The following is a 59565-nucleotide window of genomic DNA, read 5'->3' as shown; positions in this document are numbered from 1 at the left end:
ACTCAAAAACTACAAATATGTCCCATAAAATAGAGATTTGTGTGTGTGTGTGTGTGTGTGTCTGTGTGTCTGTGTGTATATATATTTTTTATATATATATATATATATATATATATATATATATATATACACTGCATGGATTTCAATAAAACCTGGAAAAATTGGGGTGTTCTTACGGAGCCCCTCTGGTCAGACTTTGTCAAAAAAATTATTTATAACTATCTTGTGGCCTCAAGAATCTATCTTGCAATACTCATAAAGGCGTTATTCATGTCAATGTAAACTCATTGTTTTCCTTTAAACCACAAGGTTTTTGGGGAAAAGAGCTCTCTTACTTTCTCTTTTACTTTTTTTGTTACTGATTTGGTTTAATTTCGGAAACACCCTCAGCCCGACAAAACCTATACCCCGTTTTCCTTGAAGTCACATGGTTTCGGGTAAATCAGGAGTTAGAGTGGTCCTACTTTCAGATGGGAGGGGTTTGTGAGGGGCAGACTGAGAATATAAACCAGTCTCTGATCTCTTTCTCTCTCTGTATATGTAACGTGTGGGATCAGGAAGGCTTTCTGACTAGGCAGCCACATCTACACAGACCAGGCAGAGTAATGAGACATAATAAAAGGTGAGTTTAAACAACAATTATTGATTTTGTGTGTAGACTTAAAATCTGAACGTGTTACAGTTTTTATAACAGGCATCGACCTTTTCAAGCAACTTCAGTTCGATCAGGAGAGACTTAATATAAAACAGTTTAAAAAGGAATTAAATTAATTAGTTTGATATTGCAGAACAGGAAAGGTGAAACAATATGAGAGGAGTCTTTGTGATTAGATCCCATTGTTACATCATCGATTTAAGAGGATATCCTGAGTTGGACATTATATCTCAAGATGGAGTCTGGACAATGGTGGTGTTAATGAAGCGGTTAAGAGCACCTCATGGGTGCTGGTTGTGTGTCAGGCGGGCAGGTCTGGGACCTTTGGCTGCAGGACCAGATGTCTGCTTGCCTGTGCTGGACTACCTCAATCCCAACATCCCCCTCCCCCTGTGTGTGTCTTGTGTGCCCTTGTATTGGTTATGTGCTTATATTATGTTGCTGAGGTGTTTTTTTCCTGTCCCCACACTGTACCCCTACTGGGGGCATAGTCTGGGAGTTGCCTTTTTCTCCTCGTCTCTCCTCATGTCATGCCGTATTTTCTTAACCCCATATTTGTTTGTATGTACCTTGTGAAGCGCTTTGTTGATTTGTTTATCTGTGAAATGCGCTATATAAATAAAATTGGATTGGATTGGATTGGAATACTAGAGGTGGACGGGGGATGAGAAAGACAGTTTGACAGCAACAAGATGATTGGCTCAGAACAGTTGTGGCAAAATATGATTGTTTTAAGTGAAAAAGTGAACGGCCTCAGTCAACTGATTGAATTGGAAGCAGGAAAAGGAAGAGAGAGAGAGAGAGAGAGAGAGAGAGAACAAGAGAGAGAAAAAATGTAAATAAATAGAGGAAGCATGATAACCATTTCCGCGCTGCCTGGGAGGAGACGTTGGGGGAAAAAACACAGTCTGACGAGAAAGCGGCAACCTCCATACCCAGTGAAAGTCACCGTTTCCCTGGGTACTGGACTACTGGAATACTCTGGGCTCCGTGGAGCTCCGCGGAGCTGGCTGGCTGCCAGCTGCCGGCATAACTAGCGAAGCTATTAAGGGCCTGAGCGCCGACAGCGGCGAAGGCCCTATTGAAACTGAAGCAATTATTTTTTCCCCGTCAAATTAATTGCCTTGTTGAGGGGCTTACCATATTCAAAAACTCACCAAATTTGGAGGTTGCATCAAGTCTGGTGAAAATTTACGTATTTTAAGGGTTTCGGGAATAGGCGCACAAAAATGGCTCGCTAGCGCCCCCTAGAAAGTTAAAAAAAATGAGCCCCTGCAGTGCGTTCAACGTAGACTCACGAAACTTGGTAAACATATGTAACATGTCAAGATGTACAAAGAACTTCATTAGAGCCATACCCTAAAGCCAACAGGAAGTCCGCCATTTTGAATTAAAAATGAGTGTAAATTGATTACCTTTTTATTACTTACATATAAGATTTAAAGATGAAAGTTGTTAAAAGAAAAACTTTTCGGTCATAGGGGCGGTCGTGGGGGGCGGCCATTTTGTGCGTTTCGCCATCAAAACAGGAAGTGGGTGTAACTCGAGTGTATGTTGTCCAACTGGCTCGAAACTTTTCAGGATTCATAAGAGTCCAACCCTGAGGACAAATAATGGCCGATATTTACTTAAAGTCATAGCGCCCCCTAGTGGCAACAGGAAGTAGGCCTAAATGTGAAGGTGCTATACTTTAACGAACTCCTCCTAGAGATTTCATCCGATGGACTTCAAACTTGGTCTGTACCATCCCAACACCTTAATGATGAAAAGTTATTAAAAGAAAAACTTTTTGTCAGGCAGTGGTGGGTCGGCATGGCGGCCATTCGCGCCATATGTACATTGTCATATCTGCTTGAAATTTCACAAAATCAACAAGGGTCCAGGTCTGAGGACATCTATAGGCCGATATTGACTTTTGGTCAGTAGCCCCTTGCGGACAACAGGAAATGCACCTTATATGACAAACATCATCAGATTTTACATGAAACTTAGAATGTGTGGTTTATGCCCACTTACTCAGGCCACGCCCCCTTTCATAACATTTCAACCGTTTAAGGTAGAGTCTTGTGTGAGGTGTCATTGAACTCAGCAGAGAGTTCATTCTTCATTGGTGATGGTTTGGCCCGCCCCCTATGCTTAAGCCAAGCCCCCTTTCATAGCATTTCAACCGTTTAAGGTATATCCTTGTGTGAGGTATCATTGAACTAAGCAGTTAATAAGTTCCTTATTGTTCCTCATTGGTGATTGTTTGGCCCGCCCCTCTGTACTTAGCCACGCCCCCTTTCATAAATGGTGACCCGTTTAAGGTAGAGTCTTATGTGAGGTATCAATGAACTCAGCAAAGACTTCCTTTTATATTGGTAAAGGTTTGACCCGACCCCTATAAGTTGGCCACGCCCCCTTCACAGCTGATGAACTGTATGATGTAGAGTCTTGTGTGAGGTATCGTTGAACTCAGCCGGGGATTCCCTTTTCATTGGTGACGATTTGCGGGCGCAAATTGCAGGAGGGCAAGGAGCAGCGTCCGCAGTAACCCAGGACGCCGCACAGAGACGTGAGGGCCGGTCCATCGCTGCTTGCAGCTTTAATTACAGTTTGAATTTCATCAGCCACACTTATATAACATCTACCCCAAGGTGTTATAAAGCTAACAATGTTGGTCGCGATTTCAATTTTATGAATTTTTGTGAACATTAGGGGTTTCGTCAGCTGTGACTGTCCCTTCAATCCTATGTGTACAGATTGCGGCTAGTTAGCTTCATTTTCAGCGTAATTAGAGTATATTTACAGTCTGAATTTTGTCACGCCACTTATATAACATCTACCCCAAGGTCTTATAAAGCTAACAATGGTGTCCGATTTCAATTTTATGATTTTTTGTGAATTTCAGATGAATTCTAAGAGCTCTCATTGATAGAGCTCCATCCAGCCACAGGCTCTATCAGTGAGACTCGCGGACAAGATGCGTTTATTTCCCTGCTCGTTTCTTTAAATAACTCAACACATTATAATTACACACATTATAAGATTAACTGGAACCTGTGGTAAGAGATTGCTGGTGTAACAAGCTCACTGACTGCGCTCTCACTCACATACATCGGGCATTTAGCTAGCAGGAAGAGGGGAGCTGCAGGCCCTGGAGCTCTGTCAGGGCAGCGGCGTTTGGTAGTCCCAAAAAACGGTGACCTTGCGTGGGTATGGAGTGCCGTGGGCTGCCAGCCGTGACGGAGCTCTGTGACTGGTTTTAGGAAGCATTTCAGGAAATTAAAAGGATAAGCAGATTGTTGCTGAGGTTTTTGTTCACAGAGATGTATAGGCTATAGCTTTGTTTGGGTATGTGTACATATACAACATGTGTTTTGTCATTTTTTTTCACAAACTGAGGAGTTGGTTGTGACATGGGTCAGAGGGTATCAGAGGTCATAAATGATGAACCAATCAATCGGCTCTGCTCCTACAGGCACCTTGGTGTTCATATGGACAACAGCTTCGGCTGGAAGGCCCATGTGTTATCATTTAGAGCAGACACGGTGAATCAGAGGGTTTATGTTATACAATATGAAAACATCTCATTTAAAGTTTAGTTGTCAGGTGACTGTCATCAAACTTGCTCAAAGGTAATTCTCCTGTTTTTCTTTTTTTCTTTACATCCTCAAGCTCCATGTTGCACTTAAGCTCCACAATACAGCCTTCATTTTGTAAATGAAGTCCAACTTGTGTAACTTTTTGGACACATTTGTTACTTTGGCCTAAATATAGTCTATATAGATCACATTTCTGATTATGGCATAGCTTTCTCCCCACCCAATTAGGCTAAAGTAATGAAAAAACAACACAAATGCTTGATCAAGGGCCCGGCCCGGCCCGGCCCGGCCCGGCCTGAGGATAGTGGCGGAAAATAACGGCCCGGGTCGGGCTCAGGCAGAGAATCTAAACTCTATGTTGTTGCTGCTGATACTGCTGGAGTTGATCTGAGAATAGACAACCCTGCTTTTCCCCACAAAGACTGTTTTTGGACATTGGACCCATATAACCAAGTTGAGGCATGCGTTGGTATTCTGAGTGCCTCCATGCTGCACTGTCACTGGACATCCGGTGATACACAGGGATGATATGAAGGTAAATATGGTGCAAAACGTGAGAGCTTGTAGAATACAATGTGAGAACTTGCAGAACAAAAAAATTGAACTTGTATGTTAAAATTTGCACTTGTAAAATAAAAATTTGCACTTGTAAAATAAAAATTTGCACTTGTAAAATAAAAATGTGCACTTGTAAAATAAAAATTTGCACTTGTAAAATAAAAATTTGCACTTGTAAAAATTATTCACATTTGAAGTCACAAAAGAAAAAACATGAGAGCTTGTAAAAAAATCTGAACTTGTAAATTGAAATTTGCACTTGTAGAAAAATAGTCACAAATGTGTAGATTGATATTTGCATGAACACAATGACAGCTGCAAACTTGTAATGCAACATTTACTCATGTACTTTTTTTTACTCAGGTTGATTTTCCATCACAACCACAACTCAGTGATTACAACCTCTCGAATCTGTCACTATATTTTCGCGCCATCACCAAAGAGGAATCTCTACGACTTTTGCAACACTTGTTGCGATACATTTGGTGCAAAACTAATTTGTACCTGTGGACTTAGGCTGTGGAGCTCTGATCCAACAGAACGGGAAAGCAGGGTTTCTATCGCCAGATGAGGGACAACTCTGTCCGGCTTATTTAGCTATGTCGCATGGAAACCTGGTTGAATAGCAAGCTAAGCGTTAGCTAACTAACCAACCAGCCTGATTCTAAATAAATACCTTTTAATTATCTTAACACTTTTTAACAGTCAAACTGAAACACTGGCGGTGAGCTCCAGGTCCTGCGACGGACCGTCACCAGCGGTATCGGCCAGCGGCGAACGCATCGCTATTATTGCCAGAAAGCTTCGCTGCCGACCTCGACCTGCAGTCGGAGCTCCAGCGGGATACGGAGAGCCCCGCCACCCGGTAGCAGCTCACCGCTAGTGTTGGTGGAATAGCAAGCTAGCGTTAGCTAACTAACCAGCTTCTAAATAAATACCTTTTAGTTATCTAAACACTTTAACAGTCAAACTGAAACACTGGCGGTGAGCTCCAGGTCCTGCAGCCGCAGACGGACCGTCATCAGCGGGTAACACGTGCCAAGTTCTGCATCCCTGCCAAGACTTCCATCCAAAGGGAAATAATGATTTTATAAGGCAAAGTAGCTACTGTTTAATTAAAATGTAGGCCATATACATTCCTTTGTCATGTTCATCAATGATGATTATAATTTTACAACGTTTAGAGACATCAATGTTTTATCAGACTATCATTTCCTTGCTACCTGGGTGCAAATCTCGGCAACGAGGGTTAAGAGATGACGCTTATTCGGCAAAAATAATTGCTGCTGCCCGCGAGGTGGATGTAATTCTGCAGAAAGCTATTGTTGCTGCCCGCGCGGGTGCAATGATTGGCAGTGAGGCACAACATCAGCAAAGCAAGCTGTGGTCATGGCCGGGGATGTGCCGATGCTACCGGGTGCGGGGCTCTCCGTGTCCCGCTGGAGCTCCGACTGCAGTTCGAGGTCGGCGCGAAGCTTTCTGGCAATAATAGCGATGTTGCTCCGCTGGCCGATACCGCTGGTGACGGTCCGTCTGCAGGACCTGGAGCTCACTGCCAGTGTTTTCAGTTTGACTGTTAAAAAGTGTTAAGATAATTAAAAGGTATTTATTTAGAATCAGGCTGGTTGGTTAGTTAGCTAACGCTAGCTTGCTATTCAACCAGGCTTCCATCGCGACATAGCTAAATAAGCCGGACAGAGTTGTCCCTCATCTGGCGATAGAAACCCTGCTTTCCCCGTTCTGTTGGATCAGAGCTCCACAGCCTAAGTCCACAGGTACAAATTAGTTTTGCACCAAATGTATCGCAACAAGTGTTGCAAAAGTCGAGGCGCGATTCGCCTCTTGGTGATGCGAGAGCGCATACAGTGACAGATTCGAGAGGTTGTAATCACTGAGTTGTGGTTGTGATGGAAAATCAACCTGAGTAAAAAAAAGTACATGAGTAAATGTTGCATTACAAGTTTGCAGCTGTCATTGTGTTCATGCAAATATCAATCTACACATTTGTGACTATTTTTCTACAAGTGCAAATTTCAATTTACAAGTTCAGATTTTTTACAAGCTCTCATGTTTTTCTTTTTGTGACTTCAAATGTGAATAATTTTACAAGTGCAAATTTTTATTTTACAAGTGCAAATTTTTATTTTACAAGTGCACATTTTTATTTTACAAGTGCAAATTTTTATTTTACAAGTGCAAATTTTTATTTTACAAGTGCAAATTTTTATTTTACAAGTGCAAATTTTAACATACAAGTTCAATTTTTTTGTTCTGCAAGTTCTCACATTGTATTCTACAAGCTCTCACGTTTTGCACCATATTTACCTTCATAGGATGAGCTTCTTATGAATCATTCAAAAGACCAATATTTACAACATTGGAGAAAGCAAAGAAAGTAGACTAAATTGTTATTTGACAGATTATCTTCACACTGTCAGAGATACAAAGAAGAGACAGGCTCAGTGACCACCAACTGGGTCAGACAGACAGGTCAGAGAGAGAGACAGGCTCAGTGACCAACAACTGGGTCAGACAGACAGGTCAGAGAGAGAGACACAGTGACCAACAACTGGGTCGGACAGACAGTCAGAGAGAGAGACAGGCTCAGTGACCACCAACGGGTCGGACAGACAGGTCAGAGAAAGACAGATCGACTAGTGACCACCAACTGGGTCGGACAGACAGGTCAGAGAAGAGAGAGACAGAATCAGTGACCACCAACTGGGTCAGACAGACAGGTCAGAAAGAGAGAATCAAGTGACCACAACTGCGTCGAACGAACAGGTCAGAGAGAGAACAGGCTCAGTGACCACCAACTCAGGTCAGACAGAACAGGTCAGAGAGAGAGACAACTCAGTGACCACCAACTTCGGGTCAGACAGACGGCGAGAGAGAGACAGGCTCAGTGACCACCAACTTCGGTCAGACAGACAGTTCAGAGAGAGAGAGAGACAGACTCAGTGACCACCAACTGGGTCAGACAGACAGGTCAAGAGAAGAAAAAAACTCAGTGACCACCAACTGGGTCGGACAGACAGGTCAGAGAGAGAGAGACAGGCTCAGTGACCACCAACTGGGTCAGACAGACAGGTCAGAGAGAGAGAGACAGCGCAGTGACCACCAACTGGGTCAGACAGACAGGTCAGGAGAGAGAACCGAAAGAGAGACAGGCTCAGTGAACCACTGCGGTCAGACAGACAGGTCAGAGAGAGAGAAGACAGGCCCAGTGACCACCAACTCAGGTCAGACAGACAGGTCAGAGAGAGAGACAGGCTCAGTGACCACCAACTGGGTCAGACAGACAGGTCAGAGAGAGAGACAGGCTCAGTGACCACCAACTGGTCAGACAGACAGGTAGAGAGAGAGAGACAGGCCCAGTGACCACCAACTGGGTCAGACAGAGATGCACTTCCTCCTCCACGGTAAAAACTATCTTCCAAGAGATTTACATACACGGAAAAATAAAAATAAAACAGATTAACCAGAAGAAAGCTGGTAGTTCTCCGGAGAGAAGAAGAAGCTGGTAGTTCTCCTAGGAGAAAAGAAGCTGGTAGTTCTCCGGAGAGAAGAAGAGAAGGCTGTAGTTCTCCTAGGAGAAGAAGTAGTTCTCCGGGAAGCTGGTAGTTGTCCAGGAGAGAAAGAGAAGCTGGTAGTTCTCCTGGGGAGAAAGCTGGTAGTTCTCCGAAAGAGAAGCGTGGTTCTCCGGGAGAGAAGGTGGTTCTTCTGGGAGAGCTGGTAGTTCTAGGAGAAACAAGTTCTCCCGGGAGAGAAGCGGTAGTTCTCCTAGGAGAAGAGAAGCTGGTAGTTCTAGGAGAAGAGAAGAAGAGAAGCTGGTTCTCCCAGGAGAAGAGAAGTGGTTCTCCTGGGAGAAGAGAAGCGGTAGTTCTCCCGGAGAAGAGAAAAGAGAGCTGGTAGTTCTCCAGGAAAGAGAAGCTGGTAGTTCTGGGAGAAGCGTAGTTCTCTGGAGGAGAAGAAGTGGTGGTTCTCTAGGAGAAGTGCAGTTCTCCTAGAGAAGAGAAGAGAGAAGCTGGTAGTTCTCCTAGGAGAAGTAGTCAGGGAAGCTGGTTTCTCGGAGAAGGCGGTAGTTCTGAGAAGAGAAGCTGGTAGTTCCTCCGGGAGAAGCATGGTTCTGGGAGAAGCTGGTAGTTCTCCCGGAGAAGAGAAGGAGAAGGTAGTTCTCCTAGGAGAGGAGCTGTGGTTCTGGAGAAAAGAGAAGCTGGTAGTTCTCTAGGAGAAGAGAGAGCTGGTAGTCTCTCCGGGAGAAGAGAAGCTGGTAGTTCCTAGGAGAAGAGAAGAAGAAAAGGTGGTGGTTCTAGGAGAAAGAGGAAGCTGGTAGTTCTCCTAGGAGAAGAGAAGCTGGTAGTTCCTAGGAGAGAGAAGCAGGTAGTTCTTTAGGAGAAGAGAAGAGAAGCTGGTAGTCTCCTGGGAGAGAGCTGGTAGGTTCTCCGGAGGAGAAGAGCTGGTAGTTCTCCTAGGAAAGAGAGAGAGAGGCTGGTAGTTCCTCCGGGAGAAGAGAAGAAGCTGGTAGTTCTCCTAGGAGAAGAGAAGTTCTAGGAGAGGAGAAGAGAAGCTGGTAGTTTCCTCGGAGAAGAAAGAATGGTGGGTGGGAGAAGAAGAGGTGGTAGTTCTCCGAGGAGAAGAGAAGCTGGTAGTTCTCCTAGGAGAAGAGAAGAAGAGAAGCTGGTAGTTCTCCTAGGAGAAGAGGAGAAGAGAAGCTGGTAGTTCTCCTAGGAGAAGAGGAGAAGAGAAGCTGGTAGTTCTCCTAGGAGAAGAGAAGCTGGTAGTTCTCCTAGGAGAAGAGAAGAAGAGAAGCTGGTAGGTCTCTTAGGAGAACAACCACCTCACAACCACTTAGGATCCCAACAATTACAGATTGGTGCAGTATTTTATAGTAATTATAGTAGAATAGTATATATGTGACACCTACATATTTAATATATGACATGTAGGCTACCGTGGAAATTCAGAGCGCGTCACGTGACCATTTTGAACAAATCACGTTGTCAGAAATTGGCATCAGCCAATGAGATTGCGCATTTAGAGTTAAATCCCCCCTTTTACTTTCACGATTCGTTGCTGATAAAAAGGAAATGACCATATTTGGATCCGACAGCATTGTAGAGGAGAGAGAGAGCTTTCCAATATGTGATGACAGGGTGCAGACAGCGATGGCGGAGCAGCGGGATGATTTAGAACCACAACTTTTGTTGAATTTAGGAGAAATCTACCGACGCAAACAGACAAAGTGTAGTAAAATAAAGATCTAAATGTGTATTTTTGACTTTTTTTCACCACAATTCTGAAAGAATACATGTTATTGAAGACAAATAGCCCCAAATCTCAAAATTGACCAGTGAAAAAAAACTATGTTTTTGCCTGCTGTGTCTCGCATTAAATAAATACTGGAATGATAATAATAGTGTAAATAGTTTTTAGTCAAATAACATAAAAAGACAAGACCCCTCTACGCCCATGAAACTTCTCCTCAAAAAACAGCGAACTAAACGTTACTTCTAGGCTACATACACACACACACACACACACACACACACACACACACACACACACACACACACACACACACACACACACACACACACACACACACACACAGCAATATAAACAACAGCTCCATGCTTTCTTCACATCGTTCTTGTAAAATAATAATAATAATCAGTAAACATTACAAACACTTCTTTGCTGAGAACAGCACTTACCAGCAGCCGGTATTGAAGATCCTTTCCTTCGTCCCGGTCTGGATGAGGTCGTCAGGTGAAAGGTCATCATGTGGTTCATTTTATTTACGAATAAATTATTATTCATTAATTGTACTAATAGTTAGATTTGGTCAGGCCTTCACAAAAGGGCCTTTAATTACATTTTTTATTTATTTATTTTTCCTTGACAAAAGGGCACTTTGGGCATCAAAGCAAGGGCAGGTGCTCAAGCGAACTCCGCACCGCGTTTTTCGGCCATGGGGTGCAGTACCACCCCTATCCGCTAAGCCCATGGTGGCTTTAGACATGGCGCTCTTCCTGGGGTCTTGGTTGTGTCAGGCTTTTATACAAGCTAATGGAGGACGTTAACATTAGAGCTGGCCTGGTAGGTTACGTTAAGGCTCGTAAACGTTGGCTGCGCTGTTTCTTACCTTGCCCTACGTTGACAGTTCCAGCTTCACCGTCACCATCTTTTTTTTAAATATTTGTTTAGAAAATCTCTAAGGCCTCTATTTTCTTCTTCTCTTCTCTTCTCTTTCCTTTTCTGAGCACATTTCTGACATTTTGAGCATAGCCACTGAACTTCAAATCTACCGACAACATCAAATTTTGATTAGTGGCCAAACCATTTTTGTGTTGGGGGGGGGGGGGTTCTTGACCACTATTTCAAGGACAATTAGGAAGAAAACAAATAAAAAGCTTTTATGTAACTCAAATATTACATATTTTTTTCCACAAATAGGCCTATTTAAAAATAAAAAAATTAATTATTCCATAATTTAATGAGGGCCCAGTTCTACCCCCCAGAAAGAAACGTGCTGTGATTAGGGAATCTGTGCGTAGACCACGGATGATGCCTGTCATTGACTTACGTAGGCATCACATCCGTGGGCCATCACGGAATCTTCTGCGAATCCGTGAAACTGCCACAGATTTTGAGTTTAAGGTGTCGTGTTCATTTCACGGAATTCTGTGAGAACAGGTTGCATCTGCGTGACCTAGATTCAGAAGACTACCTGATCTCAGGTCAGTTGTGTAGCCTATGTAAATGTTGGGGCGTGGCAAAGAGAGAGACTAGAGCCAAATGAGGAGGAGCGTCAACTCGGCGGCTCGTTGAGATTCGCCCGTTTTCAGCAGCAGTTTCAAATAGTGAGATTTGCAGAGGAAAGAAGTGTCAATGGGATTTAGAGGTTCTATGTGTGTCCTAGTTACCCACTAAACTGTCATTATTCAACCATGACAAGGTAAAATCGGTTTTGCATTCTATCACCCCTTTAATAAGACATGGGCTCCCCTGAAAACGTGATTTGTGAAATTTTTGGGGGTCGCTAAAAATATTGATACATTCAAATCTCAGACAGCCTGATGCTTTGTTTATAGACTATTTGTGGGTGGCTGTTTGCTGTTTGACCTTTCTATTCCTGTTGATGAAGTATAAGTAGTAATTAGCTGTTATGTATCTTTATAAGTCATTGTAAGTCACAAGTGAACATTTCACTAGCAGTAAAATCATCTAGATGTTTGACAAAATGTTTTGTTTAAGATGCAGTGCTTTTATTCATCTTATCAAATCATTTGCTAAATCAGCTTGAATGGTAATGCGTATTTGCTGTGATATTTTATCGTTATATTTGTCTCAATGGCTTTGTCATACAGTATGACTCTGTAAAGATGAAGAGATAAGATGGAGGACGACAACGATGACAACCCAGCAGCTGGAGGAGGAGGAGAGTCTGAAACCAAATCTGTACCATCTGCAGCCAATGAGAAAGGTAATAATTTAAACAATAATTGATTGTACAGTTGATTTACATGAACATTGATTTTTATAGATTTCAGTTACGTTTTTAAACACTTATCTTAATCGTAAATGTGAGAATTAGTTTATTAACTTTATTTCGTCATTGCATTTCTACAAACTATAATTTTGGCAATTCTGTTTCATAGATTACTGCAGTGTAATATAGTGATATTATTCTGCTTATTTTGTTTCAGCGATACCTAAACTCACACTTGTGTTAATTGGTGACAAAAATTCCATTGAGATTGGATCAAAAAACATCTTACTTGACCATGACGGACAAACTAATGTGGAACAGTTTTCAACCAGACTGTATGATTTGTGTGGTCGGAACATCTCTGTCATTAACATGCTTGGTCTACAAAACATTGATAAATTCCCATTGAATCAGGGAATTCATGCATTTCTCTTACTGTTACCAAATGGTCTGCATACCAGCCATTACAGTTCAGGAATGCAGTGGTTAGAAAAAACTTTTGGGAAAGGATCACTTGCTTATGTAATGACAGTTGTGACTCATAAGTCAGGGGAAGACTCTGAAAGTGCCCTGACAGACCTGAGAGCAAACAGCAGTTTTGTTGAAAAAAGATTCCACACATGTACAAGAAGTATGATGGATGAAATAGAGATAATAGATCTGCTGGAAAAAATAGACATCATGGTCTCTGAAAATGATCACCACTGCTACAGTGGAGTGATGTGTGATGAAAAAGAAGAGCAGAAACTACACCTTCTAGACCATGAAGAAGAAACAATGGATTCCTCAGTGTTTCAGCCAAACCAAAGAGGTGAGGTTTTAGTCTAGTTTAACTGTTTAGGTAACTGTTTTCTGATAACAAGTTCTAAGAGCCCGGTACAGTACCTGCTCAGCACCAAACAGACAGATACAGTTAGAGACTAGCTGGTCAACATAGTGGAGCATTTAGCAGCTAAAGAGTCAGATATTCCTCTCTGGATTGTATAGTCTCTAACAACTAAATAAAGTTTAGTAACATTTGTTTGTTTGTTTGTTTGTTTGTTTGTTTATTAAGATCCACACAATTTACAAAAAGGCCCAACAGCACATGTGTCTCCTCAGAAGGCTTAAAGGATTTGAAGTGAGACAGGACATTCTATCCAGAGTATACCAGTCACTGATAGAGTCTGTTATCGCTTTCAACATCACATCTTGGTACAGCTTCCTACCAAACAAATGCTGGCTAGGATAGCCAGGCAAGCCGTTAAGATCATAAGCATTCCAGAAAAACTGCCATCTGATCTTTTATTATTTTATATAAAAGCAGTGGAAAGACAATCCAACTTCATCATCCAGGATGCCTCCCACCCCCTCCACCAAAGCTTTGAGCTATTACCATCAGGAAGAAGGCTCAGAGTGCCTCTGGCTAAAAAGTCATTATACAAAAAATCCATTCTCAATGCAATACATATACAAAACTCATGCTACTGACACATCACACACACTATGCCTTTCCTTCAATCAAAAACAAAGATCTAACATGGTAACATATTAGACAATAAAGCTTTTTGAATGTTGAATTAGCTTCAGTCTGTCTTAAACAGAATTCTTCATGTGCTCTATTATTTTATAAAAACATTACATAAGCTGGAATACATTCATAATCACAATACATCCAAGAACAAAAACATACATCAAGGGTACAATAAAACATAAACTTAAACCCTGTGGTGGAAATGTGTTTTGAAGTTGCACCCCCAAACTAAATTTGAGAATAATAATTTTCATTTGACATTTGTGCCAAAGCAACTAAGAAAAACTGTCAAACTTGATTGATGATTTTCTAACCCTTCAAACCCTGATTAAATCACCTGCAGGCAAAAAGAAGAAACAAATTAACACAGAAGTTGCAAATATAGTGATGGTTAGCTGATCCAGTGATATTTAAAAACTAATCATAATCCTGTTCTATCTGTTTCTCATGTAACTCTGCAGTAGAGGAGTTGGAGGAGAATTCAGCTGAAATCAAGGTAAAGATGAGATTGTTTCACCTTCATTAGTGATCATCATTATAGAGCAGCATCTGTTTTCTAAAACTAACTCTAGTTTCTGAGGTTAGTCAGATCAGATTTGAAGTCTCACACCTGAATAAACACTTCTTCACAGACAAAGATTTAAACTGTGCATATAATGTGACCTTGATTTTATGTTTTGTAGTATCTTACTGAATTAGTGCATCACTGTGTGATATTGATTTGAGTGTTGTACATTTAAGTTGTTGCTGTTTTCTTGGCTCCCTTACTAACGAAGAACTTCTTAATCTCAGATGCTCTAACCAGGTGAACTAAAGGTTAAATGAAATTATCTGTTTTCTTAGTGTGATCCAGTGAATGAACCTGGTGAAGGTGAACACTCAGAGAAGAATGATGACAACACAGGAGGAGAGTCTGAAATCACATCTTTATCATCTGTAAACAATGAGAAAGGTAATATTTTAATGAAAAATATATTACAGTAACATTGATTTTAACAGTTATATATTTGATTTCCAATTAGTGTCAATACAATAGGAAACTAACTAATTAAGCTAATCTGATATTTGCTGGCTCTGATCAATTAACAGGAGAGGCTGATGAAGTGTCAGGTTCAGGGAACAGAACTCAAGCCCAGACTGGAGTAGGTGGTAAAGAAGCTGTGAGTGTGGGCAGGCAGAAGGAGTGCTGGATCAGAAGATGGCTGGGCTGGCTGATGTGGTGCTGGGCTGTGTTCCTCAGTGGGGCTGCATACTTGAAGTTCCAGTGTGTGTCGTGGCTATTGGCTGCAGAGGCTTCCGAAGGTGGGTTATTTCTGATAACGGGTCCATTTCAGAAAGCAGGTTTAGTGAGAACTTTAACCCTGAGATGAGGGAAACTCTGGGTTTTCCGTTTCAGAAAGAGAGGTTAATCAAACCTGAGGGAGAGGGGTAACTCCAGCCCGTTTCAGAAAGAGAGGTAACTTAACCTCAGAGTCAGTTACTATGTTAACCAGGGCTGGACTGGGACAACAAATTGGCCCTGGCATTTTTGGCCCAGGCGGCCCACACCCACCGTGATTGGTCAGACACATTCCCTGCAGACAGTCCTCTTAAAATATGCCTTCATTCTATGATATGAGTTGGCTAGTGTTCAGCGTACATGTGATCGTTTTGGATCCTTCAAGAGGGATCTCAAGACTTATCTGTTGATCTTACACTTAAATAATTCATTCATTATTAGAGTTATGATTTGTACATTTATGGTATGTTTATTATTTTTTATTATTGATATTTTATATTGTATTGCCATTATTGTTCTTATTACTATTTTGCTTATTGGCTAAGCAACTTTAAAAACAGTTTACTGTTAATTTTAACTATTTTGAGATTCATATTTTTGTCGCTTTGGACACAAGTGTTAAATACTATAACCATAACCCTTCCCAAAAGCTACAATAAAGCTGAGAGTAGTATATGCCCTGGAAAAAAAGGTAATTAAGCCATCCAAGGAACACTGATGCTTGTATCAACACTGATTTTATAGATCACACAGACTTTTCAGCTACCTAACAGGCTAACCACTAGCATTTTCAATGTAAGCTTAAGCAGTTAGGTTACCTGACAGCCACTAACTTTAATGTTACAGCCAAACTGCTTGTTATCGTTATGACCAGAGGTGTAGTGGTAAAAAAAGAGGTGGGTAAACTATAACTTCTGTGATCAGGTGGACCACGACGTGGTCACCCGGTAAGGTGGGCCACTGCCTACCGGTGTATGTGTATCCTGATGACATCGCTAGAGGCTATCATTTGACGGTACTACCAAGGGTATCACTGGTTGTTCCCTCATAGGTCACACAATCACTATTCAATTCATACATTAATCTAAATTATTGTTAAAGAGACTCAAGAAGGAATAATATGGTTGAAATCTATAAAGTTTATTAAATGACGAAACAGAGAGAACAAAAATCTTTAAGAGAGATATAGAGGGAGGCTCATACAGTATCCAGGGCTTCCAATGCATAATACATAATGATTATGGGTTTAGGGATTTGGGATTATTTTCATAGTCGATAAATCTGTTATTTTTTTGATTAATCGATTAGTTGTTTGGTCTATAATATGTCAGAAAAATGTGGAAAATGTGGATCAGTGTTTCCCAAAAGTCCAGGATGACGTCCTAAAATGTCTCATTTGGTCCACAACTCAAAGATATTCAGTTTACTGTCACAGAGAGAAGACACTAGAACATATTCACATTTAACAAGCTGACATCAGAGAATCTTTTACTTTTGTCTTAAATAATGACTCAAACAGACTAATTGATTATCAAAATAGTTGTTGATTACAGTTTTTAACAATTGCTAATGTAGCAGGTGCAGATTGACGACAGAAGGATGAATCTGGTGCCACATATTTTAATTTAAAGAAAACTCAGTTTCTGTAATTAACAGAAGAAAGACAATTTAAGTTGCACTGTACTTTCCACAAGCGTAATAGCTGCCGACATTAACAGACACTTTTGCAAAACCTGTTACTTGTAACATGGGCTAATGGGAAAAGGTAGAGGTGACTTGTTGAGTCAGTGGCATGAATCTACGTGAACCAAAATTACCTCAAAAACATGAAGTTTAGTACTGTTTTCCGAGCTCACTCACTTTGGGCTTGTAGCCGAGGCCGTTTTGCTGGCATCAGGAGGAGGGCTGCTGTCTTGACGGTGCTTAAAAATTGCCGGATATCCATATTTACAATTCATTCATCATTACATGAGACATGTAGGCTAGTTTGGGCTAGTGACTGACGAATCTTGATGCAGTCTGCTGCTTCCTGCTGGCTACGCTGGAGATGCTCGATGGTGGTTTAAGCCCCCAACTTTGACTTGAAGGCAGCGCTGCGACCATTGACTTCATGACTTCAAGGCACCTAACATTGCCTAATCCTAGTGACTTCCAGGCATCGCTGCCTGGAAGTCGACGTTGAGGGCTTAAAACACCAAACACCGCAAGAGATTGGTCAACACAGACAGTAATGCAGCGCAATATGAAAGACTTCGTCTTAGGTTTAACAACCTATGAAACTAATAATGAACAATATGAAACTAAAACGACATAATACTAATATTTAAACTTAATTTAAAATGGCTTAGAAACTATAGGCAATTTAGAGGTGGATAAACTCAATTTAGAGGTGGATAAACGCTATTTAGAGGTGGATATGCTATTTCCGAATTTTGGGAGGTGCGTAAACGGCGTTTACGTGCATTTAGCCTCCACTACATCCCTGGTTATGACGTGACACGCACGCGCGCACTTCCTGAGAGTCCGTGTTAATTTGCCTACTCCTTACCCTCTCCCCTGTCATGAAGCTGTTTCTGCTTCTCTGTATAGCCAGCCACCTCTCCTCCTCCTCGGCTTCAGGTAATGCTGACGTTGAAGCAGATACTACAGCCCCCAAACCCTTTTGACCTTTTCATGTCAAACCACTTTTGGTGAACTCAGCTAATGCTTTATTTGTCGATCCTTTAGAGGAGGTTAACCTTTAGGTTGGAAACCACTGGATTCAAACTGTGTATGAAGTAATAAAAACTAGCTCCACCTCAACCAGCTTCAACAAGAAAATGCCTCTTCTACATTGACGTATCAGTATTAACAATCCAACAGCCCGTACACACCGGGACGAATATCGGCGTTATTCGCCAGCGTTTTTCAACGCGTTTTTTGTGTTCACACCCAAGCAATTTTTGCTGACGATGAGCCGAGTGAACATACAAATTCATTACCTGACATTAGATGGCGCTTAAACAGAAATACCCCGGTACACTGACGCGTTTGTCATAAAGTGCTTCATGTTCCGTCACCAACGACACCAGCAGCTCTACATTCATCTCGCCTTGCATCTTCCTCGTCTTATTTCTTCCCGGCAGTGTAGACCATTGACATATCGCGAGCTTAGAATTATGGTAATTAAGGTTCTATCTCCGGTAGTTCTGAGATATTGAGCATCAAAGTTTTTACATCCCAGCTATTTTGTGAGATGGAACCTTTTTATTTTATTAATAACTAACTAAGAAAATATATTTTTACAAAAATAACACCACACAGGCATCAATAAACACCTAATGGATCAGATTATGTCAAAAACTCAATTTCGGCCAAAAGTGGAGATAGAACCTTATAATTCTAAGCTCACGATATATATATATAAGGTGTAGACGCTACTCATGACGCTACTTGGCGTATATCTTCTTCGCCGTTACGTATGTGTGCTCGGCAAGACCGTTTTGTGTTTGAGCGCCCCCAAGTTGTGTTTTACTGTAACTTCACAAGCTCCAGACACGTGAGCAAAAGCGGCAATCTCATTGGTCGGATAGTTTTTGACGCGTCGCGTTAAACCAAAAAAAAACGAACCCGAGGCGTTTTTTGAAAAATGACCCTTTTACGCGTGGCGTTATTTGCGTCGGTGTGCACACTCACATTGGCGCCCTTTGTTTAGTCACGAGGCGTTAAACGCCGGCGAATATCGCGCCGCGCAAAATTCATCCCGGTGTGAACAGGCCCTAATAGTGTCATTTATAATACTATATCAGTCACAGGGGGCATTTTTCTGAAGGACAAGTAGGCTACTTTTATTAGAAATGATTTTGAATGAGAACCTTTTCTTGAAATGAAGCATTTTCACTTGAAAGTAATTCCTCCTCACTTTGTCTGTTTATTTGTGTCCACCTCTCAGTCTGACCTGAGGCCTGGACTACGAAGCAGGATTTGGCGTTAACGAGCTAACTTAAGGCTCAACCCAGGATTTTCTGTACTACGAAGGTGGATCAGTTGTTATCGGGTTCAATCGCCGTGGTAACTCATGCTGAACACCTAACCTGGTCGGGAGCAGGTTAAGTTGGAGATCAGAGATCAACCGGTGTTAAAGCACCGCCTACTGACCAATCAATACTCGATTGATAACGGCGTCACCGTTCTTAAAGAAGATCGAGGCGGAGCTCCGGTGCAGAGAGAGAGAGAGAGAGAGAGAGAGAGAGAGATGCGCTCATAAAAGTTAAAACATTTAGAGATCGACAACCCCGTTAACATTCCCTGATTGGTATTTGTATGAAATATATATTTTAATGGGAGGGAATTAAATATCGGCTTCTTGAGCCGTGTGTCGTAATGCCTTATCGGTTTTGAATTATGTTTTTATATTTTTTATTTGTTTACCGATCGCTTCCCACTGCCAGGGTTGCAACTGAAATTATAGGCTAAAGCAACAACGACACTTTATGGAAAGCACAAGTGTAATTATGGTCAGATCTTGGTCCTGACTGATGAGGAAGTGATATTAATAAGCGTTGTGATTTAAACATCTACAGCGTCGGCTATTTTTATTTTTTTTGCCAGCTTTCCTTTCTGTTTTAGGAAGCAGCGACTGTATTGCGTTATGCCTGTAAAACCATGTCTGTGTTCTTCATATTTATGTAGAATTATAGTTTGCTCTTCTTGTTTAAAATATGCTGCTCTGGTAGATGTTTGCGATTGGTCGTGGTGCGCAAACACCGCCTCTTTTATGTGAACGCGCGCGCCGCTGGGAAACCCTGAGTTGACTGAACTAGTTGATAACCAGCGTCGTAGTACAGGTTATGATGGACCGCGGTTGTTAGGTTTGGTGAAGCCGGATTACTGAAAGAAATCCAGGACAAGTTGATCTTGCTTCGTAGTACAGGCCTCAAGTATATCACGTACAGTATATTTGTACATAGTCCCTTCTGTGTGAGCAGGCTATTGTCCCTCTATGACACGTCAAACTCAAGGCCCTCTGCCAAATCCGGCCCCTTGCAGGTTTTGATCCGGCCCACATTTCTAATTAGATTCACAATAAATTTAGGCCCACCTAGTTTGTGTCGCTTTTTCCAAAGTTTTTTGTTTTTTTTTTTTGTTTTGTTTTTTGTTTTTCTTACATTTTTTACGCCTTTTCCGGCGGTTTGTGCATTTTTTTTCAATGCTTTAGGCATTTTGTTTTAACGTTATTGATGCTTTTTAAACGTTTTTTTTCTGCCTTTTTCCAACTTTTTTGGTGCTTCCATTCAATGTATTTTTCGCTGGCTGAGGAACTTTTTTGACTAACCTTTTTGGGGCATTATGAGGCCCAAAATGTAAGCGTGACTTACATTTTGAGTCATGCAATAATACAGTCAAAATATTTGACTTTTTCTCTTAAATAAAAGCATATCAATAATCTCTACATGTCTGGCCCTTGATGTGGTTATCATTTTCCAGTGTGGCTCTCTGGGAAACTGAGTTTGACACCCCTGCTCTATGATGTCTGCCTGGTTCATGTAACTGTGGTAGCTAAAGCTCAGTATCGCCCCCAGCTGTGTACAGTTTCTGATGGCTGAGAAGTTACATCTCCAAACCAAATTTGACAACAAGTTGCATCAAGATTTGAAGTTGAACATTTTACATATAAGGATTTACAAAATAAGGAACTGTTAAACACGTCTTGAGAGTTATACAGATCATTAGAAAACCCCTTTAGTCCACATTGATCCCAGAGACTAATGCAGAGCATCACTGGATCATTTGAGGATACAATTGTACTTAAATATTTGACTTTTGTTCAAGAGCAACAAGAAATGCATTAACTGTTGTATGCAAAACACGTATAGCTTTGAGTGTACACAGTGTTATAAGAAATCACGATTTGTATTTAATGTTTGTGCAAAAGCAACTGAAAAGAACTGTAAAACTTCAATGTTTCATTCTGGCCTAAATGTTATATTGTGGTGATATCGTGTCCCTTCCAACCCTGGTAAAATTGCCTACAGAATTTTGTGTTAATCCAACACAGAAATGTATGAAATATAATGAACATAGGATGGTTAGCTAATCCAATGTTTTTATTTTTTATTTTGATATTGTGCAATCTGTTTCTCATGTAACTCTGCAGTAGAGGAGTTGGAGGAGAATTCATCTGCAAACAAGGTAAAGATGAGATTGTTTCACCTTCATTAGTGATCATCATTATAGAGCAGCATCTGTTTTCTAAAACTAACTCTATTTTCTGAGGTTAGTCCGATCAGATTTGAAATCTCACACCTGAATAAACACTTCTTCACAGATAAATATTTAAACTGTGCATATCATTTTAGCTTGCTTTTATTCATTTTTTTGTCCTTTACTGGATTGGTGCTTTACTGTATGTGATTGATATTGAGCTTTGTACATTCATGTTGTTGATGTCTTCTTGTCTCACTTACTAATGAAGACATTCTTAATCTCAGATGCTCTAACCAGGTGAACTAAAGGTTAAATGAAATGATCTGTTTTCTTAGTGTGATCCAGTGAATGAACCTGGTGAAGGTGAACACTCAGAGAAGAATGATGACAACACAGGAGGAAAGTCTGAAAACACATCTGTATCATCTGCAAACAATGAGAAAGGTAAAAACAAAAAATAAATATACCTAAAAAAAGGTATATTTATTTTTTGTTAAGAGTTAAATCTTGTGGATCAGTGAACTCTGTAAATATACACATACTTGTTGTACATACATGTTATTAAACTGCAATAGTTAACTGATCAAAACAATGTAATGTTTGATCCTGGTATTTGCTTGTTCTTACATTATCCTCCAGTAGACAAGCTCAAGGAAAGTGCAGCTAATTCAGTTGTAAAGGTGAGATTGTTTTGGTCCTTAATAGTCATTCTAATAATGTTTCTTTTTCTAATGCTATTTATTTTCAGCTCAATTTTAGCTAAAGGTTGGAGCTAATTGCCTTAATTTTAGAATAAAACCGAGATTGACTCCATGAACTATCTGGTTGGACACATTGATCAGTTAAAACACTTTGTGCATTATTTTAACGATCTGAAATGCAAGTATCAAACGTAGCTTTGTGGGCGGATCTCGGGCGCTGTTGCTATTATACCGGCGGGATAAATGACTCTTGCGCCAGGTCTGAAGTAGCTAGGTGTGGTTTGGGCGTAACGTGAAAATAACCAATCAGAGCGTCATCTCACATTCCCTTTAAGAGCAGGCGCGCTTGTTCCATGGCGGATTGTTATTATGACGGCGGATTTGCCTGGTGCACGCCAGCGGAGCTGTCCGGGATGCGGGAAAGTAATAAATGCCCGTCTTGGCCGGGTGGCGATGTTGCCGCGGCCCCTCGGGCGCATCTCCTCAAGTCTGGAAAAGGATTGCTGCAGCCATGGAGCGTGGGCGCCCAAACGCCCACCTGCACCTGTTGTGCCCCTTTTCCTCCCCCCACTCCATCTCCGTCCACCCGCCTCCAGCAGGACGCGGCATCGCGTATTCCCCGACCAGACCCCGCTGGAGGGTGTCCAATCCGCCGGAGTTCAACATCACGTCTCCTTAAGTCCTCTAATATTTCCTCATTTATGTCTTCAACACATCCATGATTCATGGAAATGTATAAACACAACAAGCCACAAAGAATGCTGCGTTTTGAGGACTGTACGTAAAGTGCCTCCTGACCTATCCAAACACCTGAAGCGCATTTTCAGTAATATTTTTCTTTGTAATTACAGTATGTATGGTTTGCAAAAATGGGAACTGCTGCGGATGAGAAGTGTAAGGCGGTGTACGCGCAACACGCTACATTATGGCCAAGCATGCACCCCTAAAATAGCATCTGAATAACGCGCTACTGACTTTAGACTAGCGCCACTGACTTTAGACCAGGTTTTTCCTGGTCAGTGGCGGAATTGTTTTCTGAAACTGCAAAATAGCACCAGGGTACGTTTGCCCCTGAACACGCCGCCTCTTTTTGCCCCCGGTGATGCTGTGCATCGGGTGCAAAATAGGAATGATACATGCGTCGGTGTACAAAGGCAATTGCGCTGAGTGCAAGATAGGGCCCATACTGTGTTTATTTAAATTAATTCATTAATCCTCCATGCCAGGGAGCCGCTGGACAAGATGGCCGCCCCGGACCCCCTGGCACCGTTGGAGCTAGAGGCCTGCCTGGAGTCATGGGATTCCCTGGACCCAAGGGAGCTGCTGTGAGTAATGTGTCTGAACTGCTACACAGTATCATTGATTGTGTGTTTACTGTAGACTACTGAGAAGTATGCTACTAAGAAAAGGGTCTCCTCATCTCTGGTAATCGTGCTTTTCTACTCCTGTGTGTAGGGTGACGCTGGAAAACCTGGCGAGAGAGGGGTGATGGGACCCACCGGCCCTGCTGTAAGTTGTCTACACTGTGCTGCTCTTTGAATACGCTGCACTCTACTGTTTTCCTTGTAATGATTGAACGCTAGACCGTGTGTGTCTGAAAACCTGCCATCTTTCTACCCAGGGTGCCCCCGGAAAGGACAGTGACGTTGGTGCTCAAGGCCCCTCTGGACCTGCTGTAAGTCAATAATAACCAGCACACATGCCCACATGAATAACACTACACATGGATTAAACTAATCGCTTCTCCAATTAAAATCTTTGTTTGAGAGATCATATGTTGGTTAATATAAACCCTTCAATCAACCTTTAATATATGCTTTTTTCCCATGGATGTACCCACCACAAGGTTCTTGGGGGTCAATTCTTGAAGTAAGCATTAAAACAAATAATTGAGGGTTGTTTCTTGCTTGTCCAATTTCCAGCACAAGTTCTCTGAGACTCGCTCTTATATCCAAGCAAAATTGGTATTGTAACTGAAAATTCCCCATACCTTATTGATATTGAATCAAAAATGTAATGAAATTGGAACTTTGTGAATTGGAATTGATTTGGATAATCATTGGTGACCCCAAGCCCTTATTAACGCCCTGCTCATTACAAAATGTATTTAAAACTCCACATGCAGCAACTGACAACAAGCCATACCCACATAATGCTTTACTTCTGGTAATTTTCTGTTAGCACTAACAGTCCTTCACTTGCTCACCCTTAGGGACCTGCTGGTGAGAGAGGAGAGCAGGGACCTTCCAGAGCTCCTGGATTCCAGGAACAACCAGGACCCCAGGGTGCTGTTGGTGAGAGTGGCAAGCGCAGAGAGCAGGTACTGACTGAGATATGATTGATTTAGACACCTAATCGAATTGATACTGTCTAGTAAATTCACGCATGAACTGCCTCTCTTCTCTATCTAGGGTGTGCCTGGGGAGGCTGGAGCCACAGGACCTGCTGGAGCTAGAGTAAGTCACTTATCATCATCATCCTCATATTCACAATTACTCAGCAGTCTGCTCGCCGCAGTATCTATTGACGGAGGATCATTGGAAAGTTGTCTATAGCAACCAGGCTACAAAGAGTTCAATAAGCTATGTGTTATAGACCAAATCACTGTGATGTTGCACTGACACAAAAATCACTTACAAATGGCCTTTGATTTGAATTTCAGAGATAAGTGAAACCGGAAACATTTGAAGTTATAGTTAAACATGGAGACTCGACCTATCTGACATTTGCAATGTGCTTATTTTCTGTACTGTGTTGCTTTGCTAGCATTTTTGATAAAGCAAATCTAACGTTATGTACAGCAACATCTCACCGCCGGTTGGGCTACCACGGTTTGGGTGATGTAATTTTCTTTAGTCTGTTTGTCAACAGGTATATTAGGTCTTCAAGCTAACATTAGTCAAAAGGTTAACATAATAAAGCATCAAACATGTATTTTAGATAAATGAGATGAGCGTATATCCAGTTGTTCCACGTCCCCGTTTGCTCAATGTAGGAATTTTCAGGAGTTTTCTACCCAAAGTTATAGTGAACAAACCTTGTGATTGGGTCTATAAGTTGATTGAACATTGATGTCAATGCTAACAGGTTAAAGCTAATCATAGGCTAATGCTAAGCTATGCAGACAGCATGACTAATGCTAAGCTCACATTACAAAAACAAATGGCTCCATTAGGGCCATCTGAGGAAAGAACTGCTAACGCTAGGAGAATAGTTTTGCCTGTTTTGAAAAGCCTCTGGGCATGGACTGTAAATCTGACCTAACAGTAGGGGGGGGACAATAAACATAACATTTCTGAAGAGCAATTTTGGAAGGGGATACAAATAATACAGCCACAATTATACTTGTAGAGGACATGTGTACACAGTAGAAAGCCTTAATACTATCATTAGTGTAGTATGGAGACTGTACCATTATCCTTCTTTTCAGTGTTTCTCTTGATTCAATGAAAAAGTTGACTAAATTGACCAAAATATTCTTCTTTAAAACCATGTATTTATTTTTAAGTTGTTTACAATCAAGCTACAAAAATACCGTTAAACATAATGACTTATTTTGAAAAAGTGTCCCCATATAAAAGAAATACAATACGTTTGTACACTTAAATTAGCTGATCATAATGTAAATTAGTGAGCCACTAGTAAAGCTCATCTGCTAACCCTGACAGCACACACCTCCAAAAATATGAACTAAGCTCAACACATACCTGAGACTCTCCACTGTCTGCTTTGCCTGTGACATATAGTGACGTTAGTATTTCCATAAGCACCCATTCTTATAAAGATCTTACCAAATTGTCTTGATATGAGGACTTATTGTACTTACTTGGCGTTTTGGTGTAGGCCTACTGAAAAAGGATCTTATGTCTGTTTTTCTTTCCTCTGTCATTTTATCTGGGCAACAACAACACTAATCTTTAATGTCAGATGTCTAAATATGAGTTAGGTTCATAGGTTCACCACGTGGTCATATAATAATTGTAAAATGATCTTGCATCCTCCACATAAATATTAGGTTTTGTCTGGGACAGAGGATATATATTTAACTGATAAGCCACTTAACTTCATATTGAGCAAAACACAACTGTAGATCTTCAATAATAACCCTAATATCAGTTCACATACATAATGTTAGGCTACACTAACATAGCAAACTTTTTTCTCATGACTAATTCATTAATTACTCCGCATCATTTCTATCTAAGAAAAGAAAAACTTAATCCGATGTTTAATGCGAATAAAACAGCCTTGAACCGCCTACTTACTACATTCCTGTCACTACCGATGTGACTGTGAGTCTAGTGCAGATCCTAATGTACAGCAGGCAGTGGACCAAACCACTGTGAGGCAAGGGAGGGGGGGACTCAAAATGTTTCTAAACTTAAAAAGCATTTTTTAGGGTTTGTATTGTTTTATTACTAACACAGATATTTTAAGTATACATCATTATGTTATTTACAATACACAGCTCTTAAATAATATTATCCACCTTACAGATGAGTGATCCAGAGTCAGATAGATCCTTGTGCTTAATTTGACAACTCTTGGTCTTCCACTTCAATTTGCCTAGCTCTCTGCCACGCTTTTCCCTCAGGGTGCCTGTGGATCCCCTGGAGCTGCTGGAAACGATGGTGCTAAGGTAAAACCGGAAGATGGGGAAGGGGAAAACTGATTGCCTGTAAGTTCTCATTGATTTGTTGTGTAACCCTCTGGCTCCGTCTTGTTCTTTTCCCCCTTCCTCAGGGAGATGCTGGAGCCCCCGGAGACAAGGGAGAGACCGATGCCGACGGACCTGTCGGACCTGCCGGATCTCGCGGAGCCCCTGTGAGTACCTGTCTGAGTGTCCTTCTCAAGAGCAGAATATGGAGCTTCAGCTCAAAGTTCTGTAGCTGCTTGAATCTTAAAAATCTGTGACTGACTCTTCTTCCTCCTCCTCTTCCACAGGGTGAGCGGCGGACCCCCTCCCCCCCCCTTTCCTCCCCCCCTCCCCCCCCCCTTTCCTTCCCCTCCCCCCCCCCCTCCCTTTTTTTTGAGTCTGGACACATGTTTTTCCCCTCTTTTTTTATTTTTTTTTCTTTCTCTTTCTCCCTTTTTTTTTTTTTTCCCCCGAATTTACAGTCTCTCTCCATCCCCCCCCTCACTCAATCACAGGGTACTGATGGACAGCCTGGTGCTAAGGGAGAGAGTGGAGATAATGTTGCTAAGGGAGATGCTGGTTCCTCTGGCCCTGCTGGACCCACTGGTGCCCCTGGACCTCAGGTTTGTAAACTTATACATTCACATGTCATTATAAAAATCCAATAGAAGTTGATGCTAAATAGCCTGGTACTGGTTCACCCATGTCGACTAACAATATGTTGTGTTCTTTCAGGGTCCCGTTGGAAACACCCGCCCCCGCCGGAGGCCAGCGGAGCTGCTGGACCACCTGTAAGTCACCACTCTTATTCTACTCTGTCCTCTTCATCCTCTACTACATTTACATTTACTCTGACTTTCTTCAGGTCCTAGATCAAGAGAATCATAGTGTAGAGGTCAGAGCTGATGGCACCCATGGCCATACTGAGCAGTTAACTGTAAAAAAAAATTTTATACAACTTAACTGTCAATCTTTAGTTTGGTTTGGTCAGCAATCGTTCTACTACTATTTGCAGGGCTCTCAAGTTTTGAACAGAATTCAGAGTGAGATTTTGGGGGGCAGGGTTTGGGTGGGGATGGGGGTCTGATCTGATAAATGACACATAAATTGGTACAAATAAAATAATATTTATTAAATTCAGCATTTCTTTGTGCTGGATAAAATATAATGAAATAGCCTAGGCCAAAAGGTTTTCACAATGGGGGCCGGGAGGTTGTGCAGTAAAAATAAAAGGAAAGAGAAAACTAAAAATATTCCAAATTATTATGGGTATTGTTATAAAAGTATTATGGGTAGGCCTATTATAAAATGGGTATCTTTATAAAAATATAAAACTGTCAGAGTAGCCCTGCAGCCGATTCAACATGTAGCTATAAGAATAATGATGATAATAAATAATAATAATAATGATAATAATAATAATAATAATGGCGCAAAAGCTGTGTTTCCTCTATGCTGATTTCTGCCGCCACAGTATCAGAAATAGGGCAGACGCACAACAGGGTTTCCGCTATGTACATGTAGTATATAAAGTCATAATAACATGACTCTACAGAGCCGTGTGCTCTACGCGAGGGTCTTCAACGTTTTGAAAGCAAAGGACCCCTTAACTGACTACTACTACATATATTGTATAAAAGTAAGTTGCATATTATTAAACTGGGCCTACCATAACATGTAGGGCGCTAGAGCCTTTTTTGCATTGAATACCAAGCTATTCAAATAGCCTAATAATGGTGGCATGCTTTTATAAATCTTATTTTCATGTTAAACATACATGTGGCAAAGTTAATCCTTAGGATTAACTGTATATGTGGATGGCCTTAGTGACTACCTCTCCTATAGGCCAGATAGCCTATCATCAGTGGGGATATATATATTTGCTAATAATATGTTGGATTCATGTTAGGACTTTTTAATTTTGAAAAAAACTTTTGAAAATTAACAATAATTTGGAAGCCCCCCTGCTAGGGGTCCCGGACCCCCTGTTGAAGATCCCTGCTCTCATCATCCTCTCTCTCTCCCGTCAACTGGAACAGTGACAGGACGTCATCACTCGCAAAGTCATGGCAACCAGATAAACAACAGGGCGAGTGAGTCATAGATTGTTCTATATCTATGGAGTGAGTACACCGGAGTACACTTGTCACTCAATCTTAGGCAAAGTCACAAACAGCGACGAAAGCTGCAACTTAAAATCCGCAGTCACTCAGCCGGTGCGTGGCAGGCACTAGCGGCGCCAGGATTTAGGTGGGCCTCCAGAAAACTGAATGGGCCAGTTAAAATAAGCCAAAAAAATGTATTCCGGTTCCCCCTGCATTCAGACAGCCAGACACTAATAACGTTAAGACACTACTTGCCTTGCTGGTGTGAGGGGGGAGCTACGGGAGGACTTGATGGGGAGAGGGCGGCCGAGCATCATCACTCGTCACTTGTAACCGCGTTACTAAATGGCAGGAGTTCCCTCCTCCTGCTCCTCGCAGCGTTTCTTGCTGATGTTAAATGAAAACAAGCTGCTTCGCTTTGCGTTTCATATTAGCTAATAGCTACATTCTGGGTCTGTCTCATTGAGCTTGCTTGAAAAGCTTGCGCGCAAACGTCATTCATTTCATTGGATCACTTGCTGGTGACGATGCAGCCTGTGTGGGCATGCTTAAGAGACCACACATGGGGTAGAAGCCGCTGATTGGCTGAGAAGCTTTCACTCAAAGCTTTCCTGGGTCAAAATGGGCGGGCCCGGACCTAAAATGCCCAATGGCAGCGGCGCGGGTGGTGGCAGGGCGTTCTGAACTCTATGGGGAACTCACTTGATTCCTCTACCTGTTCCACTGTTAAAAAACATAGTTAAAAATAGCGGCGCAACTTGGTGGGCGTTATCCTGGTAATTTCTCTGCGTGAGAAATACAAGGTGTGAGAGTGTGAACAGGTTGAAATGCGTGTGTCTCACGCCCAATGCGTGAGACTTGAGAGCCCTGTTATTTGGGAGTGAAGCTGCATGTATCAACCGTTTAGCCATTTTAAATATTTAAGCTGCTTAGTCAGTAGTTTAAGCTAACTATTTGAACTGTTTAGTCAGTAGATTTAGCTAACTACTTGAACTGTTTAATCAGGGGTTTTAGCTAACTATTTAAAATGTTTAGTCAGTAATTTTAGCTATTTGAACTGTTTAGTGAATACTTTTAGCCAACCATTTCAGCTACATATGCAATACTTATAGCTTTTATTTCTACAATTAAATAGGCTATCCCTGTCTAGATGTTACAGTGTTGACTTATGATCATAGAGCTAATCGAGTTGTGTTTGATTCTCTCTACAGGGTGCCCCTGGTGGTCGTGGTTTCCCTGGTTCTGATGGCGCTGCTGGACCCAAAGTGAGTAAAACACACACACACACAAACACACACACACACACACACACACACACATGTTTGACACCTCCTTCCATTTCACTTACAAGCATTAAGAAACTTCAGATCAGTTTTTACACAACTAATCTTTGCCTTTCTACCTCTTTTCTCTCTATCTCCCGCATCCTAGGGTGCCACTGGCGAGCGCGGTGCCCCCGGTCTTGTTGGACCTAAAGGTTCTACCGGTGAGCCTGGTTTGCCCGGAGCTAAGGTAAGAATCCCTAACATCTGACCTTCACATATTTTCATTGCAACAACATTAACTGACTACAAAAGGCCCTTTTCTGACCTCTGACCCCTGCCTGTAGGGTATGACTGGTAGCCCTGGACCTGATGGCAAGATGGGACCTGCTGTAAGTTCATGATCAGAAAAATGTATTTGATCTTAATCTCATCAAAACACAGACATTTAGTTTTTATTTAAATTAATTCATTAATCCTCCATGCCAGGGAGCCGCTGGACAAGATGGCCGCCCCGGACCCCCTGGCACCGATGGAGCAAGAGGCCTGCCTGGAGTCATGGGATTCCACGGACCCAAGGGAGCTGCTGTGAGTAATGTGTCTGAACTGCTACACAGTATCATTGATTGTGTGTTTACTGTAGACTACTGAGAAGTATGCTACTAAGAAAAGGGTCTCCTCATCTCTGGTAATCGTGCTTTTCTACTCCTGTGTGTAGGGTGACGCTGGAAAACCTGGCGAGAGAGGGGTGATGGGACCCACCGGCCCTGCTGTAAGTTGTCTACACTGTGCTGCTCTTTGAATACGCTGCACTCTACTGTTTTCCTTGTAATGATTGAACGCTAGACCGTGTGTGTCTGAAAACCTGCCATCTTTCTACCCAGGGTGCCCCCGGAAAGGACAGTGACGTTGGTGCTCAAGGCCCCTCTGGACCTGCTGTAAGTCAATAATAACCAGCACACATGCCCACATGAATAACACTACACATGGATTAAACTAATCGCTTCTCCAATTAAAATCTTTGTTTGAGAGATCATATATTGGTTAATATAAACCCTTCAATCAACCTTTAATATATGCTTTTTTCCCATGGATGTACCCACCACAAGGTTCTTGGGGGTCAATTCTTGAAGTAAGCATTAAAACAAATAATTGAGGGTTGTTTCTTGCTTGTCCAATTTCCAGCACAAGTTCTCTGAGACTCGCTCTTATATCCAAGCAAAATTGGTATTGTAACTGAAAATTCCCCATACCTTATTGATATTGAATGAAAAATGTAATGAAATTGGAACTTTGTGAATTGGAATTGATTTGGATAATCATTGGTGACCCCAAGCCCTTATTAACGCCCTGCTCATTACAAAATGTATTTAAAACTCCACATGCAGCAACTGACAACAAGCCATACCCACATAATGCTTTACTTCTGGTAATTTTCTGTTAGCACTAACAGTCCTTCACTTGCTCACCCTTAGGGACCTGCTGGTGAGAGAGGAGAGCAGGGACCTTCCAGAGCTCCTGGATTCCAGGAACAACCAGGACCCCAGGGTGCTGTTGGTGAGAGTGGCAAGCGCAGAGAGCAGGTACTGACTGAGATATGATTGATTTAGACACCTAATCGAATTGATACTGTCTAGTAAATTCACGCATGAATTGCCTCTCTTCTCTATCTAGGGTGTGCCTGGGGAGGCTGGAGCCACAGGACCTGCTGGAGCTAGAGTAAGTCACTTATCATCATCATCCTCATATTCACAATTACTCAGCAGTCTGCTCGCCGCAGTATCTATTGACGGAGGATCATTGGAAAGTTGTCTATAGCAACCAGGCTACAAAGAGTTCAATAAGCTATGTGTTATAGACCAAATCACTGTGATGTTGCACTGACACAAAAATCACTTACAAATGGCCTTTGATTTGAATTTCAGAGATAAGTGAAACCGGAAACATTTGAAGTTATAGTTAAACATGGAGACTCGACCTATCTGACATTTGCAATGTGCTTATTTTCTGTACTGTGTTGCTTTGCTAGCATTTTTGATAAAGCAAATCTAACGTTATGTACAGCAACATCTCACCGCCGGTTGGGCTACCACGGTTTGGGTGATGTAATTTTCTTTAGTCTGTTTGTCAACAGGTATATTAGGTCTTCAAGCTAACATTAGTCAAAGGGTTAACATAATAAAGCATCAAACATGTATTTTAGATAAATGAGATGAGCGTATATCCAGTTGTTCCACGTCCCCGTTTGCTCAATGTAGGAATTTTCAGGAGTTTTCTACCCAAAGTTATAGTGAACAAACCTTGTGATTGGGTCTATAAGTTGATTGAACATTGATGTCAATGCTAACAGGTTAAAGCTAATCACAGGCTAATGCTAAGCTATGCAGACAGCATGACTAATGCTAAGCTCACATTACAAAAACAAATGGCTCCATTAGGGCCATCTGAGGAAAGGACCTAGCTTAGCAGAATAGTTTTGCCTGTTTTGAAAAGCCTCTGGGCATGGACTGTAAATCTGACCTAACAGTAGGGGGGGGACAATAAACATAACATTTCTGAAGAGCAATTTTGGAAGGGGATACAAATAATACAGCCACAATTATACTTGTAGAGGACATGTGTACACAGTAGAAAGCCATAATACTATCATTAGTGTAGTATGGAGACTGTACCATTATCCTTCTTTTCAGTGTTTCTCTTGATTCAATGAAAAAGTTGACTAAATTGACCAAAATATTCTTCTTTAAAACCATGTATTTATTTTTAAGTTGTTTACAATCAAGCTACAAAACTTATTTTGAAAAAGTATCCCCATATAAAAGAAATACAATACGTTTGTACACTTAAATTAGCTGATCATAATGTAAATTAGTGAGCCACTAGTAAAGCTCATCTGCTAACCCTGACAGCACACACCTCCAAAAATATGAACTAAGCTCAACACATACCTGAGACTCTCCACTGTCTGCTTTGCCTGTGACATATAGTGACGTTAGTATTTCCATAAGCACCCATTCTTATAAAGATCTTACCAAATTGTCTTGATATGAGGACTTATTGTACTTACTTGGCGTTTTGGTGTAGGCCTACTGAAAAAGGATCTTATGTCTGTTTTTCTTTCCTCTGTCATTTTATCTGGGCAACAACAACACTAATCTTTAATGTCAGATGTCTAAATATGAGTTAGGTTCATAGGTTCACCACGTGGTCATATAATAATTGTAAAATGATCTTGCATCCTCCACATAAATATTAGGTTTTGTCTGGGACAGAGGATATATATTTAACTGATAAGCCACTTAACTTCATATTGAGCAAAACACAACTGTAGATCTTCAATAATAACCCTAATATCAGTTCACATACATAATGTTAGGCTACACTAACATAGCAAACTTTTTTCTCATGACTAATTCATTAATTACTCCGCATCATTTCTATCTAAGAAAAGAAAAACTTAATCCGATGTTTAATGCGAATAAAACAGCCTTGAACCGCCTACTTACTACATTCCTGTCACTACCGATGTGACTGTGAGTCTAGTGCGGATCCTAATGTACAGCAGGCAGTGGACCAAACCACTGTGAGGCAAGGGAGGGGGGGACTCAAAATGTTTCTAAACTTAAAAAGCATTTTTTAGGGTTTGTATTGTTTTATTACTAACACAGATATTTTAAGTATACATCATTATGTTATTTACAATACACAGCTCTTAAATAATATTATCCACCTTACAGATGAGTGATCCAGAGTCAGATAGATCCTTGTGCTTAATTTGACAACTCTTGGTCTTCCACTTCAATTTGCCTAGCTCTCTGCCACGCTTTTCCCTCAGGGTGCCTGTGGATCCCCTGGAGCTGCTGGAAACGATGGTGCTAAGGTAAAACCCGGAAGATGGGAAAGGGAAAACTGATTGCCTGTAAGTTCTCATTGATTTGTTGTGTAACCCTCTTGCTCCGTCTTGTTCTTTTCCCCCTTCCTCAGGGAGATGCTGGAGCCCCCGGAGACAAGGGAGAGACCGATGCCGCCGGACCTGTCGGACCTGCCGGATCTCGCGGAGCCCCTGTGAGTACCTGTCTGAGTGTCCTTCTCAAGAGCAGAATATGGAGCTTCAGCTCAAAGTTCTGTAGCTGCTTGAATCTTAAAAATCTGTGACTGACTCTTCTTCCTCCTCCTCTTCCACAGGGTGAGCGCGGAGAGTCTGGACCCCCTGGACCTGCTGGATTCGCCGGACCTCCTGTAAGTCACTTCTCTATGGCTCCTCTCACTGACCGTTTTTCTTTAGCTTGAGCTTCAACACAGAATTTACAGTCTCTCTCCATCCCCCCTCACTCAATCACAGGGTACTGATGGACAGCCTGGTGCTAAGGGAGAGAGTGGAGATAATGTTGCTAAGGGAGATGCTGGTTCCTCTGGCCCTGCTGGACCCACTGGTGCCCCTGGACCTCAGGTTTGTAAACTTATACATTCACATGTCATTATAAAAAATCCAATAGAAGTTGATGCTAAATAGCCTGGTACTGGTTCACCCATGTCGACTAACAATATGTTGTGTTCTTTCAGGGTCCCGTTGGAAACACCGGCCCTACGGGAGCCCGCGGAGCTGCTGGACCACCTGTAAGTCACCACTCTTATTCTACTCTGTCCTCTTCATCCTCTACTACATTTACATTTATTCTGACTTTCTTCAGGTCCTAGATCAAGAGAATCATAGTGTAGAGGTCAGAGCTGATGGCACCCATGGCCATACTGAGCAGTTAACTGTAAAAAAATTTTTATACAACTTAACTGTCAATCTTTAGTTTGGTTTGGTCAGCAATCGTTCTACTACTATTTGCAGGGCTCTCAAGTTTTGAACAGAATTCAGAGTGAGATTTTGGCGGCAGGGGTTTGGGTGGGGATGGGGGTCTGATCTGATAAATGACACATAAATTCGTACAAATAAAATAATATTTATTAAATTCAGCATTTCTTTGTGCTGGATAAAATATAATGAAATAGCCTAGGCCAAAAGGTTTTCACAATGGGGGCCGGGAGGTTGTGCAGTAAAAATAAAAGGAAAGAGAAAACTAAAAATATTCCAAATTATTATGGGTATTGTTATAAAAGTATTATGGGTAGGCCTATTATAAAATGGGTATCTTTATAAAAATATAAAACTGTCAGAGTAGCCCTGCAGCCGATTCAACATGTAGCTATAAGAATAATGATGATAATAATAATAATAATAATAATAATAATAATAATAATGATAATAATAATAATAATAATGGCGCAAAAGCTGTGTTTCCTCTATGCTGATTTCTGCCGCCACAGTATCAGAAATAGGGCAGACGCACAACAGGGTTTCCGCTATGTACATGTAGTATATAAAGTCATAATAACATGACTCTACAGAGCCGTGTGCTCTACTGCAGGGGTCTTCAACGTTTTGAAAGCAAAGGACCCCTTAACTGACTACTACTACATATATTGTATAAAAGTAAGTTGCATATTATTAAACTGGGCCTACCATAACATGTAGGGCGCTAGAGCCTTTTTTGCATTGAATACCAAGCTATTCAAATAGCCTAATAATGGTGGCATGCTTTTATAAATCTTATTTTCATGTTAAACATACATGTGGCAAAGTTAATCCTTAGGATTAACTGTATATGTGGATGGCCTTAGTGACTACCTCTCCTATAGGCCAGATAGCCTATCATCAGTGGGGATATATATATTTGCTAATAATATGTTGGATTCATGTTAGGACTTTTTAATTTTGAAAAAAACTTTTGAAAATTAACAATAATTTGGAAGCCCCCCTGCTAGGGTCCCGGACCCCGTTGAGATTCCTGCACCCCTCATCCTATCTCTCTCCCGTCAACTGGAACAGTGACAGGACGTCATCACTCGCAAAGTCATGGCAACCAGATAAACAACAGGGCGAGTGAGTCATAGATTGTTCTATATCTATGGAGTGAGTACACCGGAGTACACTTGTCACTCAATCTTAGGCAAAGTCACAAACAGCGACGAAAGCTGCAACTTAAAATCCGCAGTCACTCAGCCGGTGCGTGGCAGGCACTAGCGGCGCCAGGATTTAGGTGGGCCTCCAGAAAACTGAATGGGCCAGTTAAAATAAGCCAAAAAAATGTATTCCGGTTCCCCCTGCATTCAGACAGCCAGACACAATAGATAACGAACACTACTTTGCCTTGCTGGTGTGAGGGGGAGCTACGGGAGGACTTGATTGGGGAGAGGGCGGCCGAGCATCATCACTCGTCACTTGTAACCGCGTATTAAATGGCAGGAGTTTCCCTCCTCCTGCTCCTCGAAGCGTTCTTGCTGATGTTTTTTGTTTAAATAAAAACAAGCGCTCGCCTGGGTTCATATTAGCTAATAGCTACATTCTGGGTCTGTCTCATTGAGCTTGCTTGAAAAGCTTGCGCGCAAACGTCATTCATTTCATTGGATCACTTGCTGGTGACGATGCAGCCTGTGTGGGCATGCTTAAGAGACCACACATGGGGTAGAAGCCGCTGATTGGCTGAGAAGCTTTCACTCAAAGCTTTCCTGGGTCAAAATGGGCGGGCCCGGACCTAAAATGCCCAATGGCAGCGGCGCGGGTGGTGGCAGGGCGTTCTGAACTCTATGGGGAACTCACTTGATTCCTCTACCTGTTCCACTGTTAAAAAACATAGTTAAAAAAAGGCGGCAACTTGGTGGGCGTTATCCTGGTAATTTCTCTGCGGAGAAATACAAGGTGTGAGAGTGTGAACAGGTTGAATAGCGTGTGTCTCACGCCAACCGTGCGGAACTTGAGAGCCCTGTTATTTGGGAGTGAAGCTGCATGTATCAACCGTTTAGCCATTTTAAATATTTAAGCTGCTTAGTCAGTAGTTTAAGCTAACTATTTGAACTGTTTAGTCAGTAGATTTAGCTAACTACTTGAACTGTTTAATCAGGGGTTTTAGCTAACTATTTAAAATGTTTAGTCAGTAATTTTAGCTATTTGAACTGTTTAGTGAATACTTTTAGCCAACCATTTCAGCTACATATGCAATACTTATAGCTTTTATTTCTACAATTAAATAGGCTATCCCTGTCTAGATGTTACAGTGTTGACTTATGATCATAGAGCTAATCGAGTTGTGTTTGATTCTCTCTACAGGGTGCCCCTGGTGGTCGTGGTTTCCCTGGTTCTGATGGCGCTGCTGGACCCAAAGTGAGTAAAACACACACACACACAAACACACACACACACACACACACACACACACACACACATGTTTGACACCTCCTTCCATTTCACTTACAAGCATTAAGAAACTTCAGATCAGTTTTTACACAACTAATCTTTGCCTTTCTACCTCTTTTCTCTCTATCTCCCGCATCCTAGGGTGCCACTGGCGAGCGCGGTGCCCCCGGTCTTGTTGGACCTAAAGGTTCTACCGGTGAGCCTGGTTTGCCCGGAGCTAAGGTAAGAATCCCTAACATCTGACCTTCACATATTTTCATTGCAACAACATTAACTGACTACAAAAGGCCCTTTTCTGACCTCTGACCCCTGCCTGTAGGGTATGACTGGTAGCCCTGGACCTGATGGCAAGATGGGACCTGCTGTAAGTTCATGATCAGAAAAATGTATTTGATCTTAATCTCATCAAAACACAGACATTTAGTTTTTATTTAAATTAATTCATTAATCCTCCATGCCAGGGAGCCGCTGGACAAGATGGCCGCCCCGGACCCCCTGGCACCGATGGAGCAAGAGGCCTGCCTGGAGTCATGGGATTCCACGGACCCAAGGGAGCTGCTGTGAGTAATGTGTCTGAACTGCTACACAGTATCATTGATTGTGTGTTTACTGTAGACTACTGAGAAGTATGCTACTAAGAAAAGGGTCTCCTCATCTCTGGTAATCGTGCTTTTCTACTCCTGTGTGTAGGGTGACGCTGGAAAACCTGGCGAGAGGGGTGATGGGACCCACCGCCCCTGCTGTAAGTTGTCTACACTGTGCTGCTCTTTGAATACCGCGCACTCTACTGTTTTCCTTGTAATGATTGAACGCTAGACCGTGTGTGTCTGAAAACCTGCCATCTTTCTACCCAGGGTGCCCCGGAAAGGACAGTGACGTTGGTGCTCAAGGCCCCTCTGGACCTGCTGTAAGTCAATAATAACCAGCACACATGCCCACATGAATAACACTACACATGGATTAAACTAATCGCTTCTCCAATTAAAATCTTTGTTTGAGAGATCATATATTGGTTAATATAAACCCTTCAATCAACCTTTAATATATGCTTTTTTCCCATGGATGTACCCACCACAAGGTTCTTGGGGGTCAATTCTTGAAGTAAGCATTAAAACAAATAATTGAGGGTTGTTTCTTGCTTGTCCAATTTCCAGCACAAGTTCTCTGAGACTCGCTCTTATATCCAAGCAAAATTGGTATTGTAACTGAAAATTCCCCATACCTTATTGATATTGAATGAAAAATGTAATGAAATTGGAACTTTGTGAATTGGAATTGATTTGGATAATCATTGGTGACCCCAAGCCCTTATTAACGCCCTGCTCATTACAAAATGTATTTAAAACTCCACATGCAGCAACTGACAACAAGCCATACCCACATAATGCTTTACTTCTGGTAATTTTCTGTTAGCACTAACAGTCCTTCACTTGCTCACCCTTAGGGACCTGCTGGTGAGAGAGGAGAGCAGGGACCTTCCAGAGCTCCTGGATTCCAGGAACAACCAGGACCCCAGGGTGCTGTTGGTGAGAGTGGCAAGCGCAGAGAGCAGGTACTGACTGAGATATGATTGATTTAGACACCTAATCGAATTGATACTGTCTAGTAAATTCACGCATGAATTGCCTCTCTTCTCTATCTAGGGTGTGCCTGGGGAGGCTGGAGCCACAGGACCTGCTGGAGCTAGAGTAAGTCACTTATCATCATCATCCTCATATTCACAATTACTCAGCAGTCTGCTCGCCGCAGTATCTATTGACGGAGGATCATTGGAAAGTTGTCTATAGCAACCAGGCTACAAAGAGTTCAATAAGCTATGTGTTATAGACCAAATCACTGTGATGTTGCACTGACACAAAAATCACTTACAAATGGCCTTTGATTTGAATTTCAGAGATAAGTGAAACCGGAAACATTTGAAGTTATAGTTAAACATGGAGACTCGACCTATCTGACATTTGCAATGTGCTTATTTTCTGTACTGTGTTGCTTTGCTAGCATTTTTGATAAAGCAAATCTAACGTTATGTACAGCAACATCTCACCGCCGGTTGGGCTACCACGGTTTGGGTGATGTAATTTTCTTTAGTCTGTTTGTCAACAGGTATATTAGGTCTTCAAGCTAACATTAGTCAAAAGGTTAACATAATAAAGCATCAAACATGTATTTTAGATAAATGAGATGAGCGTATATCCAGTTGTTCCACGTCCCCGTTTGCTCAATGTAGGAATTTTCAGGAGTTTTCTACCCAAAGTTATAGTGAACAAACCTTGTGATTGGGTCTATAAGTTGATTGAACATTGATGTCAATGCTAACAGGTTAAAGCTAATCATAGGCTAATGCTAAGCTATGCAGACAGCATGACTAATGCTAAGCTCACATTACAAAAACAAATGGCTCCATTAGGGCCATCTGAGGAAAGGACCTAGCTTAGCAGAATAGTTTTGCCTGTTTTGAAAAGCCTCTGGGCATGGACTGTAAATCTGATCTAACAGTAGGGGGGGGACAATAAACATAACATTTCTGAAGAGCAATTTTGGAAGGGGATACAAATAATACAGCCACAATTATACTTGTAGAGGACATGTGTACACAGTAGAAAGCCTTAATACTATCATTAGTGTAGTATGGAGACTGTACCATTATCCTTCTTTTCAGTGTTTCTCTTGATTCAATGAAAAAAGTTGGCTAAATTGACCAAAATATTCTTCTTTAAAACCATGTATTTATTTTTAAGTTGTTTACAATCAAGCTACAAAACTTATTTTGAAAAAGTATCCCCATATAAAAGAAATACAATACGTTTGTACACTTAAATTAGCTGATCATAATGTAAATTAGTGAGCCACTAGTAAAGCTCATCTGCTAACCCTGACAGCACACACCTCCAAAAATATGAACTAAGCTCAACACATACCTGAGACTCTCCACTGTCTGCTTTGCCTGTGACATATAGTGACGTTAGTATTTCCATAAGCACCCATTCTTATAAAGATCTTACCAAATTGTCTTGATATGAGGACTTATTGTACTTACTTGGCGTTTTGGTGTAGGCCTACTGAAAAAGGATCTTATGTCTGTTTTTCTTTCCTCTGTCATTTTATCTGGGCAACAACAACACTAATCTTTAATGTCAGATGTCTAAATATGAGTTAGGTTCATAGGTTCACCACGTGGTCATATTATAATTGTAAAATGATCTTGCATCCTCCACATAAATATTAGGTTTTGTCTGGGACAGAGGATATATATTTAACTGATAAGCCACTTAACTTCATATTGAGCAAAACACAACTGTAGATCTTCAATAATAACCCTAATATCAGTTCACATACATAATGTTAGGCTACACTAACATAGCAAACTTTTTTCTCATGACTAATTCATTAATTACTCCGCATCATTTCTATCTAAGAAAAGAAAAACTTAATCCGATGTTGTAACGAATAAAACAGCCTTGAACCGCCTACTTACTACATTCCTGTCACTACCGATGTGACTGTGAGTCTAGTGCGGATCCTAATGTACAGCGAGCAGTGGACCAAACCACTGTGGTGAGGCAAGGGAGGGGGGACTCAAAATGTTTCTAAACTTAAAAAGCATTTTTAGGGTTTGTATTGTTTTATTACTAACACAGATATTTTAAGTATACATCATTATGTTATTTACAATACACAGCTCTTAAATAATATTATCCACCTTACAGATGAGTGATCCAGAGTCAGATAGATCCTTGTGCTTAATTTGACAACTCTTGGTCTTCCACTTCAATTTGCCTAGCTCTCTGCCACGCTTTTCCCTCAGGGTGCCTGTGGATCCCCTGGAGCTGCTGGAAACGATGGTGCTAAGGTAAACCCGGAAGATGGGAAAAGGGAAAACTGATTGCCTGTAAGTTCTCATTGATTTGTTTTTGTACCCCTCTTGCTCCGTCTTGTTCTTTTTCCCCCTTCCTCAGGGAGATGCTGGAGCCCCGGAGACAAGGGAGAGACCGATGCCCCGCGGCCCTGCCGGACCTGCCGGATCTCGCGGAGCCCCTGTGAGTACCTGTCTGAGTGTCCTTCTCAAGAGCAGAATATGGAGCTTCAGCTCAAAGTTCTGTAGCTGCTTGAATCTTAAAAATCTGTGACTGACTCTTCTTCCTCCTCCTCTTCCACAGGGTGAGCCGGAGAGTCTGGACCCCTGGACCTGCTGGATTCGCCGGACCTCCTGTAAGTCACTTCTCTATGGCTCCTCTCACTGACCGTTTTTCTTTAGCTTGAGCTTCAACACAGAATTTACAGTCTCTCTCCATCCCCCCTCACTCAATCACAGGGTACTGATGGACAGCCTGGTGCTAAGGGAGAGAGTGGAGATAATGTTGCTAAGGGAGATGCTGGTTCCTCTGGCCCTGCTGGACCCACTGGTGCCCCTGGACCTCAGGTTTGTAAACTTATACAAGTGTAACACCCCAACCCCCATAGAATGCCTAAGCTGCAATAATTGACTTTAGACTGGAATGATGAAGTGTTTGGGTTTGTTTCCTTAAGGTAGATACCATGAAGGTTTACCTATTTTGGGTTAGTATATACACCACACTACTGTTACCCATTCAGCCTCTACTATATTAAAATAACTGACCCCAGACAACTCTTTAACAAAAAAAAAAACTATATTATATATTACTGGACGACAACTTAAAAGTAAAAATAATAGTCAGCAGTTATATTAAATAATAAACAAAAATATATATAACACAAATCACACCCTTACAGTAGTGTCAGGGTCTGGCTAACTTACTACTAACTATGGTGGTACCACACTTGTGCACAGATATACACACAGAGAGAGGAAGAGAAAAAGAAACACGTGGTAGCTTGCTTGCGTAGCGTCCGTCAGAACGTTATCTTCGGTGAGACAAGCACACAGAAATCCAACTTACAGTCAGCGGCCAGTCCAAGAAATACAGTTCCAAAACCATTGACATATATAAAATGGACCAACAGATCCCGTGTCTCTGGACGGAGACCAGTGAAGTATATTAGAAGCACTTTTCCGGTGAGCGCTGAGCGTTACTGAGCAGCCTCCACTGAGAGAGACAACGTAGATGTGACGTGAGCAACGTGTCTGAAAGTGTGAAGTCTTCTGGTAGCTGTGCCAAGAGAAATCTCAATCATTCCCAATCTTACAGAGACGGAGAGTGTAGATATATGTAAGGAGATAACATAGGCACAGGCTAATTATTGATCACTAACATGCTAGTTAACATCAGTAATTAAACCTAAACAGCTAATGGAAGTCCAAACTGCCTGCGAGCTTCTCCTGTACTTGTCAGTACCCGATCCGTTCCACCGGCACGATCCGTTCTGCGCATGTTCAAGATGACACGTATGCCATGACGTGTGCGCAGATGATAATACTGTTTTACGACCTGCCCAATCTGTTCCACGCTAGCCTCCACAGGGATAGCTAACAGCTAATTCGGCTAACCGCTAGCCGACAGCTAGATTCAGTCTAAAATAACGCATGCGCAGAACGGACAGCTAGATTCAGTCTAAAATAACGTTAAGTCAAACATAAAGAGAAAGCAGGCTACAGCTAAATTAAGACTTTACAGTAATAACAATAAAGACAAGAATTGAGTGATTTTATTTTAAATGAGCACAAGTAAAGTAGAACTGACATAACAGCTGTTATATATGTTAACGTTTATTTTCAAGTTTTATTTTGAGGGTCTTTTAAAGTTTACATGCTGTCTCAGCTAGCGGTTAGCTGAATTAGCTGTTAGCTAAACTAACGTTAGCTTAACTGTGGAGGCTAACGGCAGACCGCTACAATCAGCTAGCGGTTAGCCAAATTAACCGTTAGCTAAACTAACGTTAGCTTCCCGGTGGAGGCTAACGGCAGACCGCTATAATCACCTAGCGGTCCGCCGAATTAGCTATTAGCTAAACCAACGTTAGCTGGAGGCTAGTGTGGGAATAGATTGGGTAGTGTTGTAAATCCTCGTACCACAGCGCATGCGTGAACATCTTGCGCATGCGCAGAACGGATTGTGCAGGTGGGACAGATCGGGTACTGACAGTACTATACGGTAATTCCTCTACTATGCGACAGTAGGTCGCTTGGTTATGACACAATTGTTAGCCTATTTTTACAAAAACGGCTGATACGGAGCCATAACGTGAGGTACAAGGTAATGGAGCCTTTTATACATTGACGTGTTTCTTTAGAAATAAACAACGGACAAATAGAGTCTTTAAACACTTCAGATGTAAAGTTATTCTCTGTCAAAGTGACGTCAAAATGAATGGGAGTCAATGGAATGCTAACGGTGGGTGATCGCATGTTAGCATCAAAATGGCGCCATAGGAGCTACGCATTCCAGACGCTCGCTTACCTCCTTGTCCAAAACGAGAACGAAAAACCATCCACCAGCGGCAGCAGAGTCCTCGGCAGAAACACGCAGTCGTCCTCAATCAGCACTCCCCGCCGTTAGCTCCAGCGTTAGCCATGAACACTCGCACAAAGTTTGCTTCACAAATGGCTGCCAAATAAGTGTCGTGCCGTAGTGTCTGCCTATCCGTCCTCACCACGTTGCTCACGTCACATTTACGTTGTCTCTGTCAGTTGGAGGCTGCTCAGTAAAGCTGGCCATCACTGGAAAAGTGCTTCTAATAGCCTTCACTGGTCTCCGTCCAGAGCAACGGGGTCTATTGGTCCATTATATATATGTCAATGCGTTCTCCTGCGGTCCGTTCCAGGACGGAGGTTTAACAAACTCTGAGTCTAACCCTGATGTCTGAGTTGATTTACCCTGAGATGGGAAACTCAGAGTTTTCGGTTCCAGAACAGCTGATATGAGTTGGTTCAATCCAGAGATGTTCACAAGTCATTTTTTGGAAGTCCAAGTCGAGTCTCAAGTCTTTGAGGGGCAAGTTCAAGTCAAGTCTTTGAGCACGAGTCCAAGTCAAGTCTCAAGTCTTTGAGGGGCAAGTTCAAGTCAAGTCTCAAGTCTTTTGCCACGAGTCCAAGTCAAGTCTCAAGTCTCTGGCCATCTGATCTGTCCCATAAATCTTATGAATTCAAAGCATGCCCATGCAGTACAGTATTAAAATCAGTTGTGGGATAACTTTATGGGGTCTACTTAACACATTCCTCTAGCCCTCGGACCTGGTGAAATATTAACCTAAGTCTGTCACATCCAGAGGTGGGTAGTAACGAGTTACATTTACTCCGTTACATTTACTTGAGTAAGTTTTTGAAAAAATTATACTTCTAGGAGTAGTTTTAAATCACTATACTTTTTACTTTTACTTGAGTAGATTTGTGAAGAAGAAACTGTACTCTTACTCCGCTACATTAGGCTACAATGAGCTCGTTACTTCTCTTTTTACCTCTTTGGTATTCTACGCGTCATTGTTTCCCCCCGTGTTCGCCTCATTTTAATGTTTTATTTTGAAAGAGAGAGAGAGAAAAAAAAAAAAAAAAAGAGACTTCCGCCAAAGGCTCTACCACGTACGCGACTGTTTCACCAATCAAACGTAGTTGTGCAGTCTCGTCAGCTGGCAACAAAAAATAGGCGACGCTGATGCGTAAATCAACGCTTATCAATATCACTTCCCCATCATTCAGGACCAAGATCTGACCATAATTACACTCTTGTCCTTTCCATAAACTGCCGTAATTAGCCTATTATTTCAGTTGCAATCCAGCCAGTGGAAGCGATCGTGAGAGCAAATAAAAAATATAAAAAACATAATTCAAACCGCTGTGCGCATTGGCTCAAGAAGCAGAGAAATAGCCAATATGTAATTCCCTCCCATTCAAATCTATATAAATATACCCATCAGGGAATGTTTACAGCGTTGTCGGTCTCTAAAAGTTTTTACTTTTATGAGCGCACTCTTCCCCGTACCTCTCTCTCTCTCTCCCCTCTCTCTCTCTCTCCCCTCTCTCTCTCTCTCTCTCTCTCTCTCTCTCTCTCCTCTCTCTCTCTCTCTCCCCCTCTCTCTCTCTCTCTCTCTCTCTCTCTCTCCCTCTCTCCCTCTCCGCACCGAGCTCCGCCTGATCTTCTATAAGAACGGTGACGCCGTTATCAATCGAGTAGGCCTATTGATTGGTCAGTAGGCGGTGCTTTTACACCGGTTGATCTCTCATCTCCAACTTAACCTGCTCCCGACCAGGTTAGGCGTCCAGCATGAGTTACCATGGCGATTGAACCCGGTAACAAGTGATCCACCTTCGTGATAAAGAAAACCCTGGGTTGAACCTGAAGTTAGCTCGTTAACCCCAAATCTTGCTTCGTAGTCCAGGCCTCTGGCCTCATAATGAAAGCATGTTTACGTTAGTAAAAGTGCCAAACAGCAGCTCCATTACCTTGTTCTAGTTCTGCCTGCAGAGCCTGGTAAAAAGTAGGTTTGGAAATGTGTTACTTGTGCTTATTTATTTTCATGTATTATTATTTTATGGATTTGATTTTTTAAGTACTTGAATTTACCTGGATTATTTTAATTTAAGCTATTTTTGTTTTTTGCCTAAAGATGATTATTAGTTATTATTATTAGTATTTTTGTCCGTCTGATTGAATGCTTGTGTTAAAAAATAAATCAGACGTTACTCAACAGTTACTCAGTACTTGAGTAGTTTTTTCACCGAGTACTTTTTTACTCTTACTCAAGTAATTATTTGGATGACTACTTTTTACTTTTACTTGAGTCATATTATTCTGAAGTAACAGTACTTTTACTTGAGTACAATTTTTGGCTACTCTACCCACCTCTGGTCACATCATATGGATACAACTATAAAGATACAAGGTGCCTGTTCCCAGCATTAGCACAACACTTTGCGATGGTTAGCTTGTTAACTGTGGTGAAATATGCTAAATATAACGTCTCTTTCATTAAAAAAAATGTCTAATGTCGAAGTGGAAATCAAGAGAATAGTGGCAGCGCCACACCAGTTAGAGAACAACATGCATCTCACCATCAGTCAAAAATTACGCATAATAAGCAGTTTGAACTCACTGATGTAATGACATTTATTTTCTAAGTGTTAGTAGGCTCAGTGAAACTGAGTCCAGCGTGAGGGAGACTCGACTCAAAGGAGGAGAGGTTAGTGAGGCCAGCGTATCCTCTGCAGGTGACAGTGTGCACGGATCTGCTGCGCCACGCATGGATGAAATAATGAAATAGTAAATAGGACTACAGTAACAGAAATATGTGCAGAATTAAGACCCAGTGTTTGGTGGACCGGGTACACCTTGTACACTTAATAGCCTACAAATCATCCACAGGATCAATTACGCATGACATGAGTTCCCCCCCCCCCCCCCGACACAGCGTTTGTTCCTGGGGAGATGGATCCGTGCGTCACGCCTCCTGTGCGCCATGGATGTCTGAGGCTCAGCAACTACTAACTAGAAATATATAATATATATAAATATGCTAAATGTAACGTCTCTTTCACATTAGCGTGTGAGTGACTGACCTATTTAGGTGCATTTGGAGATGCCTGATGAAGTCCGACGTTGTTGATCCAGCATCATTTATCTTGGTGCCACACACCTTGCATGTAGCTGTTCGCTTACTGCCACTGTTTACCAAGTTATTGAAAACAAAACTAATGACAAAAGGCACAATTACAGGAGGACTCGGTGTTGCCATCATCAATGTATTTTTTTTATATGCGAGTGCGCGCACATAAGGCATAACGCATGCGTTACGTTGCACAGTATGGCAAAAGGCAGGGGACATGCAGCTCGTCATACGTTTCCCCAACGTATGCGCCAATAAAAGAAAATAGAAATACATGAATACATTTAAAAAGCAATAATTGCATGAAAACATGTTGTTGACAAGTCTCGAAGCTTGAGTCTGAAGTCTTTTGGGTCGAGTCGCAGGTCAAGTCTGAAGTCTTTTGGGTAGAGTCCGAGTCAAGTCTGAATTCAGCTGTTTGTGCGACTTAAGTGCGACTCGAGTCCCCATCTCTGGTTCAATCAACTCGGAGTAGGTTCACTCAGGGTTACGTGCGTGCACAAAAGGCAGTATGAATGGAGCCATGATTCTACGATTCACCATGGTAACAACCACAAACAAACGGGTCGGCGGAAATACTCATGCGAACAAACAGCGAGTTTGAACATGTATTTCGTTAAAAAAGCAAGACAGCGGCTATGTCAATGGGCTGATGCTGCAAAAGAGAGAGAATTTGTGTGGGAGAAAATTGCTGCTTGAGTCAATGCATACGCATTAACAGTTGAACTTTCATATTTAATCAACGTAAACTTATAATATTACTGGTGAGAACTGGAATTGTATTATAATTTCATTCAGGTGCAATCCTGTGGGCGAAAAAGTAAACTATAGGCTGCAGCACCATGATCATTAACAGAACTATAATGTATAATAATGTATTTCTTTTTAATGGCTCTCACTGGTTTGTATCCAGGGAACACTACAAAAATGTTTAAAAAACGTTTCAGAGCGAGTCACACTTTTCTGACGGCTCTACAGTGGCTTTACTATTAGGCTACAGTATGATCTGCTACACTGTTATAAAGAAAACTGCCGTTTGCAAAAACCGTAATGCGATACAAAGAATCTGCTTGGTTAAAGGAACACGCCGACTTATTGGGAATTTAGCTTATTCACCGTAACCCCCAGAGTTAGACAAGTCGATACATACCCTTCTCATCTCTGTGCATGCTGTAATGCTGTCTGACGGCTCCAGCGGCATCAGGCCAGCACAGAACATGCAGGTGAATGGTTCCAGTAATCCTACTGCTCCAAATAAGTGACAAAATAACGCCAACATGTTCCTATTTACATGTTGTGATTTATAGAGTCACACCGTGTACAAAAAACAACGTAACATCCCAGACAGCAAAATGTATTTGGGCCAGATTTGGACCAGGTCTTCATTAGCATTTGGCGCAGATCCGCTAAACGGACCTGGGCCGGGCTCATCCGTTCCAACGGCCCAATACCGGAACAGGTTGGAATTACAGATCAGAGACAGATCTGGGCCAGAATTGGCCAAGTACAGTTTTTAATGCCATGATGTGTGGTGCGGATCTGGCCCAGACTCATATTTTACATCTGGGGCTCATCTGGCCCTGATCTGTGATTCATATTTAGGCTATTAGACAATTAAGGCCACAACAAATACCCACACAATTTGTAATTTTCAAAATAGTTTATTTTTTATTTTAAAAAGGCAAAAGAGAAAACTACAGCATGAAAAACCATCTGACGTGAATCGAGATGCACAAAAAGACAGTACAAACCAATACAATCAAAAATCAAAGACAAGAAAAAAAAGACAAAAAGCATATGATTAAAGATCAATGTTAATCATTCAAATTACAAAAAAAATACAAAACCAAGTAAAACCTAATGTAAACACTGCTACTGTATATTTACTGCTCATTACTTGGGTGAGACCCATGGTGAGACCTGGCACGGCGTCCACCCCCGCAGTCCCAAGGCAGATTAAACCACCTGATGGCGATTGATTTATCTCCGTGTCCTTTTTTTTGTCAGACATGCGATTCTTCCTCACTGCTCCTGTAAGACGTAGCCTACAAAAAGCAAACAAAGCAAAGAAACAAACAGTATGTTAGATTAAATATTCAGAAATTATTTATTACATGACAGTATAGTAAAATGCTTGCACAAATAAATATGAATAGGCTAAATGTGACTTAAGTGGTGTGTATAGTGAGTGAATGAGTGAGAGAGTAGTGATTAAGTAAAGACTGAGTGTAGGCATCTATATAGGCTATGCTTACGAGCCATAATGGCCTTGTTTGCCATCTCACTGAATTTGTTTTTATTGTTAGGGTAACTACAGACAAAAGACTGGTTAGCCTAGTGGGTAGCGCTAACAAATGATTTTTCAGCTAAACACAATGGACACGATATTCAGTAGTTTTGGTGAATAATAAGCAAAGATCACCGATTCAGCCTTAAAGCCTATGTTCATATTAGTTGTGGATGTTTAAAAGAACCTATAGCCTACTACAAGCCTAGCCTAACTATAGGTCTACTAGCCTACCCAGCTTGTCTGACACGTCTCAGGTTGTCAGAATGTCAGTGTAAACTAAATTTGTAAACTTTTATATTTAGCCTATACATATTTAACAGATTAACATGACATCAACAGCAGTTTACTTTTACAATTTTACTTGTAATGCACTTACCAATAATCACAAAGACGGTGCAGCCTGCAGTCTTCCTCTCTGCATTTCAAATAGAGTTGCGGGTTTATGCAGGAAAAAAGCGTTCCGTTAGTTGTGGCGCGTCTGGTCTGCGCAGCTCCCGTGGATCCGGCCCACATCATGATGTATTAGAACGGCCCCACCCGCCGCGCGGACTCAATTCAGTTGTGGCGTGTCCGGTCTGGCCCACACCCGCTGGGCGGACTCATTTCAGTTGTGGTGCTTCTGGTCTGCGAAGCTGTCCCGGATCTGCGTCGCAACCACCAGAAGGACTGTCTTACTCAGAAGCTACAGAGAAGTCTGGCGCAAAGTTGGTGCAGATATGCATACGGAGTGTGACTGCTGCGCGAATCTGCTGATTCAAAAACGGATCTGGCACAGATGTAAATGCTGTCTGGGATGAGACACAGCCGTCTTCTAATTGTAAACAAACCGGGAACTACATTCTCAGGCGGAAGAATATAGTACTTGGGCGGAGTGATATGCTCGCAGCAAGCCTGTCTGAGAATATAGTTCCCGGTTTGTTTACTGTTAGAAGATGGCTGTGTCTCATGTTACGTTGTTTTTTGTACATGCTGTGACTCTACAAATCACAACATGTAAATAGGAACATGTTGGAGTTATTTTGTCACTTTTGTCACAATTCGGAGCAGTAGGCTAGTTGGAACCAGTTACCTGCAGGATCTGTGCTAGGCTAAGCTAATGCTGGAACCGTCAGACAGCGTTACAGCACGCACGGAGATGAGAAGGGTATGTATCGACTTGTCTTACTCTGGGGGAGTTGTCCGAGATGCGGCAAAGTAATAAATGCCGTCTTGACCAGGTGGTGATGTTGCTGCTCCTCTCGGGCGCATCTCCTCAAGTCTGGAGAGGATTGCTGCAGCCATGGAGCGTGGGCCTCCAAACCAACCAGCTGCTCCTGTTGTGCCCCCCCGACTCCATCTCCGCCCCAGAACCCGCCGGAGTGTCCAATCCTGCCGAAGTTCAACATCTAGTCTCCTTAAGTCCTATAATATGTCATCAACACATCCATGATTCATGGAAATGTTGTGTAAATCACAACAAGCCACAAAGAATGCTGCGACTTTTTGAGGACTGTACTGTAAAGTGCCTCCTGATCTATCCAAACACCTGAAGCACATTGTCAGTAATATTTTTCCTTGTATTCATGTATGGTTTGCAAAAATGGGAGCTGCTGCGTCCGTGGAGAGAAGCAAAGTGTATGCGCGTTGTGCACACGCTACATTATGGCCAAGCATGCGCCCCTAAAATAGCATCTGAATAACGCACCACTGACTTTGGACCAGGTTTTTCCTGGTCAGTGGTGGAATTGTTTTCTGAAACTGCAAAATAGCACCAGGGTACGTTTGCCCCTGAACATGCCGCCTCTTTTCGTTGAGCGCAAATACATTCCCAAATTTACCGACGTGCGTCTGGTGAGGGAAAAGTCCGCTAGGCGTCGGGTGCAAAATAGGAACGGTACATGCGAGTGCAAGATAGGGCCCTTTATATTATACTATTTTTTTATTTGTTTTAGTCTGAACAGGTAAACCACTGTCTATTTTTGTATCTTTATGTATCTAATCTCAGTAGTTCTAACTTGGTTAACTAAAGTTAAATTAAAATTATTTGTTCACTTAGCGCAATCTAGGGGATGTACCTGGTGATCAACAATCAAAGAATGATGACAACACAACAGTAGGAGGAGAATCTGAAATCAAGCCTGTACAATCTGAAACAACTGATAAAGGTAACATTTTAATGAATATTTTAATAGTACAATAACATGAACAACTCAAGAATAGAGCTAGTTACATAAACAAATTGCTTACAGTGAACATTACTATTAGAAATTGCTCTGACCCTTTTATAATGCAGTTCATCATTAATCTGCAGGTAGCTCAGATAAAGATACAAGTGGAAACAAGGAGGTAAGAATACTTCATTTACTAAATCTTAAGAGTGAATCTTATTCACTGTATCTGAATCTTATTCACTGTATATCCCGTTGTATTGTATGTTCATATTTATCATAGAGTACATGTTTATTTACTTATTTGCAGCAGTCAGTGGAGATGTCTGAAGAGATCAACAAGAAACAACAATATCAAAGAGAAACTGAAAAACTGTTTGCCAGACTTCACCTTCAAGACAAACAACAGAAGTTGACACCAGCAGATTTTCTTAAAATAGGTCCACCTGTGAAACAGGACCATGACACATCTGAGAAAAATCTTGCTCATACTTTTCTTCAGAGGTTGATGATGTTAGACTACAGAGCCAGATATATTCCTGTAAGACAAGCCAGTCCTGGGGTGAGTCATTCAAAGCCTGATCCAGTGTCTGACACTGTTGAGACAGACAATGATGACTTAGATTTAGAAGCTCTTTTAAGCACCACTGTAGACTGTGATAAATCAAAACAGACTCATGTGCATCCAATGGATGTTCAAATGGCAGTATTTCACTGCTCAGACAGCTTTTTTAAGCAGAACATGATTACAAAGCTATCACAATGTCAATATGCCTTACCGTTGCTTGTTCCTGACCCAATCACAATGGATATTGACTGTCCTCTGTGGACATTCAGACAAATAAGAAAAACATGGAAGATAACTGAAATCAAAGATAATTCAAACATTGTCACCATAAAGAGTTTGCCCATCTGCAAAGCTGAGACAGCCATGGTGTCATTTCTCCGCCTGGGTTCACTATCTCTGTCTAAATCTCAGCTGATGAACACTTTGATCAACGACCGTCACAACACCTTCTTCCACAGAAACTGTCCAGGTAGCACCAAGTCTCGTCATCTGATGGATGGTGTGGCAGAGATTGCCTGGTACTGCCCTGCTGGAAAACCCAATGATGCCTTCACTGACTGCATTGCCTTCTGTAATCTTCATGGTGATGCTCTGTCAATTGAAAAACAGCGTGACATACTGAGTCAAAAATCTTCAGTCAATGTCGTTCTTATACCAACTCTGGAAAAAAGTGACAAAAGTTCTGCAGTTCTCACTAGAATCTCAGCCCTTCTCAAGTCTCCGAAGCCTCTAATTATTCTGTTGGCTGATAATGATCATGGTGTAGTTAAGATGAAAAAAGGAAAATACAAAATGGGTCTAAAGGACAGAAGCCTGTCGGATGTTTCTGAAGAACTTAAAAACATAATTGGAGACATTTTGTCTGGACCACATGCATCCTTCCAGCTTGAAAGCATGGCTGAGGTCTCTGGAATCAGAGTGGATGAAGATGACAAAGTCTGCCAAAAAGGGAAATCAGATGCAGAGCAAATAATGAATGTGCTTGCAAGGTTGGAAGTTTCAAAGATCAAAGATACATTTCTCCCTTGTCAAGGCCAACTGTGGCATAAGTGGTGCAGAATAAACAAAGAACTGTATCACCTCAAAGGAGAAACCCTTGAGAAGGAGAAATGTCAAAAGCAACAGGAACTGGAGCAAATACGACGAGATCAATGCACTGCTTCTTGTAGTGAACCGATGAAGTTGTTCATTGAAAGCCTCTCATCTTTGCCATCAACAGAAGAGGAGTATTTCCTGAAGTGGACTCAGATCTTAATAGATGCCCTACCCACAAATGATCTCACTTCAATTCTCCAAAGATATGATGCAAAGTGGTCTGAGGTCCTGGCTTTGAAGAAGAAGCATGACAAATCTGATCAGTTAAAAGAAAAGAAAACTGAGCTTGATCAAATATCAACAAAACTGAAAACTGAGCTTGATCAAATATCAACAGAATTACAGTCAGCAACTTTTGGCTTGGAGCACATCTTTAGAGAAATGGGACAGATCTATGAAGCACATAAATGTTTGAAGAAAAAAACGAGTGAACAGCCTGACTGGTCTAAATACCCTGAGCTGGCTGCAGAGCTGATGATATCAGGACACCCAATGGAGCTGATGGATGGTGATGCAGGTCATGTGCCTTTGACTTGGATCTCTAGTCTTTTAGATGAAGTCATCAAGAAACTGGGCGACAAGAGAGTTTTTGTTTTGTCTGTTTTAGGCATACAAAGCAGTGGAAAATCAACGATGCTGAATGCCATGTTTGGGTTACAGTTTACAGTGAGTGCTGGCAGGTGCACCAAGGGTGCCTTCATGCAGCTGGTCAAAGTGTCAGAGGAGATCAAGAAAGACTTTCAGTTTGACTATGTTCTGGTGGTGGACACTGAAGGGGCTGCGTCTTTGAGTTGGAAGGTAACGCCACTCTTCACCACGACAATGAACTGGCAACATTTGTTGTTGGTCTGGGAAACATGACACTGATCAACATCTTTGGAGAGAATCCAGCTGAGATGCAAGATGTTCTGCAGATTGTTGTTCAGGCGTTCATGAGGATGAAGAAAGTTAAATTTTCTCCAAGTTGTGTGTTTGTTCACCAGAATGTTACAGATATTGCAGCTGCAGAGAAAAACTTGGATGGAAAGAGACGGCTGCAAGAAAAACTGGACCAGATGGCCAAACTAGCAGCCAAAGAAGAAGTCTGTGATGCTGAGTGTTTCAGTGACGTCATTGCTTTTGATGTGCAGAAAGATGTGAAATACTTTGCCCAACTATGGGAGGGAAGTCCACCTATGGCTCCTCCAAATCCAGGTTACAGTGAGAGCATCCAAGAGCTGAAGACCTTCATCCTCTCTAAAGCTTCACAGTCTGCTGGGACTACTCTCTCTGAATTCAAAAGCAAAATTAATGACCTGTGGAACGCCCTGATGAACGAAAACTTTGTTTTCAGTTTCAAAAACACACTTGAAATTGCAGTGTACAGAAAACTTGAGGTCCAGTATGGGAACTGGACCTGGGCCCTGAGGAGCCACATGTTGACCATTGAGAACGCGCTTCATACCACAATTGAAAATGGAAACCTTGACAAGGTCGAGCTCAATTATCTTCATAAAGAAATGTACAAAACCTATGGAGAAATCAAAAAAGCAATGACAATATACTTTGATGATGACAAAGACAAAGAAATGTTGGTTCAGTGGCGAGGACAATTTGAAACCAAAATCAAGGAGTTTCATGATGAACAAGTGAGAGGAGTTAAAAGAAAACTGGATGAAGTCATCCAGCAGAAGAATGCTTGTAAAAAGCTGGATGAGAAGAAGACAGAGTTTGAGAACAAGCTGCTACAAAAGAGCAAAGAGCTCGCTCATCAGTTAAAGGACAAGGCAAAAGATGAAGAGGAGCTTAAGAAGCACTTCAACTCTGTCTGGAGTGACTTGGTCAGTGAACTAACTGCAGATATAAAACCTATTGAGGACATAAACTATGAAAAAGATCAGTCAACTATTCTTCAGGAGCTTGGTTTTGAATGGAGTCTTATAGCTGAATCTGAAAGCAGTGAAAAATACAAAAACATATCAGAAGTTGGTGATTACAGTAATTATGTATCACATTCAAACAAAATTAAAAAATATTACTTTCAGTGGATAGGTCAGTGTGACCAGCAATTGATCAGATCCCTCATTGACGATGTTGAAAAACAGTCGCTTGATGCAATTAAGAGCAAACCTGTCGCTACAAGAGGCTACAGTCCAACTTACTTGCAAGAAGTGGCCAACAATGTGAAAAAAAAGGTGACAGAATTTGAATCAAAGAGGAACTATGCTCTAAAGAAGGAGTTTACAGTTGATCTCATACTGTATGTGTTTCACAGAGCAGAGAGTTGGCTTTCAGAGTCCCACAAGAAATTCAAAGGAAACAATGATGTACTCAGTTACGTAGAAAGCAAGAAAATGCAATATTACAACATTTTCAGAAGCTTCTGCAAAGGAAACTCATCTGCTGTTGTGCTTGGAGAACTGATGTGTGAAAAACTGAAGGCTTCCACTGTTGAGGCTGTCTGTAACAAGACTGCCATGGATCTCGCTGGAGAGATGAGGTGTACTCTCCCAGCATTCAGTGGGAACAGGCTGAACTTGGAGAAACATTTGTTAAAGTCACTGGCTGAGAAAGAAGACAAAAAAGATGGTTTTGATGGTTTTATCACCTACATTCGGAAGCCAAAGGAACAAGCAGAGGCTTTTATAAAAGAGGAAGTACAGAAATACATCTTCAGAGACAACAAAGATAAAGCACGGAATATACTCAAGAAAAATGTTGAAGACATCAAAACACGTGTGAGTCAAGCTTTATTTGATGCTACAGAGAAAGTCAAAAAACGAAGAGGAGACCTAGATATGTGGGTGAAGGAATTTTCCAGTTTGTTAAAAGATCAGCTAACATTCAACACCATCTGTTGTCAAAACTTCAGTGACATAAACAATTTTGACTTTCTAAAAGAAGAGACAGAGAAAGGCCTTGTATCTGTCATAAAGGAAGTGAGCAGCCTCTCACTGGATAAGATGGAGGAATTCAGGATGAAGCCTGATCAAATCCTCATCGATCAGCTGTGTAACTGTTGCTGGGTAACGTGTCCATTCTGTGCAGCTGTTTGTACCAACACATTGGAAGATCACAGTCCTGGTGACCACAGCGTGCCCTTTCATCGATCTGCTGCAGTCAATGGTTTTCACTACAGAGACACAGAGATACTGAGTGTTAATTTCTGCACAACAAATGTTGCAAGTGATAGAAGTTTTTACCCTGATGGAGTTTCAAAAGTGCTCATTCCCTTTAAACAGTACCGAACTGCTGGCCCACGGTATGCTAACTGGAGAATCACCCCTGATGAGTCTAAGATGAAATATTGGACATGGTTTGTGTGTCAATTTCAGAAGGAACTGGAAGATTACTATGAATTAAAATTCCAGGACAAAGGTGAAATTCCCAGTGAGTGGAAAAAACACTCTAAAGAAGAAGCTATCACAAGTCTGGATGAAATGTTCAAACTGTGAGTGAGCCAACACAACAACCCTGCCGAAAATCATAATGATACTTGTTTTCCAACACATCCTCATACCTAAATGTCATTTCTGCCCAAAAAATATTGCAAGTGATGAAAGTTTTTACCCTGATCGACATTCAAATCGGAGTATTCCTTACAAAAACTATCCAAGTGCTGGGGAGAAGTATTCTTCATGGCAGATTACTGCTGACATACTGGAAATGGTTTGTCTGTCGATTTCAAAAACAACTGGAAGATCACTATGAATTAAAATTCCAGGGAAGAGGAGAAATTCCCAGTGAGTGGAGAAACTACAGTAAACAAGAAGCTATTAAAAGTCTGGATGACATGTACAATCTGTGAGTGAGCCAGAAACAACCAGGACCCTACTCAAAGTAACAGAAAGCCCTAAGTGCCTTTAGCTGTTTAAAAGAAATAGCAATTATTTATTTGATTAATGTGCAACAATAGCAATAATGAAGATAAAGTGATTCCAAAATGAATGAAAACAGCCACGTCTATAATTTATGTAGTTAAAACAAATTAAGTAGAGAGTGAGGTGCAGTATACATTTTGTTTTTAATTGAAATGTTTTTTCTTTATTTTATAAGATGATGAAAATGCAATTTGTATGTGAATATTTAAAGAAAACGTTTCTAAGTTATCATATTACATATAATGGATGTATTTTTCATTCCTCTATAAACAGGGATGTAAGCGAAGATTTTAGTTTTGTTTTTACCTTTTTACTTTTATGTGAACATCTCATTAAACGGACATGAGATGAAACTTCGGAGTGTGCTTAGAAAAAAGATCAGTGTATATAATTATTTCTGAGATATTTTTAGTCATCCAAAGATGTGTATTTTTTAAATACAAGATGCATGACAATTTTCTTTGAACAGTTGTTTAAAGCTATAGTGCGTAACATTTTTGATATTAATGAACGTCCGTTACAAACCATTGCCACAATGAGTTGCTACAAAGCTAATTAAGACGATCAGCTCCATACAACTCTCTCAGTATCTCTCAGTATGGCTATGTTCAGAAGATTGTGACGTCCGCGACTTTCCGCACAGAAACTCGAGTGAAGATAGTTACCCCTTCTGCGATCAACGGAAGGCTTTTATATCGTGGACACAATGACAGTTTTGTCATTACTTAGAATTCCTCATGGGGGAGACACAAACTACGCCCTAGCTTTAAATAGCGAAGAAAGGTGTAGGATGTTGAACTGAGACAGGTTGACAGATGTATAATTAAATTCATTCAAAACAGGAGATCTCATTAAAAGGCATCATAACACACAAGTTTTGTATTGATACTAATTTAGTTTTATATAAATATATCTGTAATTTTATTTTTCTAAACAGTTTTTGAGGGGTTTTAAAAGAATTTATGTCACATAACTAATATAAAGAATGAGTTATAAGGTGGACTTATGAAATTGTTTGATAACGTTTTGTTGATTATAAAAAATACATGAAACTTGTGAGTGAGACTTCTACATAAAAGGGAAAGAGCTGTGAGAAGTTGATGATAGTGTAAAAGAGAATGAAATCCTTTTCATTTGTTTTGTCCACCTTTTTAGCTTTTGTCCAACTTCTGAAAATTGTTTTTACACAAACATTTCTCTTCATATTTAGTTTTTTATGTTGTTATTTGTTTACTACTTTGTATGTTTTTCTCCAAGATGTTGATGGATGATGCTTTATGTTTCCTAAGTACTTGGAATATTCAACTATTTTATACTTCATCTAATATTAAATGATCTTTTTACTGCTACTTATCAGTAATACTACTACCATATTGGGATTGTTTTTGCTGTTTGCTTAATTAGACTCCTGTTATTGCTACAATATATTGATATCCATAATTACTAACAGAAATATCAGTGTGTGTAAAAAAAGGGATATTTTCTTTTACTTGTAATAAACAGAGCCTTCATAAAGTCATTGGTGTTTACACTCTTCTGTTATTAATGAGCATTATGAGGAGACCAGATTTTCTATCCAGTTTGTTAAAAGATCAGCTAACATTCAACACCATCTGTTGTCAAAACTTCAGTGACATAAACAATTTTGACTTTCTAAAAGAAGAGACAGAGAAAGGCCTTGTATCTGTCATAAAGGAAGTGAGCAGCCTCTCACTGGATAAGATGAAGGAATTCAGGATGAAGCCTGATCAAATCCTCATCGATCAGCTGTGTAACTGTTGCTGATCACAGTCCTGATGACCACAGCGTGCCCTTTCATCGATCTGCTGCAGTCAATGGTTTTCACTACAGAAACACAGAGATACTGAGTGTTGATTTCTGCTCAACAAATGTTGCGAGTGATGGAAGTTTTTACCCTGGTGAAGATCCAGAAAAGCTCATTCCCTTTAAACAGTACCGAACTGCTGGCCCACGGTATGCTAACTGGAGAATCACCCCTGATGAGTCTAAGTTGAAATATTGGACATGGTTTGTGTGTCGATTTCAGAAGCAACTGGAACAATATTATAACAAAAAATTCCAGGACGATGGTGAAATTCCCAGTGAGTGGAAAACACACTCTAAAGAAGAAGCTATTAAAAGTCTGGATGACATGTTCAACCTGTGAGTGAGTTTAAACAACCAAGACCCTACTAAAAATCTGTTTCTGTAAAAATCAAAGAATAACAAATCAGCATTTACAGATAAATGCTTATTTTTTTAAGGAAAAAACAACATGTAAGTTTAGGATATGTATTTCTAAGTAATAATAGGTTAACAGCGAAATTAGACAAGACAAAGACAAATGGGCTGAAAGTGACTCCTATTGCATTATTATTTTACAGGATGCACAAAAACTGGATGTGACAGTTCAATTACATGGAACTTTATTTCAGGAAAACACTGTCAGATATTATGTAAAAATTACTTTTTTATTTAAACTCTTTTTTGTTACATATTTTGACTGTTTTAGATGTAGTTTTATGTTTAACAATGGGGGGGGGGTGAATTGATTGGATATAAAAAAACATTCTATTCTATTTTCATTAGATTTTTTTTATGTTGAACTCTCTAGAAAGTTATACTGTAACAACATACGCATGTTATCACTTCTGTGTATCAATTTCTAAGATATATATTTTAATTGTTTTTTAGAGAGGGAGAGAATATTAATCAACTCTTATGTTAAATCAAAAAACATTACATTTGAAGTTCTGAAGTTCAACAATATGGAAAGATGTGTTTTTAGAAATGCTGGAATGTTTATACAATAAGGAATGTATGCGCGTGTGTTTTCTAAAAATCTCATCTGAAACCATAGCAAACTAATATT

The 59565-nt window shown here is 41.1% G+C and overlaps 2 protein-coding genes, 1 long non-coding RNA gene and 1 pseudogene across 3 annotated transcripts; all 4 read left to right on the top strand.

The window, feature by feature from the left end:
• The first annotated feature begins 524 nt into the window (after positions 1 to 524).
• On the top strand, positions 525 to 26920 carry LOC120574288 (collagen alpha-1(XVII) chain-like). The gene is made up of 17 exons (XM_039824589.1): positions 525 to 622; positions 12171 to 12286; positions 12510 to 13103; positions 14267 to 14301; positions 14649 to 14757; positions 14895 to 15107; positions 21221 to 21255; positions 21606 to 21714; positions 21910 to 21950; positions 23198 to 23296; positions 23427 to 23480; positions 23593 to 23646; positions 24184 to 24291; positions 24383 to 24427; positions 26566 to 26610; positions 26715 to 26799; positions 26916 to 26920. Exons 2-17 carry the CDS (start codon positions 12199 to 12201, stop codon positions 26918 to 26920), a joined length of 1719 nt encoding a protein of 572 aa, XP_039680523.1. The 5' UTR covers positions 525 to 622; positions 12171 to 12198.
• A 2619-nt stretch (positions 26921 to 29539) lies between these two features.
• Positions 29540 to 41379, top strand: LOC120574287 (collagen alpha-1(I) chain-like). The gene is made up of 19 exons (XM_039824588.1): positions 29540 to 29563; positions 29924 to 29977; positions 30144 to 30224; positions 30322 to 30366; positions 30464 to 30562; positions 30693 to 30746; positions 30859 to 30912; positions 31450 to 31557; positions 31649 to 31693; positions 33810 to 33854; positions 33959 to 34039; positions 34160 to 34213; positions 34317 to 34424; positions 34538 to 34591; positions 38662 to 38769; positions 38861 to 38905; positions 41023 to 41067; positions 41174 to 41258; positions 41375 to 41379. The coding sequence occupies exons 1-19, from the start codon at positions 29540 to 29542 to the stop codon at positions 41377 to 41379; spliced, it is 1194 nt and encodes a 397-aa protein (XP_039680522.1).
• On the top strand, positions 37130 to 37934 carry LOC120574250. The gene is made up of 5 exons (XR_005641847.1): positions 37130 to 37184; positions 37359 to 37439; positions 37537 to 37581; positions 37679 to 37777; positions 37908 to 37934. It is a non-coding gene; the product is annotated as an uncharacterized LOC120574250 (long non-coding RNA).
• Positions 41380 to 41398: 19 nt separating the features above from the next.
• Positions 41399 to 58956, top strand: LOC120574246 (annotated as a pseudogene).
• The last annotated feature ends 609 nt before the right edge of the window (positions 58957 to 59565 follow it).

The sequence above is a fragment of the Perca fluviatilis genome, chromosome 15 (assembly GCF_010015445.1).
Source record: "Perca fluviatilis chromosome 15, GENO_Pfluv_1.0, whole genome shotgun sequence".
Taxonomy (NCBI): Eukaryota; Metazoa; Chordata; class Actinopteri; order Perciformes; family Percidae; genus Perca; species Perca fluviatilis.
The sequence above is the reverse complement of the archived record's forward strand: the minus strand, read 5'-3'. Positions and strand labels throughout refer to the sequence as shown.

Excerpts from the sequence above, each read along its gene's own strand:
- LOC120574287 (XM_039824588.1), top strand. The coding sequence starts at position 29,540 with ATGCGTGTGTCTCACGCCCAATGC. Across the intron at positions 31,558-31,648 it reads GTGGCAAGCGCAGAGAGCAG|GGTGTGCCTGGGGAGGCTGG; the intron begins GTACTGACTGAG and ends TTCTCTATCTAG. Across the intron at positions 34,592-38,661 it reads GCGGAGCTGCTGGACCACCT|GGACCTGCTGGTGAGAGAGG; the intron begins GTAAGTCACCAC and ends GCTCACCCTTAG.
- LOC120574288 (XM_039824589.1), top strand. The coding sequence starts at position 12,199 with ATGGAGGACGACAACGATGACAACCCAGCAGCTGGAGGAGGAGGAGAG. Across the intron at positions 21,951-23,197 it reads CAGCTAATTCAGTTGTAAAG|GGAGCCGCTGGACAAGATGG; the intron begins GTGAGATTGTTT and ends CCTCCATGCCAG. Across the intron at positions 23,297-23,426 it reads CTGGACCCAAGGGAGCTGCT|GGTGACGCTGGAAAACCTGG; the intron begins GTGAGTAATGTG and ends TCCTGTGTGTAG.